Source organism: Lycium barbarum, chromosome 3 (assembly GCF_019175385.1).
Source record: "Lycium barbarum isolate Lr01 chromosome 3, ASM1917538v2, whole genome shotgun sequence".
NCBI lineage: Eukaryota > Viridiplantae > Streptophyta > Magnoliopsida > Solanales > Solanaceae > Lycium > Lycium barbarum.
The window spans coordinates 7,669,991-7,742,079 of record NC_083339.1 but is presented as its reverse complement, the minus strand read 5'-3'; the positions used below and the strand labels follow the sequence as shown (position 1 = coordinate 7,742,079).

Here is a 72,089-nt window from a genome sequence, read left to right as displayed (position 1 = left end):
CAACTTTAGAATAAGAGTTAAAATATAAGAGTAGTTAAATGACAACTAGCAACGTATTAAAATATACTTACTTTGTATCAAACTTCTTTCTGGCAGCAATTGCAGCCAACTTGATTTAAAATATACTTACTTTTTTATCATTTTCCCCATTATTGTCCAAACAGAATTATTAGGTGGTGGACCATTGTACAACACACATTATTGTTACTTTTAACTTTTCCCACGTTATTAGAGGAAGCTGAAAATGCACAAACCTCAAAGCTCAAATCTTGAATATGCAGAAAGAGAACAAATTAGCAAACAGATCCATATAGATATATACATATATATAGCATAGGGGACTCAAAGTAAAGGAAAGAGCAAAAGATGAAATGAACTGACCCCTTTAGCACAATGATTTTATGATCGGACAAAAAGTGCTAAAAAAATCCTAGGAGAAATGAAGCAGAAAATTTGCACAGAAAACCGGCCTTCTAAAAATATATGTGCATCATGTGGGTTGGTGTTCGTCGGAGGCTGGTTGCAGCCCATCGGAACAGTGATAGGGAAGAGGGAAAGAGTGAAAAGGACTGCTGGTTGGTTGCGGCGTGGTGGTTTGTGGTTGGGAGACGGAGTTGTTGTTCGCTGCTCCGATTCACTGGAGATGGAGCTCCTCGCCGGAGCAGCGGGAGGGGGAGGACGAAGTGGTGAGCAGTGAAGTGGGGTTCACGGTGTTGTCATTTTTGGTGGAGCTCGCTGGTTGCAGCGATGGAAAAAGGGACAAAAAGGAGGTGGAAGGCATTGTTGTCGTGGTTCGTGTTCGCCGGAGCTCCGGCGTGGAGGGCTGGCGGCGGCGGCTGTTGGGAGTGGGGAGAGGGAGAAAAAATGTTTAGGGTTTTCAGAAGAGAGGGAAAAAAATCTGAGTGTTCAAGTGTTGTGTGTGTGTGTCCAATAATTAAATTAACCCCACCCTTTTCTTATAATGCAAAATGACCCCTGTTTTGTCCAAAAAATAGAAGATTGCACCCTTTTGTCTCCTCAATGCTTATCTTAATCCCTTTTTAAAAAAAAATGATGAAATCTTGACTTGATCCGATTTTACTCTGCGTTAAAAATTAATTACTCCGATTTTGTCTGCACTGTCAGACTGTACTAAAATATAGTTAACTAATACATGTATAAATAATAACGCAAGTATAAAATATAAACATTAATGTCTATGATATAAAATGTATTGCTATAAAATTAAGAAACAATTATTAATTGCACAAAAAAAAAATGGTAGTATTACGCTGTACATGTGCAAAATAATGATTCTTGAAAAAATGACAATAAATTGAAAAAATTCCTAAAATAAGGATAATCATCAATAAATTGTTGAAAAAATGTAAAAATGTGTAAAAAATGTATTTCGTGCTCTTTAACGAATCAGGGCCCCCCAAAATGTTAATTTTAAGCACGTCGAGCCAAAATTAGGTGTCAACACCAGTAAACTAGGGAAATCACCAATAAGAGTCAGCATACAGGAATATATCAAGTTCCACTTATGTTACCGTTCACATCATTCTGTGTTTCATTTACGAACTCAAGGTTTCCACAAGCCACTCACAGGCAAATCAATCAGTCGATACTCCGGGCTAGGAAACCACGGAGGCTAATCGTCCTATGGACTAGCACAACAATAGATACTCTGGGCTACGAAGCAACGGAGGTCAATCATCCTCTGGACTGACACAGCAATACTCGTATTGATACGTTAGGATCCATAATGGATTTTCGTCCTCTGGACTAGCACAACTTTCCCATACAGGCCCAAACACAAACAAAATATAGATAATGGCTTAGAGCCGAATTTCACTTCTTAAGACCTCATCTCAAGCTAGAGGCATTTCAAGTCATAACCGATTTAGAAATCTTATTCAAATCTATTATTCAATTTCAAATTCAAGAAACCCATTCAACAACAAAACAAGTTTAAGGTCCAACCTTTAGAAAAATAAGTTCAATCATCCAATAATGGGAAAAGCGAGTTTCACAAAGTAGTATAGTTCGTATAACGTTCGATGGGGGCTTGACCCTACACACGAATGACCTTGTCTAAAAGAAATTATCTTTAATTCCAAAATAACTTCCACCAAACAAGAGTTATAACTTATACAAACAATCAAGGAAGGATTCTCAAATACAAATTATGCTTTCACAATATAAACGTATTTCAAAAGTAGACATACTTGACAAGACGATTTTTGAAATATAGACATACCTCAAATCCCGCTCAAACGTAATTCCCAAGGTTCTACAATCACACTACAATGGTTTTGGATGAGAAAGATTAGGGCTTTAATCTAATTCTACCTATGTACCCCCTTTATTAAAAAAAACTAGGGTTTTCATGTGTGCAACATGTTTTTGAACACTTCATGAATCAATCATGGATTCTAATCCCATAGGATAACCTACACTAGTCTAAACCCTTTCAATAACATCAGAAAATTCAAGAATCACACCTTATTGAAGGAATCTCAACGTCTTCAAACGTCCCTTTCTTCTTCTCTTTCTTGGGTTTCAAGAATCTAGGGTTTTTGGAAGATGAACTAGTGTTAATTTGATGCTAGATTGATGAAGTAACGATGGGAATTGATCAAGAACTTACCTTATATGTTTTGGGGAAACCCTGGGGTTGTTTCCTCTTAAAAAGTCGGTCAAAACGAAGTGGGAATGGATATAATGAAGTTAGGCTTTTATAAAATTCGGAAAAAATTGCTTCAGGCATAAAGTGGCCTGGGGCATCACCCAGGGCAGCGTACACAGTGTATCTATTTCGACGGCATCAAAATTTTGAATTTCCTGAAAATTTGGCCTGAGCCACCGCGCACGCCTAATTATTACAATGCACAAACAATGTTCAGTAAAATGGACATAACTCCTAGCATAGAGCTCCATTAGAGCCGATAGACCTACCATTGGAAAGATATTTCAAAGATCTACAATTTCATTGAGGAAGTTTTCCCAAATTCCCAACCTATTTTCACGAAACTGGCTTAGAAGTCAGACCTACTGAAATTTAGACGAGTTTGAGAACTCTTACGAACTTCACTATTTGGGTTGACTTCAAAACGACTGCTTATCACCTAAATTCATCCCGAATGGATTAATATAGCTAAAATATCATCTTATTACTAGTTTTACACTTTCACACCTAACCCGAATTTATGGGGTGTTACAATATATATATATATATATATATATATATATATATACATCCCGAATAGATTAATGTAGCTAAAATATCATCTTATTACTAGTTTTACACTTTCACACCTAACCCGAATTTATGGGGTGTTATATATATATATATATATATATGACCCCTCAGGCGTTATATACGCGCATATTATGTATTATCTATATGGGGTATTGTAACGACCCTTCTGGTCGTTATGGGAATGTAGGATCACCCCACCAAATAGAACCTTTCCAAGGGTAGAACGAGCTAGTAGAAACTCAATTGTGTAAGATTAAGAGCTGAAACTTGACCTGTTTGTGGTTGTTGTTTGATTTTATTGAGTCCGTCGGGGGGGGGGGGTGACGTAGGAAATTACAACTCCATTGGGAATTTCGAGGCCACGGGTGGATTCGTAGGACGTACTTATGTATATGTGCATGTTTGTTTTGTGTTTTTTAGGCCTCGGATGAAATGTTAGGTGATAGGGGGGAAAATGGACAAAAGTCAAGCTCACTGACCAAATGGGACCGCTGCGGCTGTGGGAGTACCGCTGCCAGCGGCCATTCATTTTATCGGTGGCCACAGTGGCAGGCGGTTGAAAGCTATGGCAATACCGCTATAGCGGTGGATATACCGCCATAGCGGTGAAGCGGATTCCCTTGGTCCGCTATAGCGGTCACTTGACCGCTATAGCGGGATGATAACGTCCAAATCCACCCTATTAATTAGAATGAGCACGGTCGTATGCAAATATAATTTACCCAACTATGAGTCGGGGTCGATCCCACGGAGAATAATATATAGGCGATTAGGAAAAGTAGGAATTATCACCAACAATAGAGAGAAAATTATAACTAATTGTGAAAATGTAAACTAATCTAGAAAGCAAGTAAAACGATCAATGGCCACAAGAATAGATACAAAGGAAGCTATGCTCAAGTAACGATTTAATGTATTTCATGATTTACAAATAATGGTGAGTTTATATTACTTAGCCTCGGATAATGACTCTAAATTAGCTTCTTCCAAAGACTAACTAGACTACCTAATTGAATATCCCTAAAGCAATTAGGAGCATTAAGAACACCTGAATATGGCTACAAGTGGTGTCAACTATCCCTAGGTCGATTTCCATTAGATGAGGGTCAACGCCCCAAATTCATGTTAATTATTCTTTCTCAATCCCGTGTTTGCCTCTTCCGAGTTTAAACCGAAATAAATGGGTGAGTCCTAGGGTTAGAAATTCCCTTAAGAAACATTAAAGAACAAGAATACTTAAAACAACATTAACTCACTTCATTAGGAATAAAAATCATTTAATACATAAGCAAAAAAAGAGTTTGAATCCAAACTTTAAGAATGTATACTTCAATAAACAAGGTTCAAGTATAGAAATGAAATACTACACACTTAGATATTCAATACATAGCAAAGAATTGAAGAAATGAGTAAAGAGGTAACAAATTTCTCATCAAAATTTCAAATCTTCAATTCCCAAGTGTGGGTGTTGGAACCTAGCTCTCCAAGTCTTGTAAATGGCCAAAGATAATGATATTTTCTCCCAAGTCATCCTCTTATAGCTCCCAATATTCCCACATTAAAAATATGACCAAAACAGCCCATATTTTCAGATTTGCAAATCTGTCCCGTTTTTGTAAAACTGTCCAGTTTTGACAGTTTTGCAAAACTGTCCAATTTGGTCTCTTTTTGACTTTATTTTCACTTGGTTTCTTCCGATCAATTCTAAATCACATAAAACCTGTAAAATAGATGTAAACGATATTAAATGCACTATTTTCTCAATCAAACATAGCAAAAATATAAGATTAAAGATGAGATAAGTTGGTAAACTACCAACTTATCACGGGACCGTTGCAGCAGTGAAACGACCATTGTAGCGGTCGACGAAAAACAGTAGCCCAGTTTTATAACACTTAGTCTCCCATTCTTTATTCATAAAACACCAACACAGTTCCCAACAAGCACCTAGGGTGAAATTCCAAGCTAGGGCAAGAAACTTTTGAGAGGTAAGTCTCATCTATCCCTTTCTATCATTTCGTTTCTCCTTCATGATTGTCATCCCTTTTATGGGTCTTCAATGGTGGAATTGTAATAGAAACCCTACAAATTAACAAACCTTCTAATCTTGATGGTTATGGTTATTATCACTTAGTGATCATCAAAAGGCTTGGGTTGATTTCTCTAAATCATAAATTGAATACTCAGAGCCATAAACTAATTGAATTGAGACCTAGGGTTCTATAAAAATGGTGTCTTGGCTATGAAATCTGCTTGTAGTGGGAATGTTGATATAATATCGTTACAAATTGTTGTTTAATGATTACTAAGCCCTTGATCCGTTGCTTTACACCTAGAAAATCATACGTCCCTTGGAATGGGGTAAAGGGAAGGGTAATATTGATTTGGTGATTGTGATTAGAGTAATTGTGACTCATTGAGCCTTCTATTTCTAGACTTTGAGCTTTCCGAGGCTTTGAGGAAGGGAAAAGTTGTAGTGGAGTGACTTGCGTTATTCCAGCTCTACGTTTGAGGTAGGTTACGATCTACTTGAGTTAGACTTTGGTTAGTTGATTGTATGTTTTGTGAATTCTTTAGGAGAAAGCATGTCTAGTTTCATTAATGATATTGTGTGGCTAAACTCCTATGTGAATGTGATTAAGTAATTGTGTAGGCTTCGTGTCAGTATTCCTATGTGTTAAATCTGCAGTGGATGTGTTGTGATGAGAAGCTAATATGATCTTCTCGAGGGTATTGTGACATGAAATGATGATTTGAGCATTGATAATGAGAAGGTAAGAAACACTATTCTGTAAAGAGGTATGGAAAGGCACACATGTGACCTAGATTATGGGCTCATGGTCCGAGGTTAGTTCCCGAAACGAGAGGTACGTTGTTAAGTCCCGCATCCGAGGTTCGTTCTGGAGCGGAGGTTTGTGCTCGGGTCCGAGGAGTGAATCCGGAATGAGTGGTACATAGACACCATGGGTCCCCTGCAGGTCATGACTACTGAGCAATGACATCAGTTAGCATGTGTGTACAGCGAGAGTGGTTATTGTGGTAGACTTATTTCCGTTGTGGCTTCCGTTGATTTTGATACTTGATATCTTACTGATTTGATTGTGTTTCTTGATATCTTGGTGATTTGATTTTGATTATCCTTGGTTGACTTGTTATGGTTATTTGATATTCATGTATGTTGGCTTGCTTGTTTATTCTATTGTTTTATGAGATATGTATGATACTAATCTTAGTCGGCCTGTGATATCTACCGGTACATAGTGTTTATACTGATACTACCTTGCTGCATTCTTTTGAGTGCAGATTGTGATGCAGAGACTACTACCCGCCCTCACATCTAGCATTGATGACGTTTGCTGATAGATCTAGGGTGAGCTTCTTCCCATGCTAGGCCGCCTGAAGATCTTCTTCTTATGATGTGTTTTCTTATTCTGGACATTATGGATATTTATTAGTCAGATTTCATTCCTTATACATGTTTTAGATTAGAGTCTTGTATGATGACTTTCGGATTTTGGGGATTTTGTAATAGTTAGAACTTCCGCACTTACTTCGGTATTTATGGCATGACTTATTTTGTTTTATTTGATGCTTGAATGAGTAATAACGGGTTGTCTTGGTTAATATAAAATCGGACTTGAATGAATAGATGACTCGTGTGTTAGTTCGCCCACTAGGATTTAGTTGGGTACCAGTCATGGCGGGTTGGGTCATGACAGGTATGGAGAAGGTGACGGCGTTATATACGCACTACCACCTGGTCAGCTGATCACATGATGATGATGATGATGATGACGATGATGATGTCCACAGAGGCGGATATGATACGATGGGGTGGCCACAGAGGCTTGACAGACGTTATATACGCATATATATATATATATATATATATATATATATATATATATATATATATATATATATATATATGTGTGTGTGTGTGTGTGTGTGTGTAGGGATCTAGTAGCTCAGTTAGTTGGCTACCTGAACTCTCACCTTGTTGGTGAGGGTTCGAATCCCCAAGTTGCAATCCCCTCCCCCATTTCCCCTTCCCCTTCCCCCTATGTAATAAAAATAATTTATTTTTAAAAAAAATATACGCATATATGTATAAATACACAGTATTTATGTATATCATTGGCCCTCAGAGGCAGTTTAGACATACAGGTTGCATTCCCTTTATCCTATGTACTTTTATGTCTCCTTCATGTTACTTTCATGCCTTACATACTCAGTACTTTGTCCGTACTGACGTCCCTTTTCTGGGGGCACTGTGTTTCATGCCCGCAGGTTTAGGTAGACAGGTTGAGGTTCCACCCCTGTAAGTTGTTGTTCGGCTGATATTGGAGCACTCCCCTTATTCCGGAGTTGTTGTTGTGTTTTGGTACGTTATACTTTTGTGTACTTACGGGTATTACGGGGCCCTGTCCCGACCTTATTATGTCATACACTCCAGTAGAGGCTTGTAGACAGTTATGGTATACTTAGACGTTGTATGGCCCCCTCGCCCTGTATTTTTATTGTATAGTATTCCATGATGGCCTTGTCAGCTTGCACAGTTTTGTCCAGCATAGTTATATAGTATGTATTTTTGGGCTCATCCCATTTTCAGCATATTTCTCTTATGATCTAGCAGATTTCCATTCAATGACCCTCATGGTCCACCCTTGTTTATGATTAAGATATGAAAGTATGATTAGCGGTACTCGACAGGTAGAGCCAGGGTGCGCGTCATGGCCCTCCGTTTTAAGTCATGACAAAGTGAGAGGGAAACTATTCCATGAATGGAGTACTCAAGATGTTTTGTGTGGAAAATTCATTGTGCATGAATACTCTAGTAAATTCGTCTATTTCTCTCGCAAAGAAGAAAATCGGTAAGTACACTAATCAAATGAAGTGCCAAGGTAAAATTAACTCTCTATTATATTTTAATAATTATTAGACCAGATTTCGTGATATATCTTTTTAAGTCACCTTAGCCTTTCGTAAAAGGATTATTGAGATTTCTGGTTATCACTCAAATATTTGACCGCCAAGAACTAACAGTGTTGATCTAGCGTGATACTATTAGATGCAAACCTTGCAGGAGACAAAGTTGACTGGCATAGGTTTTTTTTGTTCATCATGAAAAGTCAAGATCAAGGATTCACAAACTTTATCTAGCTGATAAAAGATTACATGAATGTCTGCCATAAGGACATGCATTGAATATCATCATGCAGATTTTTCTCACTTTGAGGAAAGAATATTGTTGGTGAGGCTTTGTATTGAGAGGTTGTGTCATTGTTCATTTCTTTGGTGAGCGAGTGAAAACCAAAGAGTCGTTGTTGGTCAGCGAGTGAAAAACCAACCTTGTACAAGAGTTTGAGTGTAGACGTAGGAGCTGCACCTTACAACCATTGTACGAAGAACAAACTTACAAAGAGCTGAAAGAGATAACCTCCTTGCAACTCAAATGGACTGGATTAGGATACCGCATTGGTTTCGAACCAGTATAGAATCTTGATGTCATTTATTTTATTGCTCTCATATTATATTCTACACCATTACTATTTATTATGATTTATACTTGTGTAAATCGAAAGACTAACAATTTTGTGCAGGTTGTCTCGCCATCAGTCGACTGGCACGAAACAATAGTGGATTAGATTTTTTACAGGCTTACAATTCACCCCCCACCCCCTCATGTACTATATTTGATTATGAAAACAGTTATATATACTATTAGTATTAACTTAATGTCGCTATAGGAACCTATAAATTTCACTTGAATCCGCTTCTCCAGTCAAGGATCTTTAATTTTTTTTACACGAGATACATTCCAATAGCAAACTCAATAGGAGTAGAAAGAAAAGTTGGTGTGTAAACAAAAAAAAAAAAAAAAAGAGAAAGAAAAGTTTATGAGTTGTTTAGGATTCAAACTCCAAGTACAAGTGTTATCATCAACTATCAAGTCTCGTCTTACTCCAAAACCAAGGAGAATGCTGTTTGCTAGTCTAAATAAAGGCATCCTTATACAGTGTTGTATTTGCCACAAGCAAGCACAGTCTAATTCACACTGACTAATGCTATTTATTGTGTAGTGTGTACTCACGACTGGGCAGTAATCTAAGTAGTAGTACCTTTTTCCTACTGTTGTCTGCCTACCTCCGATGCCTACATTCATACTACTGCTCAATTCTCATTCTATGTCATTTTCTTGGGCAATTTCTCCTTGGTAAATTTTGGTTTGTTTAATTCTTCAATATTCGCAGCCAATTGGCCTGACTAATACTTGGGATTAGTGTTGTAGCTATAATGTTTGCACCTAGAAAACCGACTGATGGCACGTCACCACTATACCAACGTTACACCACACATTCAACAGCAAAATATGCTAGAGTTTTGATAGCTAGGGAAGCCGGGGAGGGGGGGGGGGGGGGGGGTGGACTGTTCAATGTGCTCATAGGCGTTTGACCCGGAGATGTGGATCATCCAAGGCACATTAGCATTGCATACTCCTCCTGTTTGAATCGGGGTTTGAAACAAAACTTCTCCTCAGGAGGATAGATGGGGAGATTCAGGTGAGATCCAATGTGGATCCAACTTTCGATTCACTCATGGGATCCGGGCAATTCGGGGGGAGGGGGGGGACTACCACGGCTCCACTCTTCTAGAGAATTCATACATCCCTTATCAGTGTATGGACAGCTACCTCTCCAGCACAGGTTTAGGTTCGGCCTCAATGGAAAAATAAAATGGAGCACCTAATAACACATCTTCACAGACCAAAAACTACGAGATCACCCCTTCATTCTGGGGTGACGGAGGGATCACGTTGTCACTACCATAGAAATAACTATTATTTGGCGAAATTGTCGAGAAGCATAAATTTCACCAAATAATTGTTATTAAAAGAAGATATAGATACCACTAGTTTTGTGATGATTTTATTACCAAATGCCAACTAAGAGCAACACTATCACGGTAAAAATTCGCTTCACATAGAAAGAAAAAAGTGAATACTACACATTTTCTAACTATTTAGAAGAGCCGGTTGGGCTCCTTTTTCGTCGTCCAACCGGCTCCTTTTTGGTCGTCTGTTCCAAGTTTAAAAAAAAATTATGGGCCCCATATATATTAAAAAACAACAACTAATATTAAAAAAAAAAATTGGGCTCCATATTAAACACCAACTAGTATTAAAAAAAAATATATATATATTAAAAAAAAAAAAAAAGTGGAACCCACCACATCCAAACTCACGGGGAAAAAAAAGTGAACCCCATATTAACAAAATCAAGCAATATTAAAAAAAAAAAGTGAATCCCATATTAAAAAAACAAACAATGTTAAAAAAAAAAGTGCTTAGAAAATCAAATAATTAAATCAATAATGATGGATTCATTGCCACATGCGTATCAACCCATTAGTGGGAGCAAATAAAATTATTGTACAGCAACATACTTAAAATACTTATATATTAAAATAAGATAGAATTTAATTACTTTTTCATTTTTTCCTTACTCTAATAAATGTGAAAAGAGATTAGTGTCATAAAAGAAAAAATACTATTAAATGGAGATCAAATAATTAATAAGAAAAAAAATTATGGGCCCCATATATATTAAAAAAACAACAACTAATATTAAAAAAAATAAAAATTTGGGCTCCATATTAAACACCAACCAGTATTAAAAAAAAAAAAAAAAAAAAAAAAAAAAGTGGAACCCACCACATCAAAACTCACGGTAAAAAAAAGTGGACCTCATATTAACAAAATCAAGCAATACTAAAAAAAAAGTGAATCGCATATTAAAAAAACAAACAATGTTAAAAAAAAAGTGCTTAGAAAATCAAACAATTAAATCAATAATGATGGATTCATTGTCACATGCGTATCAACTCATTAGTGAGAGTAAATGAAATTATTGTACAGCAACATACTTAAAATACTTATATATTAAAATAAGATAGAATTTAATTACTTTTCATTTTTCCCTTACTCTAATAAATGTGAAAAGAGATTAATGCCATAAAAGAAAAAATAATATTAAATGGAGATCAAATAATTAATAACGTAAATTAATGAAATTCTAATTCTAATTAACGTTTCCTTAAAAACCGTGTAAAAAATAACATCACAAGTAAAATGAGTTAAACAAAAAATATTTACTAAAAATTAAAAAATAGAAGTTCTTCATTTAAATAGAAAATCAAATTTCTACTTTGTTTCATTTTAAACATGTAAAATTAATATAATAATTTGAATTAGAATTATCCAAATCAAAATTTGATAAAAAAAATTATATGTATTACTTTACTATTACTACTATATAGAAGATCCGGTTTATAGAGACAAGATCGTCGTCCGTGTTCGGTCCTACATTTTTATTTAAGGGCAAAAAAATCATTTGTGGTCCCACCCACTTTTTTATTTAAGGGTAAAAAAATGACGTTTTATATTTTATATTACCAACTCTTCTAAAAGGTAGATAGAAATACTTTATTATATTTCTATTTTTCTACTATATAGAAGTATCGGTTTACCCATGCTTCGTCGTCAATCACTCTTAAAAAAAAAAAAAAAAAAAAAAAAAAAAAAAAGTGGACCCCACCCTCTCCAAACTCATGAAAAAAAGGTGGACCCCACCCTCTCCAAACTCATGAAAAAAAAAGTGGATCCCATATTAAAAAAAAAAAAAGGCAACCTCAAAAAAAAAAAACGTGCACCCCATATATTAAAAAATCAAACAATATTCATGTAATTCCCAAAGTATCCCCATCAAGTCAATAATAGTGGATTCATTGCCACATGCATATTAACTCATTAGTGGGAGCAAATGAAATTATTGCAAGCAAAAAACATGGACCCCATATTATTACTTTTCTTCAAAATATTTAATTGTTGTATTTGCTATTCCGCCATGTCATTTATTTGTTATGTTTACTAAAATAAATATACTTAAAATTTATATATTTAAAAAATAAGATACAATTTAATTACTTTTTTATTTTTATTCTTACTCTAATAAATGTGAAAAGAGATTAATATCAAATGAAGATCAAATAATGAATAATATAAATTAGTCAAATTATAATTCTAATTCACGTTTCCTTAAAAAGTCATGCAAAAGACAACATGACAAGTAAAATAAGTTAAACCGAGAATATTTACCAAAAATTAAAAAATAGCATTTCTTCGTTTAAATAGAAAATCAATTTCTACTTTGTTTCGTTTTAAACATGTAAATTAATTTAATAATTTGAATTAGAATTATCCAAATCAAAATTTGATAAAAATAATAAGTATTTTACACCTTTAAATTAATCGAATTAAAATTGAAAATATCAACTGATGCTTAAATATTGCTATTATTTTATCTCAAAGAGAGGAAAATAGTTTTCTTTTAAACGATTCTTCTCTTTTAAAAAGTATTAATAAATTTTCGTAGCAAACATGAATATAATAAAGTTTTAGATACGGAGCACAAACTACAATGTTATATTAATCGTATTTTGAACGCAGTGTATATATATATATATATATATATATATATATATATATATATATATATATTATCACTATCTAAACACCACTACATATACATAGATACACTATAATCCGAAGTATTAGGCCCGTGCGCAGCACGGGCATAGGCCATCTAGTTTTGAATAGAAATTCTAAAAAAGAAAAAAGATACATGTTGAAAACTCAATGTCGGACGTGTGATTGACAATTCGTGAGTAGGTAAGCCAAGGAGGTGATAGGTTTTGGACAATATTAGGAGAAAGGGCTATTTCATTTTGCATATTATTATCTTTGATTTTATTGTACAGTAAAGTATAAAAATTTCTTTCACTCTAATATTTTCTTAAAAAAATATTTTAATGCTTTATGTGGTTTCATGTGTAAAGTTATTTTAACACTACCTCTAAATCAATTTATTTGTCGTATTTGGCTGGGCACTTTATGAACATAAATTTTTTTAAAAAAAAAAATTGTGCCCATAATAAGTCATATAATTTGCATGGCTATAAAAAGCTGAATTAAGATTTTAAATTAAATTAGTTTCAAATTTGAAAAGATGATTCACTTTGAAACAAATTAATAAGAAAATAACTATTTTTTTTCTTGAATGAAGGAAGCCAAATCGCAACAAAGATAAAAAGAAAATGCTAGATATAAGCTTTTGTGGATAGTATTATCCGATTCATATATTGATAAAAGAAAGCAATTCGGTAAAATAATCAAGGTGCACCGGAACTGGCTCGGATACTACCGTTATTAGGTGTACATGGACCGAATTGGTTCGGGTTTTTTAAAAACCAAACCAAATCAATTGAGTCGGGTTTATAAATCGATAAATCAAACCAAACCAATAAAAGTCGATTTTTTCGGGTTTTTCGATTTTCTTAGGTTTTTTTCTTACAGGAAAAATCTTCATACAAAATACAACTTTTACTTCAAATACTTCTTTAGTCCTAGTAAAATAAAACTATATAATTAAGGTGTTTCTTAAGAAAATAACAAAAATGTGAAATGAGCACTGGCATTGTAATAAAATATTCAACAAAAAAGATAACGAAAGAGCATAAAATAAATATTGGTAATTAATAAGGCACAATGAAAATGATCATCTAAGAATACTAAGTCATGCTAAAATAAGTACGGCTAATAGTATTAATTACATGATAAAGAAAAAATAAAATTAAGTTATGTATTTTTATTGTCTATATTAACAATGCAAAACTAAAGAATATATATCCAAAATTATTTTCGTTCCTATTGTTAGAATTGAATTAATTTTGTTAGCATTAGTATTGATTTGATTTTGATTTGGACTTTATTTGAGTTACTAATATCTATGAGCTATAAAACTTATTGGAACATTCAAAATTCTAAATTCAAGCTTGAAATAATATGTTAAAAGACAAATTATAAAAAAAACTTAAGAAATATTTATAAATTACATTATAAGTAAATATTTTATGTATAATATATTATAAAAATTTGCATACAAGTAATGTCGAGTTAGTTTTGTTCAGTTTGACTTTTTCAAGTTAAAACCAAACCAAACCAATTATGATCGGGTTTTTTTTTCCAATACCAAAACAAATCACTAGTGGGGGTATTTTTCTCGATTTGGTTCAGATTATCGATTTGGTGCTGTTTGTCGGTTTTCTTTGTATACCCCTAGTTTTTGCACGCATTTCACGAATTCAAAACAAACAGCGTGGCCTAGTAAAAGTAAAAAACCAAAGGGCAATTTGCATATTTGTGCCCTTTTTTTGGGGTGGTATTTAAATTTTGCCCCTCATATTTGTGGTCTTTAAATTTTGTCCTTCGGCTAAAATCCATAGATTCCGGGTTCGAACCCCCGCTCAGTCAAAAACTTTAAAAAAAATTGCAAAGCAGAGTTTAAATTTCGCTATGCCCGCTCCGGCAGACTTTTAGTCATGTTTAACTAAAAGTCTGCCGGAGGGGGCAGACTTTGCCTTGAAGCATATATACGTATTTTTTTTTTAACTTTTCAAGGTAAACTTTTAGTAATGCCTTAACTAAAAGTGTACCCTATAAAACATAACTAAAAGTATGCCCCATAAGGCGTAAGTTTTCCATTTAGTTATGCCTTATAAGGCAAAGTTTAAATTTTGCTATGCCCCCTCCGGCAGACTTTTAGTTGTGTTTAACTAGAAGTCTGCCGGAGGAGGCAGACTTTTAGTTGTGTTTAACTAAAAGTCTGCTCCCTCCGGCAGACTTTGCCTTAAAGCATATATATATACATATACATATTTTACTTTTCAAGGTAAATTTTTAGTTATGCCTTAACTAAAAAGTGTGCCCCAAAGACATAACTAAAAGTATGCCCATAAGGCGGAACTTTTCCTTAAGGCATAACTTAAACTTTGCCTTATAAGGCAAAGTCCATGCCTTAAGAAAATTTCTTGCCTTATGGGGCATAATTTTGTTATGCCTTCACTAAAATTTTGCCCCATAAGGCATAACTAAATTATGTCTTAGGAAAAATTCTGCCTTATGGGGCTGACTTTTAGTTATGCTGGATCCGGTATAACTTTAGTTTTTCCTTAAAGATACACTCCCCCAGTCCTACCTGGCGAAATTATTTTTTTATTTTATGCCTGAGCGGGGGTTCGAACCCAGAACTTCATGTATTCGCCCACCTTTCCAAGCAAAGGGCAAAACTTAAAGACCACAAATATAAGGGGCAAAATTTAAAGATCACAAATTTGAAGGGCAAAATTTAAAGACCACCCCAAAAGAAGGGCAATCCGCGCAAAACAATTAAAGGAAAAAAGACTTTACTTTCATAAATGGAAAGCCCATGAATACACATTATACCTTTATGTGCTGGGCCTTGAATAAACATGAATTTAAGGTCCTTTCATATTAGTCCTTTTTTTTCTGAAATTTCAGTAAATTCTCAACAGTACACGTGAGTTCTCTTTATTGTTTTCTGAAATGATTGTATTGCTAAATGGGCCTATGAGTTCACATAATCACTTTGGGCTGACAAGGATCAGAAGGGAATGGTCCATGGGCTTTACTCTTTTTTCCACTGGTCCAAAAGGGAAATCAATAGAGAAACACTCTCTCAACTGTACATTAAGAGATGTTTGTATTTTGTATAATTGAAGTATCTTTTGAAGTGTCATTTCTTGTTGTGAGATTTGTGTTTGATGCAGTTGTCTTCATTCTTGAGTTGATAGTTGTTGTCTTTTGACAACTTTTTTATGGTTTTAATATTATTATGTATGGGGAATTGATGTCTTTTTACTGCAAAAAGAGATATACTTCTGTTCTATTTAATTCTCTACATTTTCCAAAATATGATGGAATTGAGTGGAAGAGCAACTTAACATTTATGAATGGTTCATTTAAGTCTGGGTTCACGGGGTACAGCATAGATTTAAAAGTTTATGAATTATTAATTCTAATTCTTTATAGTAATCAGGTTTTAAATTAATAATTTGTACATATCAGATAAATTTTATAAGATCAATACAATATTTAGATTAAAGCTATTGAGTTATGCGTACCTTTCTACTTTACCTTCACTTCCGAGTAAGGGCAGTAAATGTGCTCATATCCACTAGCTTTTGGTTTGGATGTGTAAAGTTTAGTAATCGAATGTATCACGTATTTAGGCTCTGACCCAAATAATATGGGCACAAGGACTGTATATGAATCAACAAGGACTAACTTATAAGGGCTAAATACTTCTCGATAACCATCTTGTAAGACATTTTATATGATCGGAAGAATGGTAAGACATTTTATATAATCGGAAGAATATCGAAACACGTATATAAAGCAAAACACGCAAAATAAGGATGCGATATACCTCTCGGCCATTGCTTTGATGTCGTCATCGGCGTTGGTTTTCAGATTCTGATGAATCTTCTAAACACTCAAAACCTCATTCTAAATTATACCTTTAAAATAAAAAGAACGAACACAAAAACAAAATTTGATGATTGCAGCTTGTATAGAGAGAATATTTGCTAAAAAATTATCAAGAATATATCTATTCGCATAGTCATGAAGAGCACCAACTTATATATATTATAAAAGCAAAATATGTTATTTGTCTTACTCGTAAAACCCAGATATTTCTTTTACAACATTATATATGTAAAAATTGGGTTAAAAAAATGAACAGTTCCCAAGAGGCTCCCCAAGCAATTTCCCTTTCGTGTCTTGGACGCATACCAAGCCCAGATGAAGCAAGCGACTAAACTAAACTACTCATCCGATCCATATTACTTGGGGCAATTTGCACGGTTGTCCTTATTCGGGGGTGGTCTTTAATTTTGCCCCTAAAATTATTGGTCTTTAAATTTTTTTTTCTTCACTTAAAATACCTCGAGATTTTGGGTTCGAATCCCGACTCAATCAAAAAGGAAAAAAACCGCAAGCAGTGTTTCGTTGCAAAATTAGACCTATTCGGGGTCTAACTTTTGTAGAATTTCAGCAGAGTAAAAAAAAATTGCCTTATAAGGCAGACTTTTGGCGAAGCCTTGCCTTGCGATTTTTTTTTTTTTTTTACTCAGAGGAGATTCAAATCCAGAACCTTGGGGTAAAGACCAGTGCCTTTAAAGGGCCATCCCTGGGGAAAAATGTATTACTTGTCAAATTGGTCCAAATTTCAAAATATTTGTCATTTTAGAGAATTAAGATGGAATTAATTGGTTTTTTTCAACTTTAACTTTGCTTTAATATATGTGGAGAGAGATTGTGATGGAAAAAAAAAAGGAATACTCTTTTCTCTCAATTTTTTCTTTTTGTATGTATAAAAAAAAAGTCACCTTTTTATAATTAGAAACAATTTAGCTTTATGAAATGATTTACATCTACACAAATATCTAAGACTTATTTTGGACCACAAATTTCAAAAGTCTTCATTCATTTTTTGAACTCCGTCCCTAGTCAAATGATACCACATAAACCGGGATGGAAGGAGTATTAAATTGAGATCAAAGAATAAATCATACCAGTAATTTGGTCAAGTTATCTTTTTGGTTAATATTTTCTTAAGAAACGTGCAAAAGACAAACAGGAGAAGTAAAACAAGATGAAATTGAGTGATTTTCCTTCAAACAGGGTGGTCTTTAATTTTTATCCTTCAAAATTGAACTTATGCCTGGCGGGTATAAGTTCTTTAAGGACGCAAGACATAACTTCTTTAACGGCGCGGGGCATAAGTTTTTTAAGAGCACGGGCATAACTTCTTTAAGGGCACCAATATAACTTGTGAAATATTATGATGTAAAAATGTATACTTATGCTCCGTGAAAAAATTGTTTGCCTGGAGGATAAAAATTAAAGACCAGCAAAAACAAGGACAAAAGTGCAAATGATCCGTTGGTGTTCCTTATCTTAAGCAAGGGGCTTTCACGACTTATTGGGCTTAGCCTTGTGATAATGACATGTAAATCCAGCCCAATGTATGCCCGAACTGACTTTCTTCGGTCAATTGACTCGAAAGTCTCTAGAAGACTAGAAGAATTGAAAAGTAGCACGCCACGTCAGTATACATTTGCAGTCAACAAACAAGCCCACAAAACTTCTAACACGTGTTGAGTTATAATGGGCCATTCAATCACTGACTCCATTATCGGCCCAAATTCCTCCACCAACCCAAACACGACCTACAAGCACAATCAGATCCTTCAGACTGATTTATGCGAATATCTTTTTTAGATCATAGTATAAATTTTAATTCAATTTTAAAAATTATTCAAATATAGAGCCTGTTTGGACGGGCTTAAAAAAAAAACAGCTTATAAACTGTTTTAGATAAGCTAAGTTAAATGGGTCCAATTATTTTTTTAAGCTTATTTTAAGCACAATGACTTATAAGCTGGTCAGCCAAACATTTAAAAAAAGTTTTTCAGAAACTTATAAGTCAATCCAAACGGGCTCATAGTCTTTAGAAGTGATAAATATTAAACTATCTTCTAACGCTTATTTTTAGATCATAATAAATATTAAACTATCTTATAAAGTTTATATTTAGATCATAATCTAACATTTTCAAAAGAATTAAGTTTGCTCAAAACGAATTTTTAGATTGTAGTCTAAGATATCATAACTTTGTAAGTAAAATAAAAAAGAGGATCATTGTTGTTATCCCAAAAAGAACAAGCACAAATAAGCACAGGTGAAGTCTGAAAAGGATAGAGTGTATCTTATTCCTTTCTTGTGGGGGTATAGAAGTTGTTGCCGAAAGATTCTCGGTTCTACTAATGCATATCAAAGCAATTTCTGTTCAGTTTTAAATTTATTTGTCTTATTTTTCTTTTTAAACTGTTTAAAAAATAAAGTCTAATTATATAATTTCAACTTTCTACGTGACATATCTAAGAGTACAAAAATAAATGATATTTTGATACATTTTACATATCTTTAATTAAGACTACAAAATTAAAAAAAAATCATTACTTTTTAAACTCTGTATCAAGTCAAAAGCTATACAAACAAATTGAAAAAGATGGAGTATAAAAGAAAAATATAGAATTAAATTGGAAATAGCAAATTATAGGGAATAAGAACTTTTTGGAAGAAAAATAAAATACTCCCTCTCTCCAAATTTATTTGATATTTTTTACTTTTTGAGAGTTAAATTTCTTAATTTTAATCATATGTTTAAACATAAAATATTTAAATTTTAAAAAAATAAAATTTACATATTTAAAAATTACATAAAAAAATATTATAAATCATCATAATTAATAATTTTAAAAAATATGAAAAAGTTACGTCAAGAAAAGACTGATTTAACTTTTAAAAAGCAAAAAGTCTCAGCCAATTTGGCATGGAGACAATAATCAAAGAGGACAGCAAGGCGCCCATAACAGTTGCTAGATGTTTCTAGTCTATGCTAGAAGCATATATAAATATGCTTCACTTTTTTTTTTTTTTTCATTTAAAGCTCATCTTCATTGTTCTAGGCACTCTACTAATCTATTCTACTATAATAAAGGTGTGATATATATATTTTTTTAATCTTTTATCTTCATTTTATTCACTGATGATTGATTGTTGTGTTGTGTGATACAGTTGAATATATATGTTATAATTAGTTTGGAAATCAACGGTGATCAGAGATGGGAAAGTGTTATCCAACGGTCAGCGAAGAGTATCAAAAAGCAGTAGAGAAATGTAAAAAAAAACTGAGAGGACTTATAGCCGAAAAGAATTGTGCTCCTATTATCCTTCGACTGGCGTAAGCTCTCTCTCTCTATTTAGCTTTAATTTATTTGTTTTATATCACTAAAAAAAATAAAAAATTAGCGACATATAAATTTTGTAGCTAAAGAATAAAATCCGTCGCTAATTCTATTTAGCAAGTGATTATCAAAAACAATTGTTAGATACTACCAATTTAGCGACGAAGTTCGTATCTAGTTTTTATTTTTTAATTTTGTATAATTGCTTTCTCTGGTTCATGTTAATGATCTTTAACTTGTTCATGGCACTAAAAATTATCAAAACTTGATAGCAATCCAAGTTCAATTTATTAATAGCAATTCTTAACTTAATTTAATACTGTTTGTTGGATTTTTTTGGACATATTGTTGCTTATAATTGGATTAAGTTGAGACTTTTGAATGGTGTAATCAGTTGATCATTAACGAATTATGTTAAATGGATTCAATATGTTTTACTGAAATAACGGACGTGTTGAACTTCTTCTTTCTCCCTCTGTCCCAATTTATATGATATACTTTGACTAGGCACGGAGTTTAAGGACGGAAATAACGACTTTCGAAGCTTGTGATCTAAAACAAGTCATAGATATTTGTGTGGCCGTAAATCATCTCATTAACCATAAAAGGGGAAATTTTATGTTAAATTGTTTCTAAATACAGAAATATATCATTTTTTTTGGGACATACTTAAAAGGGAAGAGTATCACACAAATTGGTACAGAAGGAGTATATTTTAGTTCAAATCTCGTTGATGGGTAGATAACTTCGAGCTCACACATACACCTGTTCACAACTCAGAGATGAATCCATGATTTAAATTTAATGGGTTCAAAATTTGAGATTTCATTGTACAGTTAAAATTATGGGTTCGAATGTAATATATTTATTGAAATTTTTGTAGATATATATATACATACACATTGTACCGAAATTTATGGGTGCAAACGTACCCATAATCTAAATGCTACATCCGCCTCTAACCTGATGCATAAATGTAGGATGAATACATATAGAAACCAAGGTTTTTTACGTCAGTGTCGTCCTCTAAAGTTGGTGTTGAGGGAACTAAAATAGCTAAACTCCCAGTTCTTTTTGGAGTTTAACTTCTATACAAATATACCAAAAAAAAAAAAAAATACACTTCTTTTAATGTGGATTTTTATTTGGCGCCTGTGAACAGGTGAAGCATGTACATGTAATCGTGTATGTATCACTGTAACAGATTACCAAATTTTAAGTGGCTTGCAATTTTAGCATGAGAATCACAACAGAATACCTATTCTTGACATAATTTTGTAAGACAGTTTTCATATTAATGGCCTTAGATTTTGGTGTGCAATCAGCCAGTGAGCTCTGCTCGATGTGGGTCGAGGATTTTGTCAGTGTTATTTTTTGTGACATTTGTGTGGCTGCGGTCTTAGAGGAAGCTCAAAGTAAGACAGTGTTGAGTTAGTACAGATTAAATATTAGAAATTTACTTACTGATATGTTTTCATAGTGTTAGATGAGTAATTGACACCATTAAGAGAATTTGTATTGCTAAGCATCGTATTCCACTAGGATGCAATAATTTGAAATTGCTGCACTAGTTTTTTTATTGCTAGGGGAATAGGATTTATTGCACTGTAGAATATATGCTGTCACACTTTGTATAGTTCACTTCGTTTGAGGAGGTCTCGGAACAGCATTATACATACCTTCGCTCGTTTCCGTTCATCTTTCGCTCTTCTTTGAGATATGATGGATTCAAGTCATGGTCATGAGTGACCTTAGATGACTTCTTTATGCATCTTATCTGAGTCTAGCAAGCACTGAGGACACACAAATTGAAGTCCATTGGAGATATATACATTGAGATGTTGGTTCATTCATATGTCTAGTGCTCTTATTACAGAAATTCTTAATACAGTTCTTATGCATCTAACTCTAAGGATCTAACTCTAAGGATTGTAAGAAGTTTAAAGTTGATGAGAATTAAAAAAAAAATATATAGGAAAACATATCAACTTGGGTTGTGCACCTTGTCCTTGATTGTCAATTACTTGTCTTTCAGATGGCATTCAGCAGGGACATATGATGTCAAAACCAAAACTGGTGGTCCATTTGGAACAATCAGGCACCCTGATGAACTTAAACATGAAGCCAATAATGGTCTTGACATTGCGGTTCGGCTTTTGGAGCCAATCAAGGAGCAGTTTCCAATCCTATCCTATGCCGATTTTTATCAGGTAAATTTCTTAGGCAATGGAAACCTCTGAAGAAAGTCATTTCTTTTTGTGTGACTTCATCTAACTGTTGTCTTTTCGTTGGTCCTAAACTGAAGTTGGCTGGAGTAGTTGCTGTTGAAGTTACTGGAGGCCCTGATATTCCTTTTCACCCTGGGAGACAGGTTAGTATCAGGATCTTTTTTTCTTTCCATCTTACTAGATTGTGAAAAATATAAACTGGTCTCTTGATTAACAGACAATGAATTGAAGGCACATTAAAAGTAGTGTCTTTTCTTGTGTTGGTAGCTTGCTTTTAGATAAAATAAAAGTTACGTTCGGAAATATCCCTATATTGTTATAAAGGTAGAATAACTCATTAGTCTTTAGAACACGCATATGTGCCAGTACTATTATCCTGATCTTAGCTCATTTATACGATCAGCTCGATAGAAGGGGGACGGAACTCTTACATTCCTTCATGTGGGCTAGTACTTCAAAATTTACAGACTTTAGCAAGCACACCTTGCTTGCATCAGAGTAATTTCTCCTTCTAATGCTCCATTGTCTTCTCAGGATCAACATGTCTATACCCTTTTTGAGAGTTGTGTATATAATCTTCTGCTGTCCCAATTCCCAAGAAATGATATATTAAAAAAGTCTTTTCTGAATTCTTGGACCTCAAACCATAGAAGGTGGAGTAGAAGTATGGAGTTGGTTGGGCTGAGAGTCTGCTTGACCATGTGAGAAGATATATGCTATACTCTATGACTTAAGAGTGAAATTAGCAACAGGGTATAAAGCATTTGTATGTAGTGAGGATTAGATATTGAATCCCAAAGCTCAGATATAGAGCAGAATTTCATGGAGAAACTGATAAAAGAGCAAAGAAGATACCAGAACTTTGCTTGAACTTGTTAACAAAAAAGAAATGAATAAGCTATGGTGGAAATCCTCAAGAGTAACTTGACGTGTAATACAACAAATAATCACACATGATAACCAGTTGTGGGCACATATATATTTGTGGAGTTCTGGGGCTTTCTGAAGTTTATTTCAGTAGTCACTGTGTTTAAGAAACTCATGTTATGAGTGCAAGAAATAAGAATTTCTTGTGATATATCAGCTGAATTATGCTCTGATGTTCAATTAGTGGCAACTTAGACTTATATGGCAATAAATTACGTCAGCCAATGAAAATGATAAATCATTGTTTCTTTCCAGGACAAGACTGAACCACCTCCAGAAGGCCGTTTGCCTGACGCTAAAAAAGGTCACTGCTTGCTTCTTTTACTCTTAAGTAGATGAAGTTGTTCAACATGCACAGTCTCTCTGAAAAATTGTGTTTTTGTTTTCTTCAGGCTCGGACCATCTGAGGGAGGTTTTTGGACACATGGGGCTGAGTGATAAAGACATTGTTGCTTTATCTGGTGCTCACACTCTGGTAAGCACGGAATGAATCGATATAATTTTGCAATTACTCCTTGAAGTTGGCCTTTTTAGAACGTACATTTCCATTGTATTTACTCCTTGGGATTGTGGTTTCTTTGATCTTTAATCAGGGAAGGTGCCACAAAGAACGCTCAGGATATGAGGGACCATGGACTTACAACCCTCTCATATTTGACAACTCCTATTTCAAGTAAGTTTTTGCCTCTCTAGAAATTCCTACTTAACTTTGGCTCCTGAATCCACATATACTAAATTTGTGAATTTACTACTACTTGGAAGCAAAAAAAGAAATTTGCCAGTCTCTCACAGTATTGAAAGACATAATTAAATAATAAATAAAAGTGTGCTTGTTCTAATAGCTTAAAGCTTTTAGATAAGATGGTCACACACTTTAACATGGTATCGGAGCAGGTAGAGGTCCTGGATTCGAGTCTCAGCGCCACCCACTATAAAAGAAATTCCACGTGCTTGGCCCATGAAAAAGAACCAGGCCTCATGTGCGGGGACGTTGTTTGTATTACATAATTAAATAGACAAAAGAGTGTGTTTTTTAGCAACTTGCGCTTTAGATGAGATAGTCACACTTCAACAACCAGGAACATGGCTGTATAACTCATAAGCCATGTTGTAACTTCTTTGAATGCCAGGGAACTCTTGAGTGGAGAGAAAGTTGTATTACATAATTAAATAGACAAAAGTGTGTGTTTTTTAGCAACTTGCGCTTTAGATGAGATAGTCACACTTCAACAACCAGGAACATGGCTGTATAACTCATAAGCCATGTTGTAACTTCTTTGAATGCCAGGGAACTCTTGAGTGGAGACAAAGAAGGTCTCCTCCAGCTACCATCAGACAAAGCACTCCTAGAAGATCCAGTCTTCCGCCCCCTCGTTGAAAAATACGCTGCAGTATGTGAACTACACCCTACTTGTACTTTTTGGGACTTGACGTTCTTTATTTAATGTGATACAGAAGCATAGTTGAGTTATTTTTTGGTTGCAGAAGTTAGCTTTATGACTTTGATACAACAAATTGTATCAGCCTCCGTGAAATTAGCCTTGATTTCTTTGTATGAAGTTCGAAGCATAACATATATATGATGGTCCTCTTTATCTAATTTTTTGAAAATGGCTTTGTTCTAGGATGAAGATACCTTCTTTGCTGACTATGCTGAAGCTCATTTGAAGCTCTCAGAGCTCGGGTAAGTTATCTTTATTCTGCCTCCCTCACTAGCTAGCTATATACTACCAGAAAAAAAAGAAAAAAGGAATTAACTACAAAATTCGTCGAAATAACGTTAAATAGCCCGCAACTAACAGGATGTTATGACAACCCGTCGCTGATTCATCGTTAATAGGATTAGCGACGGATTTTAACTGTTTAGTGATAGAAGATCGTCACTAGTTCGTTGTAGATAGTATTCTTCATGATGGAAGCGTGTATAAAGTAAATAGACTTATGATTAATATTTTTTACACTATGGAGAAATTTCAACCTATATTAACTAGGTAATTACTACTTTTACCAGGTTATCAAATGCTTATCATAAGAATTTACTTATAATTACTTCATAAGTGACGTGATTGTGCAAGTGTGTTATATATAGCAACAATGTGTAGAATTTAAACTCATTCAGTACTTGTGTGTTTTATGTGCACCGATATTCAGATTTGCAGATGCAGAGTAAGAGTGTGGTGAGAAAGCTGTTTCAATTGTCTCTGGAGATATATCTGGTTCAATCCAAGTTTTCATATGTATACTATGTATCAAAACTTTATGATGGTTTAAGACCAACTTTTCCTATGTAATATGGATTGAAGAATATTTTCTGGCTGTCTTGTAATCATGCAACTTCTGTATTGATATGTGAATGTTGGTGCATTGGCTGATTATTATAGTATGATATGACTTGTCTAATTCTGCATTTTTTATTTCTCGGCCCTAGTAGTAATAATTTGCTGAAAAGTATATATAATTTGGCAAGATGACTTTTAAATTATAAATCCCTGTTAATAGGTTAAATTTTGCCTTAAAAAATGGTTGTATGATTTTTCTGCTGTTGCATTTAAATTCCCATTGAACTAGACTGACGAGATGGAATTTAGCATAAAAAGAGGCTATTTGTGCAAATGTACTCAGATGACGAGTTTCCAAGCGTTATTTCAAAGCTGATCAAAAAGTCGGGCCAAAAAATCTAATAGCTATTTGTGAAAGAGTAGCTAGTTTCGTGAAAAAAGAAGAAAAAAAAAAAAAAAAAAAAGGAGAAGAAGAGGAAAGAAAAGAGTAGCTAGTTTCAAATTCCTTCAGGTCCTAAATCTTAAATGTGAAAAGAATGTGTCTCTTTTTTCATATTGGCTACAAAAGTACAAGAAAAATATGAAACTGACAGGAAAAAGCTGAACTTCTCAACCATGGGACACAAAATTAAACCTTCAACACACTGTCCTAGAGTTCATAAATTTGAAATTCAAGATACTATCTTGAATTTTTACTTGTATATAAGTTTGAAATTCCCAACTATGAACTACAAATTTGAATTTTGTAACACGGAGTTTCACTTGTATGTGTTTAAACTTTAGGACTATTTGTATAAATTTGAATTCAAAAAACTCTGCTGGCATTTCACTTTTATACTGGTACTATTACAAAATTACCCCATTGTTTTTCAGGGACCACCTATTAAATTATTCGATTATATTCTCTTTATAAAATTTGAACTAAACTAATCCCATTCAAGTACTACCCATGAAATTATCACATATTTTCCTTGATATCATTCAAGAAAGTATCAATTATGGTTTGTATATTTAAAAGTGTGGTGACGTAGGTACGATTCAATTCATGAATTGGAACACACCGATGAACTACTATAAAATAAGGGTGTACCAATATTAAAATACAATAACACATGTTCTATATCATTATGTCTTCAGGATGTTTGAAGTTGTAAAAATTGAACTCCCATTTACCAAAATTTAACTTGTAAAAGTTGGAATTTCGAAATAGTGTTCTGGAAATCAATCTACAAGTGAAATTCCATAACAATCCTGGAACTACAAAAGAATAAGAAGAAAAGGAAAAAGTGTTTTTAGAGATTTTGTGCCACTTTTATGTGAAGGGATATGCAAATATTATTTTTCTATTAAAAAGGAGTAATTTAATTTCAATTAATTTGGAAATGATGACTAATGAGCAATTGCAAAAGTAGTTATTTGTCAATTTCCTCCAAATAAATACGTCGGTATTATGGCTAAAATTTAAATGATGCACCTTGCTGGACATCAAAGTGGGTTCCGTAATTTTGGGATTGTGAATTGTTGCAACGTGCTGGGTATGATCCCCTAATCCATTTAGGGCCCACTAATCCTTATAACTGGTTAGATTTTGAAGTAGATTGGACAATTAACATCAAGAGAGTGGTTTCCCCTCCTTTCAAGGGCTCTCGACAAATTTAGCAGCTCGGCCAAAAATAAGTCAGCCACTAGCTAAATATATAAAATTATATATTTTAATTATGTATAAAGTAATATATTTATGTATATTATATATTAATAAACTATATATATATATATATGTCGGCTATTATTTTGATGAACGGTTATACAGTATAAGGCTCATTTATTTTTTAAAAATATACACTTGTATCTCTTACGTAGAATTTTCTTAGCTTTTTCGTGTGTTTATTCTTTATTATTTTGAATTGCCTTAGTGAATATCCTAACTCAGTCACTCTATGTATGTGAATATAATTTGTAAAAATTCAGGGATAACGTATTTCCGACACCGCTATTTAACCTTTATCCAATTCTTAATAAATTATTTTGCACGTCTACCAACTTTGTAAAAACTTCAGACATGCGGTGTAAGTCAGACAAAATATCTGAAGCTCATGCATTTCATCAGAAATGTTTGAACTTCAGCGATATGTGCATGAACTTGAGATAAAATATATTGAATCCAACCGTATACGATCGAAGTTCAGTAAAAATATATGCCTGCAAATCAAGCAACAATAACCGAAAACTTAACCATATGAAACTTTAGACATCTAAAGTGCACCCCATGTTTGAAATAATTCAGAAGGGAATATATAAATTAATAAACTTTTACTCACTACGGATATGACACTTAAATGATGATTCCGTTCATTTTGGTCATATAATCAACATATTTGAATCGACCTCAGTGGGTGTCTTGACCATCTATAGTCAAAGTCCTCCAACACCAGACAAAATTTGTGTGAAGTCCAAAATATCCTACAATAAAATGAATGCCACTACGTACAAATAGTAAACGGCCCCCTCTACCATTTTTTCTTTCTTTCTTTTTGGGATAAGGACTTAAACTAAAAGCTTTTTAGTTTGGATTTGACAAAATACGAACTTAAGTATAAAGAGGACATTTTGGTGCACTAAACTTTCTAACAAAAAAGGTTTTTTAATACTTCCTTGTCCAATTTATTTGACATTTTTCTCTTTTTGAAAATCAAGCTTCTTAATTTTTACCGTGTATTTGAACATAGAACCTTTAAATTTTTTAAAATAAAATTTATATATTTGAAAATTAAGTAAAAGTACTATAAGTCACCATAATTAATAATTTAAAATATTTAAAAGACATATGAAAAAATTACGATAAAAAAACAACTCGTTTGACTCTCAAAAAGCGAAAAGTGTCAAACAAATTGGGAGGGAGGAAGTATCAATCACAATTTAAATTTATCGGGAAATTTCTCATTTTAGTAGAAACATTCCAAAGAAATAGCTTAATTAGTAGCCACATTAGCAGCGCTTATGATGATTTTAGGAGCGGATTATTTCCTTTGATTGTATAATCGTGCAGTTTTTGAAAATTTAAAACCCGATTTCCCCTATAAGTCCTCCGATCTACAAAATGATCCCATGTGTTTTATTTACAACGGTATGTGTTTTAATCGATCTTTTGTGAAAATAATCATATAACTAAAAGACATTTTTATTTTGCGTGAATTCAAAAAAGGGGTTTCATTTTATGGAGTAAAAAATAAACGTCCTTTTGGTATATCAATTTAAAAGTTGCTATTATTTGGATTTTAAAATGTTTGTCGCTATACATATACTTAGAGATTAAGGAATACATACGTAGAAAATTGTGGATTTCAAGTTGATAAGCTAAAGCAAAAAGCAGATGAAAGAAAAACAAAGGAGAAAAAGAAAAGATTTTTTTTTTTTTCCCTTCCTTTCTTTCTGTAAAGTGATAAGCAAAAAGGTTTCAACTACACACTTTGATAGCTAAAAAGGTAGTAATAAAGGAAGTTTGTCTTAGTGGAAAAGTGCTTTAATAATTTTGCATTATTATTAACAGTTTCTCATCACTTTCATTTTCAAAGCATTAGTTGTGAATAACATGTTCTTGGTTAGAAGTTTCATTCAATGGGATGAATATTAGTTTTCTATCGTTTTCCCTTTTTCCAACTTTTGCATACACGAAAAGGTGATAAAACTTAAACAATGACCAAAATTACACAATTCAACCACGATTAAGTCAATGATGTTGGTTGGGGAGAATTTAAAATTTTAAATTTATGAATTTTGAATTCTAAAAAGGCAGTTTATTAAGTTTTGGATAAATTATTTATGTATATTCAGTGAATATCTTGCATAAATACGTGAATTTTGAGAAAATTATTAAAGTCTGTCGAATCTAACTAGAACTCTTTGGCCTTCGCCTATGATGGAAATTAAATTATATTTCGAACAAAAATAAAGTTTTCTCACATGGGTCATTTGGTCACGCTCGGACAAAGTTATGCAGGTATATAAACATTGGATTTAATATTGGGGATAACAGCCCCTAAATTATTTGATACTAGTACTTTGTTTCGTTCACTAAACTAAAACTAGGATATACAATGAATATGTTTGAGACTGGATAAATTTAGATAGATTTTAAGAAAATGACTTTTGAAGTGGTAATATTGTAAGCTTAATTAGTTTATTCTAGTATAGCTAATTCAGGTATTATCATTTACATTCAATGTGCATGGAATAAATAATAACAAGATTATCGTATAGAATTTATACCCGTATTAACTAGTACAATGATTAAACACTGATCAATAAATATTATCCTAAAGTTTATGTCAGAATAAATAGAATCCTAATCATGGTAACCAAATGATCCGTTAGCATATTGATGCCACATTATGATTTTTTTTTTTTGTTGGAAAGAAGAACACATTATAAAATTAAGGTGCTTCGGTTTATATGTGGAACTGATTACTGATCTCAGAGTATATCAATTCCCAAATAGTTTTTGTGACAATATAAAAAACATAGGCTTAATACCTAGATGGACCCTTAAACTTGGCATGTTTTGTAAGATAGGCATATAAACTTATAAGGTGACCAGATAGACACTTAAACGTACTCAAAGTGTATTTTTCAAGTTTTTCAGTTGTTTTGAAAACAAAAACTATATTTTTCAAACACTCACAATTTTCATGGCCAAACAAGCCCTAAATATATCACAATTTTTATTTTTATTTTAAAATGCAAAAATAAGGCAAACGCATATACATGAGACTATAAATGTGCACTTAAACCAATAAATACTCGGTAATCGCAATTTTGCAGCTTTCAATTAACTCGGTTTTTTTTTTTTACACTTGAATAATTAAAAAACAATAACTTTAACCAATAAAAATCCTTAAAAAAAAATTCAAATTAAGAAATTTCTAAGTTCAATATTTCAAGTGTAAAAGAAATTTCAAATTAAGAAAACTGTAAAGCCGAGAAGAAAATCCTTAAAAAAAAAGAAATTTCTTAATTTGAAATTTCTTTTTTTAAGGATTTTTATTGGTTAAAGTTATTGTTTTTTAATTATTCAAGTGTAAAAAAAAAAACCGAGTTAATTGAAAGCTGCAAAATTGCGATTAGCGAGTATTTATTGGTTTAAGTGCACATTTATAGTCTCATGTATATGCGTTTGCCTTATTTTTGCATTTTAAAAAAAATATTTTGTGATATATTTAGGGCTTGTTTGGCCATGAAAATTGTGAGTGTTTGAAAAATATAGTTTTTGTTTTCAAAACAACTGAAAAACTTGAAAAATACACTTTGAGTAAGTTTAAGTGTCTATCTGGTCACCTTATAAGTTTATATGTCTATCTTACAAAACATGTCAAGTTTAAGGATCCATCTAGGTATTAAGCCAAAAACATAACTAGAGGGATTATCCAAGAAATAGCATCATTTCCGAATAAATTACATGCAATACAAGTTTTTTCAGAGTTTGCAACTTTACGATTATGTTAATGATGATCTTTGTGTTTGACTGAAAAATCTCATAAGTACCTACTATATTAAGTACATAAAAGGCATGTCTAACATTTTTCAAATCTAAGTATTAGTTTTGAAAACGACTTGTAATAGAATCAGTAATTAGGATTAAGGACGAAGACTCCTTAAACCAGTCATACCTAACTTTTCTATATTGATATAATAATATTTAAATATTTTCCACGTTCCTCAACTTGCATTTTTCTTCTTCTTCTTCTTCAAACTCAAGGCAATGACATTGATTAAAATGATTTAAGACAATTTCATTCATATGTTCATTCATTGCCCTTAGAGATTTATACATTGATACTAGTAATCAATTAGTTCGTCCGGTAATTCGAAACCTAATGTTAGCAAACATGTGTGCATTTGGTATGGCGAAAAATATTTCTCAAGAAAATATTTGTAAGGAAAAAAAAATACTTTTTAGTGTTTGGTTGTGGTAAAATATTTTTCACGGAAATCATTTTCACTAGGAAGAAACTAATTACTTTCCTCATTGTGCAAGTTACATTTCAACTCAAGAAGAAATTTTCTCGCTTCTCTAACTAGTACTTGTACATTATTATCAATTTTCAATTCTCAAATCTAGTGCCTAGAAAGCCATTTATCTTTTTTTCCTTTTTTGAATTTTTCCTCATTTAAAAACTAACGTTCTATATTAAAAAAACAAAACATTAATCACTTAATTCTCTTAATTATGCCTCTTAATTCTCTTACTCTCTCCCTCTTCTATTCGTTACTTGTATTAATAGAGAAAAAAAAATGAAAAGTTATGAAGCCAATTAAGAATAGTAGTAAATGGAAGAAAATGAAGAGTCGTAGCAAAGAGCCATCTTGCATTTTTTCACTCGACAGGGAGTGTTAATGATTTTTTTTTCTTTATTATATTACTTTTCAGTCCATTATTATATTACTTTTCAGTCCATTCTCCTTTTTATGCTCTTTTATAAAAAGAATCTCTCTTATTTTTGTTTGAATGAGCCATTCTTTCCGTTGGAAAAAAAAAAACTTCCCAGATTATTTTTATGAAAATTTGTGCACTTATAATACTAATTTTATTACAATGATCAGTTAATGCATTCAATATTATGCACGCAATACTACTTTTATTACAATCAACTAGTGTATTCAATACTGATTTTATGACCATCACTCGACATATGTTACTCTTTTTCATTTGTTTTGTATTACTCATAAGTTACAATTGTATTGGTTACCATAAATACAAAAACATATCTAATTCATTGCAAAAATAATTCTCTTCTTTTTCATTTATCATTTTAATTGCTCTCTTCATTCCAAAATCTCTGCACAGAAAGTTTCCTCTTTTCCTTTTTCTTTTTTCCCAGCATGGGTGCTTTTTTGCCCCTCTTTTTCTTTTTCGTACTCCCATCTGACTCTTCTATACAACTGATATTGTGGTGAGCATTTTCATGTATTAGTTGATTTCGTTTTGAAAATACAAAAAATATGTACTCTTCTTAGGTGTACGAAAATGGTTGTAAAACAAGGTAAAAGCCTTTTTAGGAGTTTTTTGTGATGCACATTGTTGTAGAATCTCTTTTGGTGTAGGTTGATTCGGAGGGTAAATTTACCGGACAGTGAAAATTACAAAACAAAGGTAATAGTCTTTCGAGGTATTTTTTCGTGATGCATATTGTTGTAGATTCTCTTTTATTTTCTTTATTGTGTTTGCTTTTAAAATGATTTTGAATTTCTGATAGGTGACGAAAACATCAAAGCTTTGTACTCACTCCTCAAGAGCTAGATAAAAAGGTGGTGTATATGTGTGTTGTTACTCTTTAACCCTGTTCCAAACCTAATATTTATAGTGCTACTTCATAGTTAGTAAATTTTCCTTTTGTTAGGCCTAAAATGTCTATTTAAATTTTAGGGGTGATTGCACTAAATTCAAATTGCGTTTCGTTATCTTTTCAGTGCTTACAATAAGGAAAGAGAGAGAGAGAGAATTGAGAAAGTATAATTATCTCTGCATGTTCCACAAACAAATGATAACTTTAAAAATATGTGATTATTTTCCTATGGATACACATACAATTGAAAAAGTGGGAACCACAAAAAGGACTTAACTTCCTCAAAATCTGCTATAGGATTTTTTTTTTATGTGTTTTAAAGAGGTCTCGCCAATTTCGTCATAAAAACGGATAAATGTGTGTTATGGCTTACAACATACAATATGTTTTCTTAAATATTTAAATATCTAAAATTATTAAAATTAGATTGTAAATCCATAACAAATGTTTCAAAATTATTTTTATTGGACAAAGAGAATGATAAAAAATTGACCCGGTTTGAGCTTTCTAAATTTATTAGTAGAAGGAATTCGTTACGTGATTATTTTACAAAAGAATAGTAGTTTCTGATTTTATTTGAGGAATTTAAGGGCATAAATAAGTGAGAGATACGCAAAGAAGAAAAACAGAGAAGAATTCGTAAAAGTATAATAGAAAAAAATCAAGTGACAAAAGGTGAGAATTAGAAAATAAAGATGTAAAGTAAATTATTAAGACGGAAATTATAGGAAAAATATAAGAAAAGAAGGATAAATAAAAGAAAAGGAACAAAGCTGCAAAAAAGAATTCCAAAAATATCAAGAAGATAACGAGAATATCAAATAATTTTTTATCGGGTTTTTCTTTATTTCAAAAATTAGAAAAAGTCTCTCTTTTTTCTTTTTTTACACAAGTAAGGGGAGATAAATGCAACTCTTGGATATAAATTCATTAAGTTTCTAAAATTGTGAAAAAATACGTTTTTATCTTAATATTTACTAGAAGTTTTTTTTTAAAAAAAATTGAGATGAGCGGTTCAAAATGTGTAGAATTTCAAGTGAAAGAAACAAACTAAATAAATTTTGACTCTATTTATTATATAAAAATAATTATGGAACATATGTCAATTATCTCTGAGTATTAGAAAAAGGGCCAGAGATTAATTAATTACTCCGTCCTTGCATGTCTTAGTGTTGAATGTAGTATTCACTAGTACTGAATATGATATCTTTGCATTTATTTTTTACACGTGGTGACATAATTTCGAAAAGAGATTATTTATGATCATAATTGCTTAAAGTGATGGAAATATTGAAATAACGACAACCAACTTTTTTCAGGATTTGACATTATAATGGAAAAAAATATGAACAATTGCAATTAAAAAAATGACTAATGCACCGCACGTAGCGCGAGCATATTTATTAGTTTTTTTTATCAACACACTATTCTATCGATTAACATTGTAATCAGTCCATTGAGCAATTTGATCATCAGAAAGGCTCTCTATAGCATTAATTTTATTATTGAATGACACTTATAATCTCATGTTAATTGTCGTGAATTAAGTTAATCGATCCAATTAATTATGGATATCAAATAATTATACACAAAAAAGAAAGAGCGAAACTCAAAAGTGGCACGACACTTGCACTTAGAACAATCTGACACCGGGATTCTAATTATAACTAGTTATGTGAGGCCCGGGCTTATCCCTGCTAAGCCCGGACCCAAACTCAAGATATAAAAGTAGATATTTTAACTAAAGAAATATAATTTGTGTTAGTACAAGTGTACAATAACAACAACAACAACAATCATATATTCATTGTAGTCCCACAAGTGGGTAGTTATATGAAAGCAAAAATTTTATTCCACTCCTTTAATATTTTAACTTCCATTTTGATGAAACTATTTAATTCAAATCAAATTTGGAACCAGAATTTGACATTATAACTTATGTATCCTAATTTTCTGAAGTTATTTAGTTCTAAATAAATAATCTATATATAGTTAATGAACTTTTAAGACAAATACATAATTTAACTTGTGCAGCGGATGGAGCTGTTCCTCTCTTAATTAGGGATTAGGGGTTCGAACATGGATATGGAAAAAGATCTTTGGAGGAAGCGCTCCCCCCGAATAGGCGCGATCCGGTGCGAATTATCTGGATTAATTGGGCTCAAATGCGGATATCGAGCACCAATCAGAAAATCAAAGAACGTGAAAAAAGAGGCAGGAGGTTCGATAGCTTTTGAAAAGTAGACTTTAAAAACAAAAAACAAAAAAATTGACTTAAATAAATAAGATTAGGACCTAAAAGTAATTAATTAAAAAGTTTTAAAAAAATTTAAAAATTATTGTGAGGATTACAAAAGTCCCCAGGTTCGATAGCTTTTGAAAAGTAGACTTTAAAAACAAAAAACAAAAAAATTGACTTAAATAAATAAGATTAGGACATAAAAGTAATTAATTAAAAAGTTTTTAAAAATTTGAAAAATTATTATAAGGACTACAAAAGTCCTCACATTTGCTCTTATATAATATAGTAATGTTAGAGCCCGTTTGGATTGGCTTATAAGTTGGCTTATAAGTTGTTTTCAGCTTTTTTGAGTGTTTGGCTGGCCAGCTTAAAGTCATTTTATGCTTAAAATAAGCTCAAAAAAATAATTGGACCCATTTGACTTAGTTTATCTAAAGCAGCTTATAAGCTGAAAACAACTTATAAGCCAAAAAAAATAAGTTAGACTACCCCAACTTATTTTTTTCAGCTTATAAGCTGCAAACAGCTTTAAGCTATAAGCCAATCCAAACGGGCTCTTACTCTCTTTAATTAATTAAAATGCTTATCACAACAATCCTAAAACTAATTTAAATACACTAGGAGAAAAGAAAAAAGAAATATTTAGTGATGGAAATCACATTGGAATAAGGAATCTAACTAGTCCTGCTTAGTTCTGAGAGGTTGGAGAAAAGGTTCATAGTTGATAAAATAAGTGCTAGATCATACTGATATTTTAAAAATAATAACTGTGTACACTATTTTGTGCAAATAGCAAACATGCAATCACACTACTTTGTCAAGAACATCACGAAAAGTAAAGAAACAGATAATGGCCATGTGTGTATGTATGCAACTTATAGGACCTTACCACCAAAGATGACGATACAAAAATCACTTCCCTTGAAAGAGTTCAAAATATATAAAAATAAATACATAAAAAAGTTAAGAAGATCCAACATGTATTATATAGATATAAAAGTAAATAATTTTAACTTTATATACAATATAATTTTTTACTAGAAGAGATTTGAATGAACCGTTACGCTCCCTAATTCTGCCCTTAATCAAGAGGTATGGTGTAATAGATAGACCCCCTTCGCCCTTAATCAAATGTTTCATGTTTAAGTTATGAAAATGAAAAATCTTTATGTATTTTTCTTTGAATCTTATACGACGTAAATCTAAATCATCTGATTAATAAATGTGTGAAACCAAATTATTATACCCAAAAAATTTAGGACCTCATTTATGGGGTGTGGGGTGGGGCGTGGGGTGAGGGGTGGTGGGTTGTTTGGAATGTGGAAGCCTGGAAGGAATCTCTCTTTTTGACATAGTCATATGATATTAGTCCAACTTAAAACCTGCTATGCTGTAGGTCCCATTTGACCTTTTTCTCTGCCTTTCAGTAGCAAATCAGATGCAATTATTCCCTATACCTTGTCTTCACATTTTTCTGTCAAAAAAATCAAACAAAATAAAACTAATGGGAAGCAAAATTAATGGAAATGAACGTCCTCTTTTATTTTTCATTTTGTTTCAAAGGTAAAAGGATAATTATAAAAAAAACTCACAAAAAGAAAACATGACATTTTTTTAAAATAGATTAAAGAAAGCAAACATATAAATTAAAATGAAATGAGTAATTTTCCAAACGAATTTGTCATAAATCATAACATATGGTACCGTAACAACCTCTAATTTTATTTAAGATTAAAAAAATCTAAATAACAACTCAATACGTCAGGTTAGAACTTAACTTCATGAAAAAATCACACTACATTATTTTATTCCTTAAACTAGGAGATAAGCACAAGCAGCCAAAAAACAAAAATAATAAATTTAAATAAATAAAAGAAAGATAAAAAGTGGTACCTGCCAATTGATAATGCTTCCAACTTAAACTTAACAGTGATAGAGTCCTTTCCTCATTCTAATAAATAAAAACTCCATTTTTAATATTTATCTTTCTCTTTCAAGATTCTATGGGACCAGTAATTCTCCATTTAAAAAAGAAAAAATTATTTCAGGAAAATTAAGATTTAAAAAACACTAAAAATTTTATTTAAAAAACACTAAAAACTTTATTTTTACTTTTTTTTTTCTCACTTTCAATATATTCAAACAACTCGAGACCCACTTAATGATAACATACTGGGTATATTGTTGTTTTATATATTTAAAAATCATAACCAAACTCAACTCCAACTCCAACTTTAAGTAGGCGTTTGGCTATAAGAATTATTCACTTTATTTCGAAATATTTTTTCACTTTTTTTACTTTTCAGCGTTTGCCATATGAATTCTGAATACAACTTGAAGTTATATTTCGGAATACCAAAAACTTATTTTTCAAAAATTTGCACTTTTTTCACTTTTTTACTAGATTTTACAAAAAATTAAAATTTCAAAAATTATGACCAAATACAACTTCAACTACAAAATTTCAAAAAGAGTGATATATTTTTTTTTATTTCTATGGACAAACGGGGCCTAAAATTACAAATAAAGTGAAAAAAATTTGGTTTTAATGGGCTTTCTCTCTCTCAACATTAAGAGCCTGTTTAAATGGGCTTATGCTTATAAGCTAAAAAAATAAGTTGGGATAGTCTAACTTTTTTTTTTTTTTGTTTATAAGCTGTTTTAGATAAGTTAAGTCAAATGGGCTCAATTATTTTTTTGAGCTTATTTTAAGCACAAAATAACTTTAAGCTGGCCAGCCAAATACTCAAAAAAGCTGAAAACAGCTTATAAGCAACTTATAAGCCAATCCAAACGGGCTCTAACTCATTTTGTTAAGTTTTTTTTTTTTTTTTAAAAAAAAGATCTTCCCTTTCTCTCTCACTCCAGAAACATACGTCAATCATTTACATTATGTAGTTCATTTATTAATCTTAAATGTATTTTTTTTTTCCATTTTCCTTTTCTTGATTACATATGCTCAACTTTTTAGCTCAGTCTTTTTTGATGTTCCCATTTACATAGTTCTTGTTAACTTTTTTCATCAAAGAACAAGATTTAGTGTAATGTGTACTAGATTTTTCATCTTTTTTCTTTGGTTTGCTATTTTTCTTCTCATAAATGGCACCCAAGCACAACCAGGTAATAATCCTTTTGCTTAAATCTATGTGCATATTTTTTTGTTACTCTGTTTTGTGGTGGGGTTCTAGATTTACTTGTTCTTTGTATTTCCATAGTTCTTGTTCATGGATTTGTGCTGCTCTGTGTTGTAGCAACCAAAAAGAAAAAGAAAAAAAAAAGAAAAAAGAGAAAAGAAAAAGAAAAGAAAGAGTTGGTTCTGATTTTCTTTTGTGTTTTTGCTTTAAATGGCTTGTCTTTATGTTCATATTGTACTTCTCTGTAGTGTATCTGCTGCAAGATGTGATTTTGGATGTATCTATATATGTGTGTGGTGTGTTTGGGAAGGGGGTGGGGGGGGGGGGAGGTTATCTAATGCTGTTTATGGTGTGTTTAAAAAAGTTCTTACTATTGATTTAGATAGTTAATTACAATTGAAAAGGAAATATTGGGAAAGCAAATTGAGAAGTAGGAGAAGTGGAGTGCTTTATTTGTCTCATTTCTAGGTGTCATCATACTTTAAGGATATAACTCTACTTGAATGCATATTCATGGAATGTATGTCTTCTGATGCTTATAGGTTCATTCCTAAAAATCTGATCTGACCATGTTACCATATTAGAATCTTTGACTCTTTATCATACCTCAAGAAAAGGAACTCTAATTGAAGGACAGACTTTGAGCAGGAAATGTTTCAACTTTTTGGAAGGATAGATTTTAAGACTATGTTGAATAGCATTATCAAATTGCATGACTAGTAGGTGGTTCGAACGATGTTGATGCCACATTTGGATTTGAATATGCAACTTATTGGTGTAACCAAAACAAGAGCGTCTAGCAGAGAAGGTGTTTTACAATAGCTTAAGTTTTAGCTAAGCTAGAGAGATTAATAGGACATGGAATGAATCTCGGGGTGTTTTTCCAAATGGGAAAGCAGTTCTCGTTCTGTATTAAAGCTTTACTTATGGGTGTGAAAGTTGGTGGAAATATGCATGCATTGCTAATATATTGTCAAACCTCTCTACAACAGGGTTGTTTGTTTCTATATTTTTTGGCTGCTAAAGCGAAATGCTGTTATAGAGAACATATAATATAACATAACAGAGAAGATTATAGCGAATTGTTGTTATAGAGGATAGTTGTTTTAAAGAGGTCTGACTGTATTTCGAATTGTGAAACAGGTTTTGTAAGTATAGATTGTGGAGGCAAAGACAACTTCACAGATGAACTTGGTCTCGAATGGACTCCCGATACTCAAATGATTAGCGGAGATATAGCTAGTATCTCTGTAGCAAATGAGACGAGGACACAATATATGGCCTTGAGATACTTTCCAGCTGATAACAGAAAGTATTGCTATACACTTAATGTGATTCCCAGAAACAGGTACCTTGTAAGAGCAACTTTTCTGTATGGAAACTTTGATAACAACAATGTTTACCCAAAGTTTGACATCTCACTCGGGGCAACTCATTGGGCCACAATAGTAATTTCTGATGCTAATACAATGGAGTACCAAGAGTTAATATTTCTAGCCAAGGAACCTTCCGTAAGTGTCTGTTTATCCAATGCAACTACTGGCCAGCCCTTCATTTCAACACTTGAGCTCCGGCATTTTAATGGTTCAATATATTTGACTGACTATGAGAACGAGTTTTTCATGAGCGTTTCTGCAAGGATAAATTTTGGTGCTCAGAGTGATGATCCTGTTAGGTATATTTCAGTTCTTCACATTCTTGTATATTTTAGAATTTGATAGCTATTGACATCTTTGAGTTGATAATAACAGTCGTAAGCTCTGTCCCTAGCATGCTCTTCTTCTGGCTTATTGTTTTGGGCCTTTTCATTTTTGGTCTGTCAGCCAAAACTAATTACGGGACCTAGCCAAAATATACAAAACATATACACTGATTATGTATATGATATCTATATTACATGTATATTTATGAATACTATATGTATATTTTTACTTAATATACAAAACATATAAATTTGCCTGCTATTAATTTTAAGAGTGGTCCAAAAATGTAATTATCTTATTGTTTAGTTCGACTCTGAAATTTTAATTTTCCCTTAATGTCCTTATTCTCCTAGGTACCCTGATGACCCATTCGATAGAATATGGGTGTCTGACACCATAAAAAAAGCCAACTACCTTGTTGATGTTGCTGCTGGTACTGAAAGAGTTTCAACAAAAATGCCAATTGATGTGAACACTGTAAATGGTGAAATGCCTCCTCAGAAAGCAATGCAAACAGCTGTAGTAGGAAAAAATGGCTCGTTAACTTATCGTCTGAACCTTGATGGTTTCCCTGGTTTTGGTTGGGCATTCACCTATTTTGCTGAAATTGAGGATTTGGGTCCTAGTAATAGTAGGAAATTCCGGTTAGTCCTCCCTGGAGCTCCTGATGTCAGTAAAGCTGCAGTTAATATCCAAGAGAATGCCCATGGGAAATATCGTTTATATGAGCCGGGCTACTTCAACTTATCCTTACCCTTTGTATTATCTTTTCGTTTCGGGAAGACATCTGACTCCACCTTGGGGCCTCTCTTGAATGCTATGGAAATAAACAGATATGTGAAAAGAATTGATGGCTCTTTAGATGGTAAAACCATGTCTTTCCTTGAACACACTTTTGTTTGTTAGTTTCAAGATCTAATTAGGCATGTCTATTACTCTTTCCATGAGTTGCAGGACCAGTTATTTCCAGTTTAATCTCGCATTACGCTTCTGCCAATTGGACAAATGAAGGTGGTGACCCATGCTTACCGGTCCCATGGTCCTGGATCCGTTGTGACTCAGATATCAGACCAAGAATAACATCAATGTAGAGTTCATCACTTTATCTCTTTATGCTAATAGCTTATTTGGCCAAGCTTCTAAAATCAGCTGATTTTGAAAAGTGCTTTTCAAAGAAGTACTTTGGGGGAAAACTATTTCTTTTTGCTTCTCAAAAACTTCTTCATCTACTCAAAAGCATTTTTTCCTCTCCTGGAAGCTTGGCCAAACACCTCAATTTTGAAAAATAAAGCACTTGTTTTGGGGGAAAAAAAATAACACTTTTGGCCTTGGAGAGCTTGGACAAAAAGGCTATAAATATCATCTTTTCCACTTTCGCGCTTCACTTATGGAAGAATTCTTCTATGTAACTTTCTAGTTTTCTGTTTTCTCTTCACGTCTTTTCGCAACCTGAAGCAATGAGCTAATGTTTCATAACTGTCACCTTGGCAGTAAATTGTCCGGACAAAATTTGACTGGAAATATTCCGTCGGAGTTGACAAAGTTGAGCAGCTTAGTTGAACTGTAAGTTATAATATCGTTCTATTAAATGTTATACACCTGCTGAGGTTCTTTTTGTCCCTTTCTGCTGCTGTATAATCAATATGCATTCATGTTCGTAATGCAGCTGGCTGGATGGGAATTCACTTACTGGTCCAATACCCGATTTTAGTGGATGTCCTAACTTACAGATAATGTGAATCGGGCTTCCTTTTTCAACTCATCTTTATTAGCTATTCTTTTAAACACTTGGAGTGGTGAATCTAATCATTATGCTTCTTGCAGACATCTTGAGAACAATCAGTTGAGTGGACAGCTTCCTTCCACCTTAGCAGACCTAGCAAATTTGAAAGAACTGTAAGCAGCAGAATTATCTTTGTAACAATTTTTTAGGGTCCAAACTGCCTCCCTTTCTCTTATTTTAGTTTTACAGTCGCATGTATAGCCTCTAGTAAAGTTCTCTTCTCTTTCTTGATGAAAATAATGATTGCAGGTACGTGCAGAACAACATGCTAACCGGAAGTGTGCCATCTGGTCTTCTTGATAACGGTCTGATTTTGAAGTGGGTATCATTTCTGTGCCAATTCTTAAGTTCTTCTGATAATCATGATGCCTTTCTGAATTGTTTTTCTGTTTCTTTACTAAATCTGCTGAATATTCTGCATTCTCCTCAGCTATACTGGAAACGTTAATCTTCGCAAAGGAGAAAGCAGTCGGAGCCATAAGAAAATCATCATAGGATCATCAGTAGGTGCTTCTGCTCTTCTTCTTGCTACCATTGCCTCTTGCATACTACTGCAAAAAGGAAAAAAAAGCTCTCCTAAGCAAGCAGGTCTAGTGCAATATTTAATTATGTCACGTTCATTATGCATAAATGTTTTTTGGTGGGACTCACATTATGTTTATGCTTCTATTTTAGGCCACATCGAAATGAATTTACCTCCTCAAAGGTTTGTCTCTTCCTTGGGAGATGCTGCAACAGAAGCGGCACACTGCTTTACGTTAGCTGAACTTGAAGAAGCGACCAGGAACTTTGAAAAGAAGGTTGGATCAGGGGGGTTTGGAATTGTATATTATGGGAAATTAAAGGACGGGAAGGAGATTGCTGTCAAACTTCTAACAAATAATTCCTTTCAGGGGAAGCGAGAGTTCTCAAATGAGGTAAATTGGTGGTTGTTCCTGTTATACTCTAGAAGCTTGTCATGATGTTACATTTTAAGGCACTTTTAAGGAAATGAAAAAAAAAGAAACGAAGAGATGGAACTGCAGTTTTAGTCCCCTTCTCAATTTAAAGTTCTAGCTATTTTAACTGGTGAGGGAAATTACTTGATGGAGTCATTTGAGCTTGAATTAGTAAGTCTTACTGTAAAACAAACATTGATATGCAAATACAATTTCATTGACCAGAACTTGATTAAGCTGTTCCACTGTGCTACAATTTCTTTTCCTTTACATGATGCAATTTTGGATTTGATGCAAGTTAGAACAACACATTTCCAGATATGTGGCAAACTTACAATTTTCATTCCTAGTGAGGGTTTTACTTCTGTGAGGAATGAGTACATTTTCAATGAATTGATTTATTCTGGTTTGCCTGGACACTTAATATGTGAATGCATGATATTTGACACAGGTCGCTCTGCTTTCAAGAATACATCACAGAAACCTCGTACAGTTTCTGGGATTTTGCCAGGAAGACGGGAAGAGTGTCCTTGTGTATGAATTCATGCATATGGGAACTTTGAAAGAACACCTCTATGGTAAGTACATCTCTTACTTCGATTCACATTAAGTTTTTTTTTTTAATCAGGTAAAAGCTTTCATTAATAATAACAAGGCCATCTTGGCTGTATACAAGTGGTATACCAAAAAAGGAGAAACCTACAAATATTATGATTATTATCTTTGATTTACATTTTAGTTCTAACCTGAATGATGCTCAATGTGTATTAAACATTGACAGGTCCTCAATTACCTGATCGAAGTATGAATTGGATCAGGCGCCTTGAGATTGCTGAAGATGCTGCAAAAGGTTTGTAAGAAGGGCTTTTTCATTTTGGACCGTTGGCCGAAATTAGTTAACGTCGCTAGCCAAAATATACAAAACTTATACATTGATTATGTATATTTTGTATGTTATATGAATATTTTATGTATATTATATGTATATTACCTAATATACAAAACTTATACATTTTCTGGCTATTAATCTTTGAGCAGTCCAAAAATGTAACTATCCCTTGTAAGAAAGGAGGAATTTTTCTTGGATTAGACGAGAAGGATCTTTCGACATTCACGGTGTTACTCTTATGTTTGTTTCAGGAATCGAATATCTTCACACAGGATGTGTCCCATCCATCATCCATAGAGATGTAAAAACTAGCAATATTCTGCTTGACACGAATATGAGAGCGAAGGTTTCAGATTTTGGTCTCTCCAAACTTGCAGTAGATGGAGCCTCTCATGTGTCAAGCATAGTCCGTGGAACTGTAGGATATCTGGATCCCGAGTATGCATTCTTCTCTGGAATTTTGAACTTTTTATTTATCACACAAGGCCAAGATTTAGTCACATTTTTATTCCACAAGTTTTTGTTTTGGTGTGCTCTTAATTTGTTATAAGAATCATGTATTTTCTTTGTTTCTCACGATCTCCAATTAACAAGGACAAAGTTTTATCTATGAATCTTAATGATGCGAACAAAGCTAAATGCTACCAGTGACATTTTTCCCTACTTAAATTATATACCTTCCCTATTTATGTGGCACCGTTTGACCGACACGGAGTTTAAGAAACGAAGAAAGACTTTTGAAACGTGTGGCCTAAAACAAGCCATAGGCATTTGTGTGGCTATAAATCACTCATAAGGGTAAAATGAGAATTTTAAAGTTAAATTGTTTTTACATATAGAAAGGTGTCATTTTCTTTGGGACAAAATAAAAAGGAAAGTATGCCACATAAATTAGGACAGAGAGTAATAATAATTTAAACCACAAATTATTTGTGCACGATCTCCTTTCCAGGAGTGTCAACAGTCAATACACCACGTTCTCTTGTGAAAGTATTGGCTCCCTTCTCTATAATGTCGTCTGGAATTTTTAATACTAGCTACTATGTTCTTTCTACAAGAACTATGTTGAACGCTTACCAATTCTACTTGAACTTCGGCGGCTAATGCTCCCAAATTGTCTTTCTTAATAAGTTATATGTTGTTCAGGACTTGTATATTTGACTCTTTTAATTCAATGTCTAAACAGATATTACATTTCACAGCAGTTGACGGACAAAAGTGACGTTTACAGTTTTGGCGTCATTCTCTTGGAGCTAATATCTGGTCAAGAAGCAATATCTAATGAAAAATTTGGTGTCAATTGCCGTAATATTGTCCAATGGGTAAGATAATTTATTGATCATATGCACTATCTTTAATAACAAATGCTAGCGAATTATCACCTTAGTACTTTCTCCGTTTGACAGAAGTTGATATCTTCTTGCTTCTGAAATAGTCGAGACAAAAATGGTCTCTTATCTTTGCTAGTAGGTTCAAAATAGTCCTTTAAGTAACACTTGAGTGGTTTTGGTCCTTTTAGTTCTCCAAAAGTGAGCACTTTTAGTCTCTGTTAGATATTTACCAAACTTTGATTGTTAAATTTCATCGGAACTGTGAAAATAGAAAATATTTATCGGAAACTCACGTGTGAGGTTTTGTAGTGTATGTTATTTTTGGTCTATTTCACGAGTTTGTTCCAATTTTTTGAGGTGTAATTTTTTTTTTTTTTTTTGTGTATGATGTAGTTTTTTGGTTGCAGTGTTTGAGATTTTGAAGGAAATTTCTGATGTTCTGGTTAAAAGAGAAATTTCCACAGTTCCGGTTAAATTTAACAATCAGAGTTTGGTAAATATTTGACGGAGACCAAAAGTGCTCACTTTTGACAAACTTAAAGGATCAAAACTGCTCAGTTGATACTTAAGGGACTATTTTGAACCTTTACTACTAAAAAATAAGGGACCATTTTTGTAATTTTCTCGAAATAGTCCTACATATTATGCTCATTGTGTATGCCAACCTTATACATTCATAATTTTCTTAGTTTCTTCTAACAACTTAGATGGAACATCTGAATAATTCAGGTTGACACCTGCATAATCAGTGCTATTGCTGGGAAAGGATTTTATCTAATGAACTGTGCTATAAAGTTGGATGCCTTATTAGGCATTTTCTGGAGTGATTAATATTTTCTTCTTTCAATCGTCTAGGCGAAACTACACATTGAAAGTGGGGACATTCAGGGCATTATCGACCCCGCTTTACACAACGACTATGACATCCAATCAATTTGGAAGATAGCTGAGAAAGCTTTGATGTGCGTCCAACCCCATGGGAGCATGAGACCTTCGATCTCAGAAGTTATCAAGGAAATCCAGGATGCAATTGCAATCGAAAGAGGGGCAGAAGCAGTAAGGGAAGGTAGTTCTGATGATATATCAAGGCATTCGATGCATTCCTCCCTACACGCAGGTTCAATGGACTTAGGTGCAAGTGACCATTACTTGTCCATTGATGAATCTATCACGAGACCAACAGCTCGATAAGTTTTTGTTCATATGACTGTAGGATTTTGTTCATAAAATGACCATTAATTTGTGTTATTTCTAATTCATTTTGCTCTATTCACGTATTTATCGATGGCTAGGATTACACGATTGATGTTATTGATACCTTTTGTTAGAAACAAAACCTTTTTTACATTGTGTAAAGGCAGGTTGTTGAGCCTAGTGTTAATTTTACATTTTTTTTAGAACCAAGAGAAAAAAGTGTAAGCAATTCTATACTTATACTGTCCTTTTGGTAGAAATTCTTATGGTTAAAACCATCCTGCAGCTCCGGTTTCCCTCAAGTTACTGATACATCCATATCAGGTAGAATTAATGATCGTGTGAAAGTACCTTTTAGGGGATAGCTAGTTCAAGATTAAAATGAATCTGTGTATACATAAATATATACTTGTTCCTTTTTACACACATTTATGATATAGGAATAGTTCAATGTAAGAAAAAGGTGGATTTTCTCTATGAACAAGGAAGCTATAAGTAATGATAACTACTTATCATCAAGGAACAGAGAAAGCAGTGTGATTGCCGACACTGGGCATGGTGAACAGCTTTAGGGGAGGGAGAAGCTAAATGGGTTTTGGTGGAAGAGGGCCTTTAGCGTGGCATCGATCCTTGCTCTCATTTTTTTTTTTTTTTTTTTTTTTTTGTGTGTGTTTTAAATTTATAGTTAAGGGGTTAAAAGGGACAGTGACGTGGACAGAGTTACTTGGAACTTGTAGGTAACACGTGCTCGATGAAGTGGTTGAGGTATGTAGTTTGGGACTGTGTTGGTGGGAGGTAGCATGTGCTCGATGAAGTAGCTGATGTGCGCAACTTGGTACTCTTGTTGGCGGGAGGTAGCACGTGCTTGATGAAGTAGATTAGGGGCACAAGTTGGTACTCGTGTTGGTTGGAGGTACCATGTATTAGATGAAATAGCTGAGGTGTGTAGAAACTAATCTGAACACCACTATTAATAAAAGGATATAGTGAATTGGACAAGTAAACTTGGTACTAGTGTAGGTGGAAGGTAACACAGCTCAATTGGTGAAAGGCGATTCCCTTTGGGGAATGTAAAGGAGCCAGAGGTTCCGGGTTCGATACCCCGTAGCGCTGCAGCGTGAAGAGGGATAATGGGGCAAGCCCCTGTGCGGACTGGCTGTACCCTGGCATAGACAATACCTTGAGTAGTGGGACCCAAAGGGGATCGTCACAAAAAAAGGCAACTTTTTGTCGAGGATCCACAGTATCTGCACTGGGGTTGCCCTCTCATGACTGACATGTATCTGAACATGGACTACTGGGTCATTGTATGTGAAAGGGTGCTTAGACAGTTCGCACACTCTGCAGAGCTTCGAACCCGCGACCTTGCAGTCACTTTTGTTCCCCTGAGGGACGCCTCTTACCAATTGAGCTGCAAGTAGCTGAGGTGCTCATTTAGCACGTGCTTGATAAAGTAATTGAGGTGAGCAACTTGGTACTTGTGTTGGAGGTAGCATGTATTCAATGAAGTAGCTGAGTTGTGCAACTTGGTACTTGTATTGGCGAGAGGTAGCACATGCTTGATGAAGAAGTTGAGGTGCGCAGAAAACTATCCCAACAAAAAGAAAGGGTAATCATGTGAAGGAATAATGTAGAATGGAACAGTCCAAACACACTAGGTTAGTAGTTGTGGTAGATTGCTCACTATTCCTACTATTATTGATACAATGATTGGCCCCACATCCTACCATTGCTACTGCTGATACTTGCTGCAGTGTACTCCATTGTGGTGCTGAACTTTTCAACTAGCAGAAATAGCAGGTCTCATAATCAGTGTGTAGTACAACACTGGCAATGGACAAGAGAAGACTAGTCAATGTAGAGTCTTTTGTTGCTAAATTAAATTATTAAAAATGTGATGCATCTACTTGGACGAATGGATATGATCTAACGATGTACCATATACAAAAAAAATCGTAAGCAATGTTAATAAAAAAAATGAATAAATAAATAATTCACTATAATGATAGCTAATGTTATTTTTTATATTTAATTTAGCAACATGTAAATGTAATTGTTTGTGACAAAATTTCAGAAAAGATTTTGAAAACTAAATTAAGGTAAAAGTTGCGTGTGGGGATTACTTTTAAGTAAAATGTTTGGAGAATATTGTGTTGGCTTTTTTGAAAAAAGTATCTTCGAGTTACTTTGGTTTGTGAAAGCCTTTTGATTTAGTTAGCACTAATAATACAAAAGAATATAATGAGTGTTGTAATTATGTACGATCAATAATTTAAAATCTTGAAGCGATTTTTTTTTCTTATCTTTCACTCGATGTTCATTATCCGATACTTGTTTTGGAGTAAGGTTAATTTAGATTCGCATAGAGAAGTCTCACTTTAAGAAACAAAGTACTCCTTACTAAAGAGGACTTCATTTCTCATAACTATATACAAATAGTTAGTTGTTTACCTTATGTTGGTGCAGTTTAATGAGTCGTAAGATTCGCTTGAGTGACTCATTGAATTGCACTAACTTTCAGCAGCGGAATGGGAAAAGTTTTACTATGTATGAGGTATGTCATGTCATAATGAGAGGAGTCGTAGGAATTCACATTGCCTTTTACGGCTTGGAATTCCTATTGTATAGAATAAATGTATTGGGCAATGCCTTTCTTTTCTTGAATTCCAAAATGCTCCGCCTTTTCTCAGCTTGACACCTACTTTAGAACCATCCTTTTCTAAGTACGACAAAGCTTCCTTGTAAACTAAGGCTAAGGCACGCTCGATAGCAAGAAGCTAGTGACTTCTTTCAGGTCATTAACTACAACTTGCACGAGGTAGCACAGTGGGGCCTGTCTTCTGTCTGGTTCTTGGGTCCGATCGAGGTTGTGTGAGGATGTCTATTAATTGACAAGTGAACAATGGGTCCCACATTTTTGCCCTTCACCAGTCACCTTTCCTTGTCTCTTCACCTGCCACGCTACCACTACTTCTTCCATTCGAACCAACCCCCACACCAAATAACTTACACCATCATCCCTTACTAATCTGTATTTGGTTAAACTTGACAACTGCATACTTAAAAAAAAAAAAAAATGTTTACACAACCATCTGATTGAAGAAATTAAATAACACGACAAGGCATGGTGAAAGAGTTAGCAATGTCCATGAGATTAGAATTTCAGGAATATTGCAAATGTCATTTAGAATGGAGAAGGTTAATGGTAAGAATAAAAATAAAATATTAAATTTTAATTGTAAAATATAAGTTATATCTAAACAAGAACCAATCTCCATCAAAGTAGCCTTCTTGTCGATCCGTTAACACAGTGCACTGAAACATCATTGTATGCTCAAACCTCTCTTTAGTTGTCCTTATAACAATATTTCACTATAACGACCTGATTTTCTCCGGAATAGATTTCTCGTGATATATTTTACTTCTCTATAGCAACATTATACCTATAAGAGCAGTAACATTCATTATAGCTCTACGCTCTTCATAAATTACCTATCTATAACACTCATACTTAAATATTGTGTAATAATATTTTGTAAGAACTATATATTATATAAATAAAATATTGAAATATTAAAATATTTATGTTAACTCTTAAACTGCCTTCAAGGGAATACTATGAATTCCCTTTTGCTAAAAGTTTGGACAAAATTCTTCGTCAATTCAATTGTTATATTATCACTAAGAGACTGAAATTTACGGAACAACCTACAATTGTAGAATTCTTAGCTCAAACTTGAAATATTTAAATTCTCAATTAATTTTAAATGCAAATGTTCCTTAGATTTTAATTCTTTATCGGTATGGTACAACTAGTTATAGATTTATTGGTAATTTCTTAGTCTTTTCAATTTTTAATTAATGAGATAAGAATTCAATTGAGGTTTTAAAATTAACAAGTATATTATTTCGTTTATAACAGGAAAATAATTATTTGGGTATTTTTATTTATAACAGCTAAATGAGATGTAAATATATCAAATGTCAGTATATATATATAACAACAACTCACTGTAGCAGCCATAAAATTTTCGGAAAAACGTTGTTATTATAAAGAAGTTTGAGTACCAATTGCATCAAATGGAGCAGATAAATTCATATATGCATGAAATAAATAAAATATTGACGGAAAAAAAACCCATGACCATGTAGAAAAGTGAGAAAACCATGCTTGAAGTCTTAACATATATGGAGCCTCTAGCGGTAAAGTAAGAAGAAAAAGATTAGAGTGGTGTTGAGATTTGGTGGGGGGAGAAAGAGGCGGAGTTTTGTTGTGGCTGGGTCTGGCGAAAGAAACAACACAAGGATGAGATGGGTAAGAGAAGTGGTATCCACAATATATTTTAAAAAATAATCACCCTCACATGCCATGTCATACGTGTGTCTCATGATCTCATCCAACATAAAAATTTTCCACTTAATGGATGTATGAGCATAATTTTTTTTTTATCTTATTAAGCATATCTATTTCTTTTACAATTATTCATTTGTTTTTAATAACTCTTGATTTATTTATGCCATGCAAAGTCTTAAAATTATTAAGATATACGTAGTTAATTTGGAATTTCCATGGATGTAACCATTTACAACCACTTTGTTCAAAGTAGCACAATCACCACTAATCTTCATGAAACATTTACCACTAGCAATCATCACCACTAATCACCTTTATTTCTAGACATTATTGCACAATTACCGCTGCTAACCACCTCTACTGCTATACATCTATACTACTGTTTACCACCAACCTCCACCGTATAATCACTATCGCTAACCACAATCACCATCAGCTAGAATCGAACAATCACATTCGTCGACCACTTTCAACATCACCTATCTCCATTACAGTCATCTATCAACTTCCACCATATAAACACCATCAATTACCGTCATCTATCAACTTCCACTGCATAACCACCATCAATAATCACAATGATCACCAGCCACAACCTCATTGCCTTCACAGTTGATCACCACTATATCTAATTGCCTCTTACAATAATTTTTATAATGTATTTCATCAAATAAACACCTTTTACTACATCATGTAAATAAAAAGAATTCCTAGTATTTGCAGATACCATATTTGATATTTTTTTATTTCACATAATGTCAAGTAAAAATAAAAGAATATTTTTTAAAATATACGGCTTTTGAAAATATTTACACTATGTTGCCCATTATACAAAATTATACAGTAGTATACCTAGGGGGAAGTATTATACATAATGTATTAACCTTTTTAAAAGCTTATAATAGTGCATAAAAGGTGTTTATACACAAATATCCGCTAAGTCGGACATTTATACACAAAGTATGGGTTATGTGACGTAAATATTTTTAAAAATAGACATAGAACGTAATTTTCCCAATGAAACTGGTATTCAACTATTATTAAAAAAATACACGGTTTTTTGTTTGATATTTAAAATTTAGTTATAATCATATTTCAGTTATCCAAAGTGTACAACTCGAAAGGGACCGACCCACCCACCAAACCACACTATGTAGAAGAATCGGATTAACATATGGAAAGAAGGAAGAGAGTAGGGCTGGGCATAAATACTAAAAATCAAAAAATCAGACCGAACCGAACTTCAAAAATCGAACCGAGCCGAACTAGTTTGGTTCGGTGTTTGGTGTCCACTTTCAAAAAATCGAAACCTAAATAGCCGAACCGAACTTTGATAAAACCGAACCGAAGAACCGAATGCCCACCGAAATTTAATACATTACCCAAAAAAAATAAAACAGTCCAGGACCATTAAGTTTAAGCAAAAAAAAAAATTCAATTGTAACAAGCTCTCTTTTGCTTTTATATTCCTAATTTTCCACTTCAGTTGAAAAAATCAAATATCCTTAACAAAGGAAAGTGACTAGGATGTGTCTTTAGGATTAATGTATGTCCTTTATGTGTTTTCTTAATTATTCTTACGGTATGTATATAACATCTAGTAATCCTACATCATGGTTATGATTTTCTGTTCTTGTGTATCCTGTTTGTTTGATTTTGATTTCAATTTATCAGTTTTATGTTTTATTGCTTTTGAGAATATGAATCAGTGTAAATGGAATCGCTTCTAATATCATATCAAAAAAACCGAATTGAAAAAATCAAAACTGAACCGAACTGAACTTCAAAAAGCCGAAACCGAAAGAACGTTCGGTTCGGTGTTCGGTGTCCACCTTCAAAAAATTGAAACCGAAATAGTCGAACCGAGGTTTAATAAAACCGAGCCGAAGAACCGAATGCCCACCCCTAGAAGAGAGTACTTAGTTTTATATTTCTATTATATATAAGAGTCAAAAGAGGGACTAACACAACAATAAATGCTTGTACCAACAGTTATATAAATTATACACTTTAACCAACTATTTTTTGTATCCCACGTGAACATATGTCATAGTCTTGAATATTTATTCTCTTCTCATGTATACACGTATGCACTTCAATTTTAATTCTCCGACACGTTTATTTCCTCCGTGCACTTTTACTTGTTCACTTTTGTTTTCTTTAAGAATTAATAAATGAAGTACTCCCTCCCTCTCATATTACTTGGCCACAATACTAAACTATTTTTTTGTCACACGTGGACATATGTCATAGTACTGAATATTTATTCTCTTCTCATGTATACACGTATGCACTTCAATTTTAATTCTATGACACATATTTATTTCTTCCGTGCACTTTTACTTGTTCACTTTTGACTTTTCAAGTTCTTTAACAATTAATAAATGAAGTACTCTCTCTCCGTCCCATATTACTTGGCTACATTACTAAAAATATATGTCCAAATTAGTTGTTCATTTACAAAATCAAGATAAAATTAATCAAATCTTTCCATCTTACCCTTAGTAATAAATGTTCTTGAAAATAGTCAATTTTGATTAGAATGTATTTATTGGAGAGAGATAGGGGTAAGATAATAAAATACATCTTTTATTTATGATTTTTTAAGGGGCGTGCAAAAGGAAAAGTGACAAGTAATATGGGACGGAAGGAGTATATATTTTAACATAATATTCATATTTATTGGTGTAAGTCTCAATAGCCTTGGAATATGGTTTGAAAATGAGTAATTAATGTGAACGGTAAAATTAATAATAAAAACAAAAATTTATTTCTCTCGATATGCTAACATGGACAAGTAAAAGTGAACGGAGGGAGTAACTTTTACCCCCGTTTTTTTTTTTTTTTTGAATACTTTAAACGTGAAGAGAGGACGAACAATAGCAATGCAAATTTGTACCGAAAGTTATATACACTGTACACTTTAACCAACTACTTTTTTTATTCCACTTGAACATATGTCATAGTACTGAGTATTTATTCTCTTCTCGTGTATATACATATGCACTTCAATTTTAATTCTCTTACACATATTTATTCCCTCTGTGGACTTTTACTTGCCCACTTTTGACTTTTCACGTTCTTTAAGAATTAATAAATGAAGTATATATTTTATCATAATATCCATATTTATTGGTGTATAGTCTTAATAGCCTTAGAAAATGATTTGAAAATGAGTAATTAACGTGAAGGGTAAAATAAGAAAGAAGAAAAATTTCTTTCTCCTGATATGTCAACCTGAACAAGTAAAAGTGAAGGGAGGGAGTAACTTTTATCCAGTTTTCCTTCTTTATCAACACTTTACTTATTTTACTCTCCTTTGCATTATCTGATTATTGTTTCTTTACATTTATAAAATGTATTACTTTATATTTTTTCATTTCGGAATTAAAATTTGGTGATTTAAGATATAACATATATCTTTCTAATTTTGATTTCTTTGTAACAATTCTTTTTATCTGTAATTGTTAATATAAAAAAATATAATATATTTTTTAATTAATTTACTAAAAATATTTTATTAGTTTTACTTTTAAAAAACGGAAAAGGGTCAAATATACCCCTATACTATTGGAAAAGGGTCAAATATACCCTTCGTTATACTTTAGGTCTAAATATGCCCCTACCGTTATACTTTGGGTCTAAATATACCCTTCCTCCGTTAAAATTATAAAAGGTGGACACCAAATGTGACGTGGCATGCCACTCACCTGCCAACTCATTTACCCCTCTTCTACTTCTTCACCACCACGACCATCTTTTGCCCCTTTACGACCACTGCCACCACTAACACCACCACGCCACCATCTCCACCTTCACTCCCTCCGCCTACGTCAACCTTAATTAATTTTCCGGCCATGTTGAATCTACTTCCGCCTCCCATTCTTCTAAACTTGTTTCCGCTGCTACTTCTTTTCAGCCATAAATTCAAAATCTCTTTTCTTGCACTTGTCAATCTCATATTCTTAACTATTTTAATGTCAATTCCTACAGAACTAGTTCTATCATATTTAGAGTTATCTCTCTGCCATTCTTTTCAGCCATAGCTCAAATCCATTTGATGAATAGGTCCACCCAACTTCGAAGAAGTCATTTGCTTTTTAGAATTTTCTACGAAGAAATGTTTATGATGGTATAACGTTAATGTAGACTTGTTTCAAAGGCTTTGAACAATTTGTGTGATGAAGTATGATGGTATATATATGCTGTTTTTCTTTTTTGATTGTTGAAGAGAGAGTCGTTGATTTCGCCGGAAACGATTTGCCGCCGATGAAATCGGATGTGGCGTTGTTGAAAACAGTTTAACGGCAACCCACTTTCACATGGTGGAACCACTGGAACTAATTTAACAACATATATAAAATTTAAAAAATGTTCAAAAACATTTTTTCTTGTCTAGTCTGTGAAACTCTTCGCCAGAATCATTTTCCAGTTGAGATGGTGGCGTGGTGGTGTTAGTGGTGGCAGTGGTTGTAAAGGGGCAAAAGATGGTCGTGGTGGTGAAGAAGTAGAAGAGGGGTAAATGAGTTAGCAGGTGAGGTGGCATGCCACGTCACATTTGGTGTCCACCTTTTATAATTTTAACGGAGGAAGGGTATATTTAGACCCAAAGTACAACGGTAGGGCATATTTAGACCTAAAGTATAACGAAGGGTATATTTGACCATTTTCCAATAGTACAGGGGTATATTTGACCCTTTTCCGTTTAAAAAATCCAATATATATAACAATGGTTCTTCTATTTGGATCTGAACAATTAGTTAATTGAGATAGATATCAACCTGTCGGTATAAATATAAGATATTAAAGAATTTAAAATAAAAAATCTAGAATCAAAATATTAATTTTCCCTCATATTCTTACTAATTTTGTTTTTCACATCGATGGAGAACTTTCATTGTCATGACAATGAGAAAAAAGTCTGACCCTTTCGATATCAAAGACTTAATTCCATCATATGTTTTTAATTTTTAAACTCCATTTTCTAATTTTAACTAAAGCTAAAGTGATAGTTAAAATACATTTTGTATATGTTGCTATATATAATAACAATTAGAATGTTTTTAAAAGTTATTTTCAAAATACAAACCTTAAAGACTGACTAGTTAAAGTGAATAAACATGTTCGGCCCCTACATCGCATAGGCATATATTGCTAGTTAATTGAAAAAAGAGTTAGAAGAACGAACAATGTTGATGGGGGAAAAAGCAAAACTCTGCCTTATCTCAGTCTCTTTGCCCAAAGTTTTATGGATGGATTAAACTTTGACCTTCTAACAAAGAAAAGACGATGATGACAATAATAACATACCTAATGAAATCTTACAATGTGGGCTTGGGAACGATAAAATGTACGCAAACCGCTCTACATTGGAAAGTGGGGAGGCTGTTTTCGAAAGACCCCCAGCTCAAGAGAAAACATGGCAAAAAGTCAGATAAGGAGAGGCAATTCGATACAGTATGAAAATAAAAATAGCGAAAGCAAAAAAGCATGATAAAGCAGTCTGAAAAAAGGAGTAATAGATACCACAGCTAAATAAGATAATCGAAGTACAAAAATTAAACAACATATAGTAGCACAAATCAGAGGTCAAGGAACTAAAGCGCAAAACTGCAACTACTAGTACAAAAGGATAAGCGAGACTACCTACTAACCTTCTACCTTAATATTAGTCTTTCATAACTTCCTATCTAAAGTCATGTCCCTGGTAAGCTGGAACTGCGCCATGTCCTATCTAATCACCTCTCCCCATTACTTCTTCGGCTTACCTCTACCTCTTCTGAAATAATCCATAGCCAATCTCTCACACCTTCGCACTGAGGCGTCGGTGTCTCTCCTCATCACATGCCCAAACAATTTCAATCTCGCCTCCCACATCTTGTCCTCCACCGAGGCCACTCCCACCTTGTCCCGGATATCTTCATTTCTAATCCTATATCTCATAGTATGCCCACACATCCATAGGAATATTTTCATTTCCGCAACTTTCATCTTCTGAACGTGAGAGTTCATGACTGGCCAACACTCCGCTCCATACAACAAAGTCGGTCTAACCACCACTTTCTAGGACTTGCCTTTAAGTTTTGGTGGCACCTTCTTATCACACAGAACTCCAGAAGGGTCACGACCCAGCCCCGTGGGCCGCGACTGGTGCCCTACTTGGACACCCAAACTGACTTACGTACCAGATCGACATATCAAAGATTTATTCAGACTTAACATACGTTATTTCAAACAGATACTAAGAACAAATGTCATCTTAAGCGGTTGCCTGTACAAAAATATCATATCAAATCCGGTAGGCTGGCGGAATACACATCGCCCAGATATACGAACATATACAAACATATGGGCTGTTTTGGCCATAATAGCAAACGGGACCGCTTAAGGCACAAATCACAAACATACTCAAACAAACGCGACCCATGACCCACATATATAACTACAGGCCTCTACAAACCATAATAGATACATATGACGGGACAGGGCCCCGCCGTACCCCAGATAGTCATACACATATACAGAGACATATACAATGAAAGATCGGTACCAGAAGTATGGGCTCCGAGTCAAAGGAGCACTCCAAAATAGCAAAATGTACCCTACACTGGCGGGTCACCAGAACGAACGTCTGTACCTGCGGGCATGAAACGCAGCCCCCGAAGAAAGGGGGTCAGTACGAAATATGTACTGAGTATGTAAAGCAGGAAGTAAAGTAATCCAAATCAGAACTGAAATAAGGAGTATGGAAAGTGGTTATAGAATCAGTATATCAAACCTGTTTTAAAATCATATGTAATGCAAATAAAAATCATGCATAAGGCTCGGGAACGTGGTCGCCACTCCGACACTAGCGCCACAACACATCATACTCCAGAAGGTTTCAAATCTCCGTACAATCCCCGAACATATCACATCATCATATCATATCAAACATCAGAACATATCATATGCCATATCACATCATAACGCCGTATATAAGCGGTACCCATCCCTATGGCGAGGTCTCGGGAACCGCAACACATCATACTACCGAATATAAAATAGTGCGCACGATCATAAAATCGGCCCGGGATCCGGCGAACGATATCATAGTAGTAGGCACGAGAGGAGTAGTGCGGAAACCATATGCATATAAATAAATAAATAAATTTCAAAACTCGATGAACAAATATATTTACGGCATCCGAAGGCTCAGAAATCAGTTTCGGGTCAATCGGAGTTAATATACGAAAGTTACAAACTTTTGAAGTACAGACCTTTCTAAAAGCATTTCAGACGCTCTTTTCGGAAATTCAAGTGACATTCATATTAGGGGAACTTTCAACCATTACTATGGAGCAAATCAAATGGAGCCTTTAAGATCATATGTACGTATCAAAATATATGTATCCAAAACTTTAGCCATATCAATTATTTTTCAGACATCATTATGGATCACATATTCATACTAGGAGACTTGCGGATAACATTATGGATCAAATCCAATGGGGACTTTAAGACCATATTTTCATATCGAAATAGTCATCAAGGCTTTAGTCTTCTCGTTTTTCTCTCGAACAACATTCGGATGCATAACAAATAAAATCTTTAAACATCATAAAAATATGTATCCAGCCATATGGATTAGCTTATGGAGGTCAAACATGTTAGCCAACCTAGTGGCTCTAAGAGTAGGATTTTCTTTATAAGCATACATATACATTTTTGTTTATTCCAAAAAGGATCATGCCAAAAAGAAGGAACGGTAGGCTTTACATACCTCGATCGCTCGCTAACCAATCCCCGAATCAAGTCTCGGGCTCTCCAGTATCTACAATATTATTATCAATTACCAAACATTAGCTACAAGTACTCAGAAATCCAATTCTAACTAGTACTTGTCTACAGAAATTTCGGCAGCATCTCCCCTGTAAATTCAACATCCCCGAGAATTTAACTCGGCCAAATTCATCAACAACCACACCAACAATACCAACAACCATAATAATAGTCATCAAGAATCAATTTAAACGCATTCTAACATTAATGACTTTCTTCTCTACATAGCGTATCATATTCGATTCAACTACGTCTTTTCAAGCCAATATCGACACTTACATATTCACTACTAATTCAAGATCATTCAAATATAATTCAAAAGCATTTCATACAATTCTACAAGATATTCAACAATCCCACCAAAACCATACTTCACCCGAAACCTTCAATCTTCGACACGAACATTCACAACTCACTTTATCTCCAATTTCACCACCAACAACAACAATTTGCACCTTAACAACTCCATTCCCATAATTACATAAAACTATAATAAAATCACACAATTTTCCTACAACAACTTACAACTAATTTTTCATGCCAACTTGAACTACTATTCTTCCATTTACATCACAAGGTCACAACAACACAGTTAACAAGCTAAATAAATTTAATCCATCTTCTCCTCACCATAACAACATCACACGGCCACATATACTTACACACACCCACACGGCTCACTCAACACACAACAACTCCATGATTTTCGTTCAATTCTACTCACTATATCATATATAAATCTTCCATAACAAGAAAAGGATAGAATTCTTACCTTTTTCCAAATTTTTCACTTGCTAAAAAAAGTACTTTCTTGCCTCAAAATTTATATCCCGTTGAAGAGGGTCTTGAGCTTAGTAGGGATACTAGAAAATTATAATTTTTGGACTCAAGAGTGATGGCTAAATTTTTTTCTCTCTTTTTCTTTGATGGCCGAATGGTCCCTTTTGTGTGAGCTCTCAACTCTTCTTTTTCTTGAACCTTCTAAAATGAAGACAAATAATGGCCCTTTATCTATTTATAACTTGGATTAAATTCCTTAAATGGGCCTTGGGCCACTCACCCTATGGTCGGCCACCTCCAAAGATTTGGGCCTCTTTTTTTTTTATTTTTTTTTATTTTTCAAGCCCAATTTCTTTTAGTCCATATTTTGTAATTCACGAAACTAACTTTCAAAATTCCAATTTTCCCTTAGCCTTCCTCGATATTTCCGCATCCATATTTTTCATGAACAACATATATATTAGATAAAATCAAAATATTTCTTTATCTCTCACTAGTCACAATTATTTCAAATTCTCCAAATGTGCAAAATACGGGATATAACATCCTCCCCCCCCCCCCCCCCTCCCTTTAGAACATTCGTCCTCAAATGTTAAACTAGTCTTATAGGGTCTTGCACGCATTTTGGGGGAGTTTTTTTTTTTTTTTTGTGGACCGCACATATAAACCATTCACCAATCAATATAACCAATTTAGAAATTTAGATTACCTGTAGGCATAGGAAACAAGTGAGGATACTTCTTCTTCATCTCGTCCTCCGCTTCCCAGGTCATTTCTTCCCTGGTATTGTTTCGCCACAAGACCTTGACAGAAGGTACATCTTTGGTGCGCAGTCTCCTCACCTGATGATCCAAAATAGCTACAGGCTGTTCCTCGTAGGACAACCCCTCCGTTACCTGGATATCCTTTGTGGAAAATACTCCGGAAGGATCGCCAATACACTTACGGAGCATTGATACATGGAATACTGGATGTACTGCTTCCAGATCGGATGGTAAGTCCAACTCGTAGGCGACCTCGCCTATCTTTCGAATAATCTGATAAGGCCCAATATATCGCGGACTGAGCTTTTCTTTTCTGCCGAATCTCATTACACCTTTCATAGGTGACACTTTCAGAAATACCCAGTCACCAATCTGGAACTCTAACGACCAACGTCGTTTATCTGCATATGATTTCTGTCGACTCTGGGCTGCTAACAACCGCTCCCGAATAAGTTTCACCTTATCGACTGCTTGTTGAATCATATCTGGACCAACCAATTTAGTTTCATCCACATCGAACCAACCAATCGGAGATCTGCATTTTCTACCGTATAAGGTTTCATACGGTGCCTTCTGGATGCTGGAATGATAACTGTTATTATAAGCAAATTCAATAAGCGACAAATGATCATCCCAACTACCTCTGAAATCAATAACACAGGCCCGTAGCATATCTTCCAGTGTCTGAATAATACGCTCGGCCTGCCCGTCGGACTGAGGATGGAATGCTGTGCTAAAACTCACCTGAGTCCCCAAACCTTCCTGAAATGATCTCCAGAAATTTGCTGTAAACTGAGCACCTCTGTCGGTTATAATAGATATAGGAACTCCGTGAAGCCTTACTATTTCTTTAATATACAAACGGGCATAATCCTCAGCCGAGTAAGTAGTCCTGGCCGGAAGAAAATGGGCTGATTTTGTCAGCCTATCAACAATAACCCATATAGAATCATACCTGTGTGGAGTGCGCGGCAAACCGGTAACGAAATCCATATTAATTATTTTCCATTTCCAAGCTGGAATTTCCATTTCCTGTAACAATCCGCCGGGCTTCTGATGCTCAATCTCAACGTGTTGACAATTTGGACACTGAGCAACGAACTCTGCAATATCTCTTTTCATACCATCCCACCAATATAAACATATGAGATCATGGTACATTTTAGTCGATCTAGGATGAACAGAATACCGAGCATAATGTGCCTCTCCCATAATCTGTCGCCGCAGCCCTGCAACGTCAGGTACACATAACCTGCCTCCATATAGTGACACCCCGTCAGGTGAAATTTCGAACTGGGTCTTTTCCTTATTAAGGGTCACATCTCTGTACTGCACCAGAATAGGATCCTCGGACTGACGCCGTTTTACCTCTTCCATAATTGATGATTCAGCCACTTCTCGGACAGAAACCCCAATATTTCCAGAATCGGCCAAACGGACACCAAGGCTGGCTAACTGATGAATTTCACGAACTAATTCCTTCTTCTCTGGCTGCACGTCGGTCAAACTGCCCATAGACTTGCGGCTAAGTGCATCCGCCACAACATTAGCTTTTCCAAGATGATACAAAATATCGACGTCATAATCTTTCAATAATTCAAGCCATCTTCTTTGCCGTAAATTCAGCTCCTTTTGCTTAAAAATATACTGAAGATTTTTGTGGTCCGTATAGATATCAACATGAACCCCATATAAGTAATGCCGCCATATCTTCAAAGCATGATTTACCGCGGCTAATTCCAGATCATTAGTAGGTTAACTTCTCTTGTCGTATTCTTCCTTTTTTTTTCAAGCATCCACTTTCTGTTGTCATATTATCCAAGACCTCTACCAATAATTTCCAGCACTGTATTCCATACCATCTTGACTTTTATCCGCTTATTGCTGGCCTTCAAATCTCACTAACTTGTTTCTGCAAGGGATCTCACTTAAAGTTTAAGAATTCACATTAAACGTGTTGCCGTGTCAATTGTTTCCATTTATACTTACTTTACTTTCACCCGCTTCCCCCCCCCCCCCCCCTTTTGGGGTGGTACTTATACCATATCCATATCTTTTCTTTATAATCTATAACTTGATTATCTTCGTACGAGACCTTAACAAAATCACGAGGCGATGAGAACTCTCGATTATATAGTACAAAATCTTATCTGATGGCTGGTACTCAAGTAATGTAATTAATGTAGCAATTTATCCGAAGCCACGTTCCATTTATTCCGATCAATAATTAGCTAGTGCTTATAGTCGTTTCAAATTCTCCATTAGGTAGCACTTATATTCTAATGATAAATGTCCCAAACCTTCTTATAACACTATCTTTATCCCAACGAATATCGTTTGTTTCTTCTGATAAATTCACAATACATCAGCTGTTTCGCAAATCCACAATCCTTGTCCTTTAAAGATTTCACTATTCCCGAGGTGAAGTCGCATATACACAGTACACTTTTATGCCTCATACTCTATCTCTCTTGTTGTATATCAAATTCTAACTTCTAACTTACCCGAAATCATGTCGAATTTGTCTTAATAGTGGTCTTATCTTATTATCGTTTCGTGGCACTACATCTTTAAGTCCATAACTATATGTTTCCCCTTTTATTCTATACTCATACTCAATTAATTACGTCCGTCTTGGGTACTTCCTTTAGTATTTCTTTCATTCTCCAGTCTATGTCCATCTTTTATTTCGTGCACGAGGAATCTCATGCTATTCTCGTGTCCTTCAAAAAACACAACTTCTACATAAGCCCTTTCTCATTTTCAAATCATATTCTGTTTATCTCTTTTTATTCTTATCACACCAGTCATTTCTGGTATTTGTTCTGTCTTGTTGCTCATCTTTTCCTAGATCATCTTTAGTACTTCACCAACAACACATGAAATATATGATCCTAGAAACAGCCCACAAGTTTAAGTTTTTCTTCCACAAATTCCATCTCCAATTTGTCGATAAGAACTGATAAAATGTTACTATAAGGCATTCTCCAACCACCAGCAGAAGAAAACTAGAGTCCGACAAGCACCACAGAACTTCTTAGTACTTAATTCACATAGTTTACCTCCATATTTTTTTTGAGTCGTGAGCGAATCATTTAATTCCCAACTGCTTGTCATACGCTTTGTATTCCTCCAATAAGGTGAAACTTAATCGCCGGACATTTTTGCCCTTCAACATAGGCTTTTTTTTTCTCTAAACTAAATGTGGTGGGAACGTATTCTGGTCCGTTTAACTGAATTGCGAATTTGCTGCTCATATACGCTTTCTCGAAATAAAATTTCCCAAATAAGGATGATGCTTCTTACGAATGACATGCAGGATATCTCTTAAGCTTTAATCCAACGTAGTAAATTTACCCTATCGGTATCGACTTTCAAGACATATTAAGAACTTATATCTCATTCTCCTTTTTATATTTCTGGAAAAATTTGGGCAGAGGTTCCTCTGCACTTCTTACTATCCCAAAACCTGCACGCAGGAAATACCAACAATGCCTCACAGGGCCAACATATATACGTATATATCATATCGTATCATAGCCACACAGGGCTAACAATTTCAAGTAAAAGTATGAAAATGTCGAGACTTACCTCACATGTCCAACTCAAACTGCACCTGTTACACTTTCCTGTTTACTTTCCTATCTACCTAATCTTTCATTCTTCAACCATATTTTCAATCATATCTCAGTATTCTTACCTTATCCAACATGCCCCTTTCGCATCGTTGCTTACCTGTGTACATTGCAGCTCCCAATATCATCAACCACTTTCTTTTGTCGATACCGTTCTTCAGCTGAAATTAAGGGTTAGTAAAAGGAATTTCATTTCCTATGGCTGGGCTCTATCGCACGATCTAAGATCCAAAGAAAGGTAACACCCTAAATGTCCTGTAGCCTCCTGTTTATAAATGCGGTGCACAACACACCGATAAACACGACTCTACTAGACACGGCCTGTAGACATTCCGAGGACAAACCGCTCTGATACCACTTCTATCACGACCCAGCCCCGTGGGCCGCGACTGGTGCCCTACTTGGACACCCAAACTGACTTACGTACCAGATCGACATATCAAAGATTTATTCAGACTTAATATACGTTATTTCAAACAGATACTAAGAACAAATATCATTTTAAGCGGTTGCCCGTACAGAAATATCATATCAAATCCGGTAGGCTGGCGGAATACACATCGCCCAGATATACGAACATATACAAACATATGGGATGTTTTGGCCATAATAGCAAACAGGACCGCTTAAGGCACAAATCACAAACATACTCAAACAAACGCGACCCATGACCCACATATATGACTACAGGCCTCTACAAACCATAATAGATACATATGACGGGACAGGGCCCCGCCGTACCCCAGATAGTCATACACATATACAGAGACATATACAATGAAAGATCGGTACCAGAAGTATGGGCTCCGAGTCAAAGGAGCACTCCAAAATAGCAAAATGTACCCTACACCAGAACGAACGTCTGTACCTGCGGACATGAAACGCAGCCCCCGAAGAAAGGGGGTCAGTACGAAATATGTACTGAGTATGTAAAGCAGGAAGTACAGTAATCCAAATCAGAACTGAAATAAGGAGTATGGAAAGCGGTTACAGAATCAGTATATCAAACCTGTTTTAAAAACATATGTAATGCAAATAAAAATCATGCATAAGGCTCAGGAACGTGGTCGCCACTCCGACACTGGCGCCACAACACATCATACTCCAGAAGGTTTCAAATCTCCGTACAATCCCAGAACATATCACATCATCATATCATATCAAACATCAGAACATATCATATGCCATATCACATCATAACGCCGTATATAAGCGGTACCCATCCCTATGGCGAGGTCTCGGGAACCGTAACACATCATACTGCCGAATATAACATAGTGCGCACGATCACAAAATCGGCCCGGGATCCGGCGAACGATATCATAGTAGTAGGCACGAGCGGAGTAGTGCGGAAACCATATGCATATAAATAAATAAATAAATTTCAAAACTCAATGAACAAATATATTTACGGCATCCGAAGGCTCAGAAATCAGTTTCGGGTCAATCGGAGTTAATATACGAAAGTTACAAACTTTTGAAGTACAGACCTTTCTAAAAGCATTTCAGAAGCTCTTTTCGGAAATTCAAGTGACATTCATATTAGGGGAACTTTCAACCATTACTATGGAGCAAATCAAATGGAGCCTTTAAGATCATATGTACGTATCAAAATATATGTATCCAAAACTTTAGCCATATCAATTATTTTTCAGACATCATTATGGATCACATATTCATACTAGGAGACTTGCGGATAACATTATGGATCAAATCCAATGGGGACTTTAAGACCATATTTTCATATTGAAATAGTCATCAAGGCTTTAGTCTTCTCGTTTTTCTCTCGAACAACATTCGGATGCATAACAAATAAAATCTTTGAACATCATAAAAATATGTATCCAGCCATATGGATTAGCTTATGGAGGTCAAAGATGTTAGCCAACCTAGTGGCTCTAAGAGTAGGATTTTCTTTATAAGCATACATATACATTTTTGTTTATTCCAAAAAAGGATCATGCCAAAAAGAAGGAACGGTAGGCTTTACATACCTCGATCGCTCGCTAACCAATCCCCGAATCAAGTCTCGGGCTCTCCAGTATCTACAATAATATTATCAATTACCAAATATTAGCTACAAGTACTCAGAAATCCAATTCTAACTAGTACTTGTCTACAGAAATTTCGGCAGCATCTCCCCTGTAAATTCAACATCCCCGAGAATTTAACACGACCAAATTCATCAACAACCACACCAACAATACCAACAACCATAATAATAGTCATCAAGAATCAATTTAAGCGCATTCTAACATTAATGACTTTCTTCTCTACATAGCGTATCATATTCGATTCAACTACGTCTTTTCAAGCCAATATCGACACTTACATATTCACTACTAATTCAAGATCATTCAAATATAATTCAAAAGCATTTCATACAATTCTACAAGATATTCAACAATCCCACCAAAACCATACTTCACCCGAAACCTCCAATCTTCGACACGAACATTCACAACTCATTTTATCTTCCAATTTCACCACCAACAACAACAATTTGCACCTTAACGACTCCATTCCCATAATTACATAAAACTATAATAAAATCACACAATTTTCCTACAACAACTTACAACTAATTTTTCATGCCAACTTGAACTACTATTCTTCCATTTACATCACAAGGTCACAACAACACAATTAACAAGCTAAATAAAATTAATCCATCTTCTCCTCACCATAACAACATCACACGGCCACATATACTTACACACATCCACACGGCTCACTCAACACACAACAACTCCATGATTTTCGTTCAATTCTACTCACTATATCATATATAAATCTTCCATAACAAGAAAAGGATAGAATTCTTACCTTTTTCCAATTTTTTCACTTGCTAAAAAAAGTACTTTCTTGCCTCAAAATTTATATCCCGTTGAAGAGGGTCTTGAGCTTAGTAGGGATACTAGAAAATTATAATTGTTATAGCCTGTATTTGGTACGTTCGGATAATTCAAGACTAATTCCCAAGTTACTTTAATGTACAAGTTGTTTATTAGTATAGAAATATTGAGAAAGGCTAAGGGTAAAAAGGGAAATTCACAAGAGGGTTCGTGGTAATATTGGGGAAGGTTAAGGGCAAATTTGGAATTGGAAAAAAATTATTTTTCATGAACCACAAGAAGCCAAGTTGGCCGTGTGATGTGTGTGTGTATATGTGTGGGTCCCACACTTTTATGAGCTATGTAATTATATATGGATTAAAGCTTACATAGCAAGACACAATTAATTCATCCTTTATTTTTAAGAAGTTTCAAGAAAAAGGGAGAAGGGCCATGTGTCTACTTGATATTGGAAGGGACTATATATATATATATATATGAACAAGTAAGGACTATCTAGACATTTCCATCTTTTCTTCCACAACACAAGAACTTGAAAAAAAATATGAAGGGCATTCGGCCAAAGGCCTTGGCCGAACCTAGGCCATGGAAAAATTTGATCAAGAAAAATTACTTTCTTCTAGCTTTTCTACTAATTGGAAGGTCCTCTTTAACATGGAGTGATTGTTGGAGTAAGTAAAGCAATTGTTGTGCAAGTTGTGAACCTAGCCAAGCAAGAAGAGATAAGTGGAGAAAGGTATGTGTTCAATCCTCTTTTTCATGTGTTATGGATGGTTTGTACATGTTGAAGTGTGTAGAAATGGATGAAGATCATGAACTTGGGGTGTTAGGGTGGTGGCCGAATATGGCCTACCTTGTATGGCAAGAAATGAATTAATTTTGTGTAGTATTTTGGTTGATATTGCTATGGATTCTATGATGATCATAATGAAAGTTTAATGAGTCAAGTTGATATTGAAATTGTTACGGGCTGTTTTAGAAGCCAATGTGATTTGAATATAGTTTCTTGTAATTATGAGAATAATGTTATTAGTGTATGAAGTATTGGTATAGTTTTTGAATTTGGAAGGAAAGGAAATGTGTTGCTATTGTTCGTGTTGAATTTGGAAGGTTTCGGGTGAAGTAGTGTGTTGTTTGGGTTGTTGTGAATATTATATGAATTGTTTGAAGTATTCTTGAATCATGTTAGAATGATTTCGGATAACTACTTGAATGTGGGATCATTGGTGTTAGCTTGAATACATGTGATTGAGTTGAATAAAGATGAAATGCCGTCGAATTGTGTAGAAAGAATTGCTAGTGTTAGAATGCATTTGAAATAATTGTTGGAGTTGGAGAAGTGATTGTTGATATTGCTGTGATAATTTGGCCGAGTTAAATTCTCGGATTGTTGTTGATAAAATTGGCCGAGTTAGATTCTCGGGGATGGTGTATTTACAGGGGAAATGCTGTCGAAATTTCGGCAGAATATAAATGAATATTTCATTTGAGAAACTAAAGCAAGTGTATGACGACGAATCTAATGATTATGTCAATTCTCTTGAATGTAGATTAGCGAGTTTGGATAAATAAGTGTACCTAATTGGACGTGGGACAGGTATGTAAGGCTTACCCTTTCTTTCTTTTGGCATGTCCTAGAGCCAAGTAAGGTATGATATGCACCTTGGGGTTACTCTGCTCTGTGATTCCGAGTTTGTTATGATTCATATTCAATTTGGATACGTTTTTAAAAGGGTTCTGTAAGTATTAATGTTCTTGACTTCCGAAATCTGATCTGCTATGTCTGGATACGTGTGTATATGATTTCCGAAGCTCTATTGATATGTTTCCGAGTCTGTCTATGATTCTTATTCACTTCTGACATGAGTACGTTCGATATAGTTGAACTTATTGTATGGTTAAATAACGAGATGAGTATAAAGAGTTTGGCTCCTAAAAGAGTTCTGTATGTTTCCGAATGGCATTCGAAAGATAATTGATATGACTAAAGTTTTGATTTTCAAAGGATAGCACGTTTGATTATTCCATCGAGTCTTTGATATATTTTGATACGTAAATATGGTTCCCAAAGCTCTATTTGATTTGATCCGTAACGATATCCGAAAGGTACTTGATATGATTGTTGCTTTGATTTTCCAAAAAAGGCTTCTGAAACGTTCGTAGAAGGTTCTGTACTTCAAATGCTTATAACTTTCTTAGCCTAAGTCGGATTGACCCGAAACTTATTTCTGAGCCTTCAGATGTCGGTAAGTATACTTGTCTATCGAGTCTTGATTTGTGTGCATATGGTTTCACTCTACTCTGTTCGTGCAAGTCTCAGTATGTCCTTTACTGCGTCCCGGGCCAGGGTATGTTCTCGTGCGTACTTCTCTGCATTGTTCACCGCGTCCCTCTCACTTGTGGGCCGGGGCATGTTATATATGATATGATGATATTATGATATGATGACGGGGTGGTGGCCAGGATGGCATATGATGACTCTACTCACCGCGTCCCGCAAAAGAGGGCCAGGGCACGTTACATGCATACATGATACATGACATTGGCATACATGATTTCATTTACCGCGCCCCGCAATGGAGGGCCGGGGCATGTTATATGTAAATATGATATATGATGATGACATACATGATTTCATTCACCGCGTCCCTCAATAGAGGGTCGGGGCACGTTACGTGTATATATGATACATGGTATTGACATATGATGATTCTATTCACCGCGTCCCTCACTAGAGGGCCGGGGCATGTTATATGCATACATGATATATGATTCACCGCGTCCCTCACTAGAGGGCCGGGGCACGTTATATGCACATCTGCTATATGATTCTGACATGCATGATCCGTGGTTGGAAAGTAAGCCCTTTTGGCACTCTGAATGATTCACTTATCTTCTGTACTTCTTCTGACATACGACATCGATATACCTGATTTGTGTCTGGAAGGTAAACATCTTGGTATTCTGGATAGTGTACTTACTCTGGTACTGATTGTTTCGGTTATGGTTCTGTCTTCTGTATGTCATGCCTTACATACTCAGTACATATTCCGTACTGACCCCCTTTCTTCGGGGGCTGCGTTTCATGCCGCGCAGGTACACACAGATGAGTAGAAGATGTTTCGGCAGGATTGGCGAGCTCCATCTCCTTCCGGAGTGTTGCCGAGTCAGAGTGCATATGTTATGATTTCTGATTAATGTTAGAGACTTTGCAGACAGAGTCGTGGGTATAGAATGTCAGTTCTGTAAGCGGGTCCATCAGCCGATGTGTCATTTTGTGTTATGATATGAATTTCATAAGGTTACAGATTTTGTTTGATTTGAAAGCTACGAGAAAGAATATTTCTGAAAGATGTACTATGTATTTCATCCTTATTTGTTTTAAAAGTCCGACAAGAGTATGTGTGTACTAAGGGTCAGAGGGTTCGCTCGGCCTTAGGTAAGGGTCGGGTGCCCATCACACCCTAGTAAGGTTAGGGTGACAATAATTTTTGGACTCAAGATTGATGGCTAAATTTTTTTTCTCTCTTTTTCTTTGATGGCCGAATGACCCCTTTTGTGTGAGCTCTCAACTCTTCTTTTTCTTGAACCTTCTAAATTGAAGACAAATAATGGCCCTTTATCTATTTATAACTTGGATTAAATTCCTTAAATGGGCCTTGGGCCACTCACCCTATGGCCGGCCACCTCCAAAGATTTGGGCCTTTTTTTTTTTTCAAGCCCAATTTCTTTTAGTCCATATTTTGTAATTCACGAAACTATCCAAAATTCCAATTTTGCCCTTAGCCTTCCTCGATATTTCCGCATCCATATTTTTCATGAACAACATATATATTAGATAAAATCAAAATATTGCTTTATCTCCCACTAGTCACAATTATTTCAAATTATCCACATGTGCAAAATACGGGATATAACAAGAAGCTTGCCTCCATTCCATCCACACTGCATTAATACGATGGGTGACAAGGAAATAGACCCAAGATTTTGAAACTTCCTCTCTTTTGAATGGCCTGGGTACCAAGCCTCACTTCCGCGTCAGCCTCATGCGGTAAGTCACTGAACATGCACTCCAAGTACTCAATCTTAGTGCCACTCAAGTTGAAGCCTTTAGACACCAGAGTTTATCTCCAACCCTCCAGCTTTGCATTAACTCCGCTGCGAGTCTCGTCAATCAAGACTATGTCATCTATGAAAAACATACACGATGACACCTCACCTTGAATATGCCGCGTCAATCCATCCATCACCAAGGCAAATTAAAACGGGCTAAGGGTTGATCCCTGGTGCAGCCCCATCACTCTGGGAAGCGCTCTGAGTGTCTCCCACTGTCCTTACCCTGGTCTCCCTGGTCTTGGTTTAATCATACATGTCCTTGATCGCCTTAATATACGCCACAGGTAACCCTCTAGCCTTCAAACACCTCCATAAAATCTCCCTTTGCACTTTGTCGTAGACCTTTTCTAACCAAGAAAAAAGAAAAAACAAATAAAATACTAATTGCACACCGGTTATCATTTTACTCAAATGTTTATAGAATTATAGAAATGAAAGTACTTTGTGAGAAATATAACCAAATGTACATTTATCAATGGATTTTAAAATATGCTCATACAAAAAAGAATGTAGGCAACAATTTTCGTGGTTTTTTCTTTCAGTGTTCTATTTGCCTGAATTATTCTAAGTATGATATCAATAGACATAATTTTATGTATGAAATGCAATTGTAGCTATTATTTTTGTAATTACAATTCGTAGCTATATTTTATCTGTTTTGCGTGTATTCAAATACATAGTTTCAAAATACAATTAGCCAAATACATATGTATATAGGTCAGTCAAATACTCTAGTTTGCCCAGAAAAATACATCTACGCCTGATAGCTACAAGCTGTAAATACAAATTCCTTATAGCTAAGCTCCGTAATAAAACTAAAGTATAGTATACTTAAATACTTCTTATATGGTAGCTACGCTATGTAAGAATTTTTTAAATTTAATGAAAAATTAATATGTAAATGTTTAAATAACTTTTCACAAAATAGGTGGTGAACGCGACCAATTCCACTAGTTTTTTAATGCTTTCTCTGTCCCAATTTATGTGGTGCACTTTTCTTTTTTAGTCTGTCCAAAAAAGAATGTCACTTTTATATATTTAGAAACAATTTAAATTTATGATACTCCCTCCGTCCCATAATAACTGTCATCTTAGACAAAAAATTAGTCCCATAATAAATGTCACCTTAGGAAACGAAGACATAAATTGACTTATTTTTTCCAACTCTATCCTTAGACAAAAACTGACAAGTTAAAGTAACATTTAAATGATGATTGAAAAAGCCACATAGTATCTTAGTATTGTTGGATTCCCATACCAAAAGAATTACTACTTGTGTATCCTCTAATCAAGAGGAAAAAGAAATTTGTTTTAATTATATAGGGGTAATTTAATAAAATTCATATTGCATTATTGATTTGCATGTTTTTTACTAAGATGACACTTATTATGAAACGAAGGGAGTATCATTTACAACCAAACAAATATCTAAAACTTGTTTTGGATCACAAATTTCATTTTTTTTGGGGAAAGAACACCCATGCCCACTAGACACAAAATAATTACGCTTCCATGCCCCTTTACTTTCATACTCCCAAAACTATTTATCCTTGCTACCCATTGTAGCTTTTATAGGTAATTGTCTCTTTTTTCTTCTTTTATTTATTGAGAAAATTACACTGTATGTTAACTGAGGTAACAATGCTACCAAAATTAACTTATTTTTTAATTCTTACAAAAAATGACCCAAGCTTTTCTCTCTCTCACTCTCTCTGCCTTCTTATATGTTTGTACATGTTGGTATAAGTGTCTATATATGTTCGTATATTTTGGGCTATTTTTTGTAATGTAAGTTCTG

General features: G+C 34.2%; 2 protein-coding genes across 3 annotated transcripts; both read left to right on the top strand.

Moving 5' to 3' along the window:
- Positions 1-19,570: 19,570 nt before the first annotated feature.
- On the top strand, positions 19,571-25,533 carry LOC132630110 (L-ascorbate peroxidase, cytosolic). Of its 2 annotated transcripts, XM_060345652.1 has the most exons (10): positions 19,571-19,731; positions 19,809-19,974; positions 22,014-22,188; positions 22,284-22,349; positions 23,389-23,437; positions 23,526-23,608; positions 23,727-23,806; positions 24,422-24,524; positions 24,759-24,817; positions 25,285-25,533. In XM_060345652.1, exons 2-10 carry the CDS (start codon positions 19,856-19,858, stop codon positions 25,301-25,303), a joined length of 753 nt encoding a protein of 250 aa, XP_060201635.1. In that variant the 5' UTR covers positions 19,571-19,731; positions 19,809-19,855; the 3' UTR covers positions 25,304-25,533. The 2 variants fall into 2 exon arrangements, with proteins under 2 accessions (XP_060201635.1, XP_060201636.1); XM_060345653.1 differs by lacking the exons at positions 24,759-24,817; positions 25,285-25,533 and having other exon boundaries at positions 24,264-24,500.
- Positions 25,534-37,848: 12,315 nt separating this feature from the next.
- On the top strand, positions 37,849-46,204 carry LOC132630109 (probable LRR receptor-like serine/threonine-protein kinase At1g67720). The gene is made up of 15 exons (XM_060345651.1): positions 37,849-38,114; positions 39,272-39,803; positions 40,185-40,696; positions 40,786-40,918; positions 41,323-41,394; positions 41,498-41,566; positions 41,656-41,727; positions 41,864-41,932; positions 42,045-42,202; positions 42,290-42,531; positions 43,004-43,130; positions 43,334-43,402; positions 43,693-43,879; positions 44,628-44,763; positions 45,628-46,204. The coding sequence occupies exons 1-15, from the start codon at positions 38,039-38,041 to the stop codon at positions 45,961-45,963; spliced, it is 2,790 nt and encodes a 929-aa protein (XP_060201634.1). The 5' UTR covers positions 37,849-38,038; the 3' UTR covers positions 45,964-46,204.
- The last annotated feature ends 25,885 nt before the right edge of the window (positions 46,205-72,089 follow it).

Excerpts from the sequence above, each read along its gene's own strand:
- LOC132630110 (XM_060345652.1), top strand. The coding sequence starts at position 19,856 with ATGGGAAAGTGTTATCCAACGGTCAGCGAAGAGTATCAAAAAGCAGTA. Across the intron at positions 22,189-22,283 it reads CCTATGCCGATTTTTATCAG|TTGGCTGGAGTAGTTGCTGT; the intron begins GTAAATTTCTTA and ends CCTAAACTGAAG. Across the intron at positions 23,438-23,525 it reads TTTGCCTGACGCTAAAAAAG|GCTCGGACCATCTGAGGGAG; the intron begins GTCACTGCTTGC and ends TGTTTTCTTCAG.
- LOC132630109 (XM_060345651.1), top strand. The coding sequence starts at position 38,039 with ATGTGTACTAGATTTTTCATCTTTTTTCTTTGGTTTGCTATTTTTCTT. Across the intron at positions 40,697-40,785 it reads AATTGATGGCTCTTTAGATG|GACCAGTTATTTCCAGTTTA; the intron begins GTAAAACCATGT and ends CATGAGTTGCAG. Across the intron at positions 42,203-42,289 it reads AAGCTCTCCTAAGCAAGCAG|GCCACATCGAAATGAATTTA; the intron begins GTCTAGTGCAAT and ends CTTCTATTTTAG.